We start from the raw sequence: 72,089 nt of genomic DNA, 5'->3' as shown, positions 1-72,089 counted from the left end.
CTCACAGACCTCACTGGGGCCAGAATTTAGCCCACATTATTTACCTTTTTAGAAATGTGCTTGGGAGTTAAAGCACTGATCAATAAGTAGTTAATAGAATAGAAACTGGCAAATGTAAACATTATATTAGTAAACAACGTAATTATCTTTCTTTTGATCTTCAGTTTTTTTTGGGAGGTCACCTGATTCTCACTAGCAGGGAGAAAAATGTGATTTCATCCATTCCAGATACTTCAGGGGAACTCACTAGATAAAACATTTTCTTTTAAAAAAACATTTGTATGTTGTATTGTATTTACACCTGCTCCAGGGGGGTGCTTTAATTAGGGTGACTCTGGGTGGGGGGTGCTTTAATTAGAGTGACTCTGAGAAGGGACGCTGATACATGAGACACAGGTGGTTGCTGTACACAGCAATTGTCACGCTCCAGCAGACTTGATTAATCAAGTCTGTTCAGGATAATTAATCCAATCTGCTCTGATGTGCAGGAATTTCAGTACATTGAAACAGCCCCCACGCTCGTATATAAGCACTCATGATCTTTAGTTAATGCACATTAAAATGGGCTAATGTGCATTTTTCTAATACCTCACAATGGAGGTACTAGATTTAATGCGTATTACCTAAAGCATACTGATGAACATATAGACACTCCTACTCTCAACCACACTGCAAACAGACATTTCCCTCCTTCTTGCAGAGGAGCATCTGCAGAGCCAATGATGTGGTCTTTCTGGGCTTGGAGCCCTTTCAAAATGGGAAATTTTAAAAGGGCAGCAGCTGGTTATGTTCTCATTTTTACATGTGAACAAACTGAGAACAATTCAAATGCAGCAAAGCCACTCCACTTTTAACATTTTTTCATCCGGAGTTAAAGTTGGAGTAGGTTTGCTGTATTTGCCTTATTCTCCATTCATTCACATGTAAAAATAAACACACATGAGTACTGACAGCTGCCCTTTTGAAACATTCCCATTTTGAAAGCTTTTGTGTTCATGCCCAAGTCTGAGGCACATTGCTCTGATTGTGTCTCTCCAGTTCCACTAAGTGAAGAGGTACATTCATATTTCCATGTTTATCCTATAAAACCTTTCAGACACCTTGATCCAAACCGCTTCTTTGAGTCACATGCATACAGCTGTCATGGGCTTCCACATAAGTGCAAGTGTGCAGAATTAGGTCAAGCACATTCTCTCAATAGTGATATAAAGTGCAAGTAGCACACTAGAGTGAAATCCCAAGCCTTCTTGAGCTCAAATAGGAGGTTCACCATTGATTTCCATAGAACTAGGATATTACCTCCAGTTTCTGCACAAAGTTCATTTCTTGGTATGTTATAATCCCCAGACCCAACATATAGGTGAATTTAGAGATTTTTAAGACACATTATTATTATTATTAAAGTTATGATAATTTCTCAGTGTGTTTTATTTGTTCTTTTAGACAAATTTAGTAGAATTTCTTGGGATGGAAGATAAAGCTCACCAGAGGAATGAAGTGCTGTTCACTGAAATTCATTTAGTATATTAACTCTTAAAATCTTCACTGTAGTATATTAAAACTAAACCCTCTACTTCCACTGAGCTGAACATGTTGTCTGCTAACAGCATTCATGTGGGGGTGGGTTGCTACTGACTTTGACCTAATAAAAAGGAATAATAAGATAAGAAGTCTGCTGAGATTTTGAAATGTTTTGCATTTGCCCCATTTACACCTGTCAGAACTGTAGCTAGCCTAGTCAATCAATAACAGTGCATACTAAATGAAAAATTTCCAAATAATAAAGATGTGTCATGGTAGCAATAAAACCTCATACATTGGCATTTGAGAAATTTGTCCTACAGAAGACCTACTACTTCAAAGCTCCTGTGTTCATTTGCTATACCTGCCTATGGAAAAAATGTCTAAGCAAAGGGTCAAAATAATTCCCAAAAAGATGACTTAAGTTTTTATGATCACTACATCACATTAGTTCTGTTTCAAACATGGGAAATCAAAATGATTATAACATTTATTGCTGGGCCAAGATGGCAACTCTTATTTCTCCCTTTAAAACATGGCTCTTTCTATATTGCCAAAAGAGTCTCTAATTACCAGAGATGTAGCACAGTATAAATAATACCCATACTGACACACAGATGGAATTGCTATCTCTTCCTTTGTATATATTTCCATGTCAGCTTTCAGTATCACCACATTACCATTAGTAATTTGTACAGGGAATATACCTTCCATCCAGAACTCAGGGTGAAGAATTATTGCTGTGGTATAAAGTACAAATGCCAAATTGCCAATTTTGATGATAAGTGAGGTAACTAATAATACAAGTGTATTAGCATCACTGAATTTGGATGTCAAAATCTACATGATTCATTTGTATACTCTCGGCTTTTATCCTGGTGGATTTGCTGGAACTCCAGAGTGATATTTTAGCACACAGATATGCATTTAGGCAGTCAAATAGACTGAGGCTGAATCAGTTCAGTTTTTGCTGGTTAGTCTAAGCTGCACAGAATGAACCAGCAAGCAAGTGAACAGACATTCACTTTTGATTCCAGAAATGCAGGCACATACCTTCAGTGGCTCAAGCCAGATGTTGGGGGGCACTAAAGCACACTTCCCAGCCTTTCAGCTCCAAGGCTTTTTCCCTCTCTCTGCTTGAGTGGAGAGGGTGTAGCCAAGCTCCAGCCCAGAGCTAGTTGGACTGCTTGGGGGCAGAGGAAGTATGGGGGGGCACTGCCTGCCAGGCTGAGAAAGGAGTGGGTGGGGAAAAGGTAGTGGCATAGAATTCATAAAAGCTTGAATAAAAATAGTCCTTTCACTGAAGTGAGCATGCATAGAACAGAAGGGAACAACCCTGTGGAGTCCTGCTGGCTGTGATCATGGACTACAAATCCTAGAGGCACCTGGAAGCAGGAAAAGGAAATGACAAGTAACCCTGCAGAGTCCTGCTGCTGTGAGTCTGGACTGCAAATCCCAGAGACTTCAGGGGCAGCAGGAAGAGGACATAAACACACAGCCCATGCTGGCTGTGTGCCAGTGAGCTGAGTTACATGAGAGGAAAGCCTCTGTACAGCAGATGCCTTTCAGGAGCAGAAATTGTCCCTCTAAGGCTGTTTTTTCCCCCCATCCAATCTCCCCCCTGCAAGCCCTACCCCATGCCCCCTGTCCCCTCTGTTTCAGCTTTGAGTGGGGAATAGCCTGACAAAGGTTGCCCCACCCCCACCCCCTTGTCAGCCAGCCCTCACAGCTCCAGCTAAGGAGCAGAGGGGCAGGCCAGTGCTGCTCTCTGAAGCAGACAGCATGGCCCATTCAGGGCTGCAAAGCATGCTGGGATGCTGGGGGACTCTGATTTACCTTGAACCAGGAAGGGGTCTGGGACAGAAGTGTCATAAACCGCTTTGACCTAAATCAGCTAAGTCTGATACTACATTATCTTAAACCAATTTCAGCCATTTTGAAACTGGCTTATGTGCACCAAGCTTCTGTTCTGCTACAGGTTTAAACCAGTTTATGTGTAATTTCTGTCCCTAGCCTTAGTGATTCTAGCTCTGTTGTAGACTGATCTAAAGAGAGTTTCAGGAAAGTGGGACTTGTCATGGAGCAGGTCTTCAACACAGAATACAAAAAGAATGTCTCCTTTCCAGGGAGGAGCTCTAAAACTGTATTATTCATAAAAGGGGGAAAATGTGTCAACTTGTTTTTGCATGCATTTGTGGAGGTAACATCCAGCAAAACATGGATTAAAAAAGTTCTTCCACAACAATATTTTTGATACCCCCCTAATCCACCAACCTAAATAATCCTTCCTCCTGTAATATGGTAACTGTGAACAGGAAACACTTCAACACAGGTTAGATATTCTCACTATTCCATACTTGGTTTCAGTACCATATTCTGTAGCTTTCTATATGGTGTAACATTACATTTTCACCCCTGGCACTGCTCTTCTGACCCAACCTCCGTGGCATAATAATTGAAATAGATGGTAAACAGCTTGTTTTTTGGCCCAATAAGGTATACTTTTCTTGTATAAAAATTAAAAAAATGTACCCTCACACATCCTCTTCATCTAACAAATCTGTATCCTGCTATTGATTTTATGCAAAATTTCCTTCGATTTCATGGACCAACTGAAATAGCAAATAATGTCACTAAGAAAAGTCTTCAGAGAATTTTATGAGTATAAATAAAGTTCATTTTCAGATGAACAAATCTTGCCTTGCTTAGTATAGACAAATGGACCAAAAACATTCTAGAATGCCTTTCTCCTAAAGCTGTCAGAGAAGCACAGGGTCCTGAAAAAAGAAACACAAAAATCCTTTTCTTTGCTGCTGCTTCACGTCCCTCCCCCATGTCCAGTATCTATGGGGTTTAGTGTCATTTGTATGAAAATCTGATGCTTTGTAGCTCTTTCATTTATGTTATGCAAAGTCAGTATTCTCCTGTCTGGAATTTAGAGCATATCCCGAGAAACTTGACAGTTACAAAGAGGTAGGTGAAGAAAGGTCTAAGAGGTCCAAGAAAGCAAATATAATTTACAGTGCCTAAAACCATAAAATCTCATTAAATATGTAAAGCCAGCAGAACTACTAGAAGAGAGAATCAGGCAAGGCTGGCCCTGAGCACTTGTGACTCACTCCTCAGAGGATCCCAGGTGACCTTCAATAGAAATATGACTCAGAATAAGTCAACTTTTACCCTCCTGTAATAGGAAGGCCTCTTTTTTCCCACAGAGTTCTGGTACTAGGACAAAGTTTGGGACACCATTCCATTTTCCCTTCCCCTCCTAAACCATTAACCACAGTGCACCAACACACATTTGAATGAAACATTTCAATGCACAGTCTGTATTGGAGGTAGAGCCAAATGTGAAGCACTTTTCCTTTCTCATGAATGTTTCAAAAAATGTTCTGTTCTGCACAAAGGTGCATCCCATGCACCTGCCCCTGCTGAGTAAGGTACCTGGGCCTGTGACTTCAGTGGGTGTTGAACTTCCCAGCATTGCATAGGTTGCATGCCAAATCTTGCAGAACCAGATCTGAGATTTCAAGGCTGGAAAAATGTGTGCACAGCTTAAAGAACCTAGACCAGAGTCCTTCTGTTCTAGCACCAATATGCTTAATGTCCTTTGACAGGAACAGGACAAGACACTAAAACATGATTTAATAGTACATGCATAGCATTCCATTCCTCTGTTTTACATTCCTTTTTATTTTCCCATCTTTTTATTGTCCCTTAAATTTTTAAAATTTTATTTTTAATGTGTTCTATATGTAAGGGAAAATATAGTTTTAATTCTGGTAACCAAGTTCCCACCTATGTTATGGATATGAAAAGCAGATGTTCAATAGAAAAGGACTTGAGGCAGAATTTCATTTAACCTAGGGCCCCTCTACATATGCCGGTAAAGGTGTGATGGGATCTAATGCATGATCCATATACAATCGTGCCTTCTCCCATGTCACATGTGCATGGCAAGAGGTGTGACTGTGGGATTGTGCATTAGACCCCATCATGCCTTATTCCCTATGTAGGGGAAGCCTGAATTGGGCACCCTCTGCACTGATAAGAAACAAGCTCCCACAGAAAGGAGGCCCTGCAGCTGAGGGTCCCAGCCATGCAGCACCCCTGAATTTTGGAGATCAGAGCAGTTGTGGTCTCCTACCCCGAAGTTTCATGATGTGCCCCCTGGCTGGGAGATCACAGCAGCTCCAGTCTCCCAGTCCTGGGGGTGAGTGGTACTCAATACCTGTAATGGGTACAGGGGGCCCTAGTGGACAATCAAAGTGCAGTTTATGACCAAGTGTGAGTTTTCCAACTAAAGCATAGGAGAGATTAAATTACCCCCTCTGGATTCATAAGTGTCCCCATTATAAGAATAGTCTTGCCCTCAAGACACCCAACCAATATCTCTCTAGTTTGATAATAAGAGCACTTACATGCCCAGGGGGGATAATAAAACTGCTCCTACACCTAAGTTGAGTAAGTCAGAAATGGTCTCAAGGCACATTTTGGTCATCTGTTAGGTATAAAAAAACTCTGCTTTTGGTGTTGTTAATATCCTGAAATACAAGACAGAGCCCAAGAGTTGTCACAAGTCTCAGTGTAAGTATACAAAAAATCATTTTTAACATGTTTCAATTCTAGTAGACCAAAAATGTGACAGCATTAATAGAAAACCTTCTTTCCCATCATGTAAAGGGCCAGTATTCATGCATTTTTGAGTGATAATTCAATAGGATTAAATTACACTCATGTGACAGCTAAACCTCACTAATGAGGTACATTTCTGTAAACTGTTGACAGAACTGTCTGGAAGGCTTCTTTAATTTACCAACACGCAACAACATGGGAAAAGCATTAGTCAACTAGATGAAGATGAATAAGCAGTGGGGTCTGGGGGCATTTTACATTAACACATGACAACCTGAAAGTGTTTTTGTCACTTGCTCTACTTAGCCCAAGGCAGTTGCTGAATAACTGGTACCTGTTAGCATGATTGACTTACCAAAGCAACAGAAGGTATTATATTTAAAGGTGCCTGTATGGGAAACACATCAGAGGATGTTCTCTCTCTTTTTTTTCTGATTTGATAAAGCTCATACTGTGGTAAGTTTTCTCTGAGCTACAATAAAGCAGACAAAGGTCTTAAATAACTTAAAACAGCCTGCTACATTGGCTCTTCCATTGTAAATGTTTTTTTAATTAAATAAAACAGGTAACATGCTTGTGTATACTTCTGTATAGATTCTGACTAACAATAATTTAACTTTTGCTGTACTGAATATATCCATGTTAACGGAGGAGACAGAGACAGATGGACTACTCTACTAATAAGGCTTCTGAACAATATACTGCTTCCCTTTATGTTTTTTCTATGCTATATCATATTTAGCATAGTTCAATGGAAGTTGATAGATATGTTGGGCACTTAACAATGATAAATAACATTGAAAAGTCTAAAATGAACTTAGGCAACAAAACTGTAATGATAGCTTTGTCCACAATATTGTTCCAGAAGCCCATCCTTAATAATATAAAATATGCATTGGAGGAGGAGGAGAAGACTATATAGCCAAAAGACAGGTTTTTCCAGTATAATTAAAATGAGTGTGGAGGGAGAGATGTTTGGGAAGTAACCTAGGGAAATGAAGAGAGATAGTGTGGATGCACTTTGCTAGACTAATTAGTATCAGCCCTAAAAGTAGTGGGCTGAACATATTTACATTTTCTATGCATGCCGTACTTAATTGTTTGAGCACTCAGTCAGGAAAAGAGAATCCTGAATCCTGGTTCCCTCCTAAAGGTTCATTTCTCTTCTTTTGGCTTTATACTCTCCTTTCAGAGAATACCTGCACCATCGGGTGAGGTGTTCAGACTCTGGAGCGCAACTGGATGGAAGATTTCCTTGCCACCCAGAGTCAGGTGGCTCTGAAAGGGGTGGGATTTCAAACATACCTGCAGGCTTATTTTCTTCTTTTTAGCTAATTCAAGGTGGTTCCCAGACATTACAGCAATTAAGTCCTTTATTAGAACCCCAGTGGAGGTCATAAAGAAAGTTTGTAGCATAGTAGAGACTTGAACCCATACTCCAATCCTGAATTAATGTCCAAATCCTTCATTCTTTTTGTACTCTGTAAGGCAATTAGTAACACACACTGTTTTGAAAATGAATACCCTAATGTTTTACTCAGTTCTAATTTCTATCAGTATCTACAGTTGCCAGATGACACCTTCACTGGCCCTCAGAATGACAAGACTGGCCATAATAACAAGCTTATTGATCAGTTTAACTGCTGTTTTTTTCCTTTTTAACTATTTTCCTATTAGTAGTTTCCAAATGTATCACTATCAATTCAGATAGATTGAAAATATTCACAAGGCCCAGGAAGGGCTGAAATAAGACTGTTAAAAAATGCCCACTGGAGTAATTTGTATAGTGCACTGAAAAAACAATAAACTCCGGCGCAGTTTACATCAGAGTCAACTGTTCCCAGGCACAGTGTCTATACATGTGCTCAGGATCACATTGCTTTGAGCCAGGGCAGAGCAGCCCCAGACTGGCAGAGTGTCTGGGGGGCATCAGCCCTGGGTTCCAGGTGGTGGCGTCAAGGCCTGGCTAGGACACAAGGGTGCTAAAGTGTGGGGTTAGGTAGCAGGCAGCCCATGCACTTTAGCACGCTCATGCCCCTGCCAGCCCCTTTCACCATCTACAGGTATGTTTCAGCACATGTAAGTACTTGACTGTAAGATAATACTTTCAGGGAGTTACAGCGGAGTTACTTAATTTACTGAACCGTAATAGTGGTGCACATGGAGATGGTGACGCTTTACTCCTGAGCTAATTAGTCTGTTCCACAGTAAAGTGCACATGTAGGTGCACCTTATATGTACAATGCAGGCATGAAACATGACAGTCACTCCTTGAGGGATATACAATGTAACATTGCATGGTTGTTTGCTGTACTGTATTCTGTACTGTTTTGATGCCTGGTATAACTTTTTGTGTGCTGCTGGGACTTCAAATGGGTGAACTCCTACAAATTTTGATCTATTACAAAAATACAATTATTTCTAAGGCTTGGATCATACTCAGGTCTAGCTTGAAGATAAACCTTGGTTTAGGTTTTGAGCATCTGACACCAGAACTTGAGAATTGTTCTTGCCAGAATCCATCCCCAAATGGCAAGAAACTTGCAGGAATATTTGTTCATACAATATTCTGCCCACCAATGAACAGATGAAATGTGATTTTGAACCAAATCTAGAAGGCGGTTTAAGCCTGAAAGTAGACTCCTCAAGATCCAAATTATTTTGGAACTAGTCTGAGATTATGACTCATGGATTTCAATGATAATTTGCAGCAGGATCAAAGTAACAATTAATCAGCAGGAGTTTTTAAGTGCATATGCACAAACTCAGCACAAATAAATATTTTACTCCTTAATTGAATACATATCATGTTGTAATCTGATTATTTAAGTAGTGAGGCTTTCACATAATCATTTAACATATTGTCAGAAAGACATAAAAATGAGGAAAGTTTCTAATTAAAAGCTGATTGCTTATTTATTTAATAGTGAAAAATATGGAGCCTTCACATCTTACACACGGTTGGCCACTTCAGTTCCCTAAAAAAATTCACAGACTCATAGAGCCATAGACTAGGCCATAAGTTGCTTTCTTACCTCAGTTAAGGAGCATTTAAGGATGCTGTTGGGGGAGTAGCATTGATGACACTTAGCATGCTGTGGCTGCACTAAATAATCTTGCTATCACAGCAAGATTCTGTAACTACATCACATCCAACTTTGCAGCACATTAACCTTGCAGGACAGTGTTTCTGCTTTTGAACTGGGATTACTGATGTACATGATTCAGGCCCAGCTTGTCTCCTCTTCCGTATACATAGAACCAGCAGCAGCCTTCAGGATGAACTTGAAGAGGGGGGGACCAAAGGAACTCCCAAATGGCGAAGACTCCTTCCCTAACACTGCCAACTGCAGCCCAGTTTGAAGGGCTGCAGGTAAAATAGGGCCTCCCAGCCTCCCTCAGCACCCTTGTGGGAACTGGAGGGGTCCGTGAAGGGCAATGGAACTCGTTCCTTCCTTTGTCCCCTCTACAGATGGATGCAGAAAGGCTTCACAATCTCCAGACAGTGTCATCACTCTGTTTTGGAGTTTGGACTTTGATTTTTTTTCTGTCTGTCTTGCACTTCATCAATGGTTTCTCTACGTGCCACCTTTCTTCTGCCACAAAACATCAACTTCCAGTACCACTCTCCCTTTGAACTCCTATCTCCCCACCAACTTGATCCAAAATGCCCCATGAAAGGAAGCCTAAAATGGTGTTTGCAATTATAGTTATAAATTATCGTTATAAATGTATGATATGATTCAATATGGTACATCATTATAAATATTTATACATATATTTATGTATATATATAGCCCAAAACACCTACATGGCACCAACTGATATTGGCCTTCTTTTTCTAAGTGTGCTGTACATCCATTTACATCTCACTGTCTTCTTCCTTTCTTAAAACATCCGTAGCTGAAGAACAGGGAGGAACATTGTCTCTAAAAGTGTTTATGCAGCATCTGACACAATTTTGTTCTACTCTTCATTTCATTGTTTAGGGATTACCTGAGAATAAATAATTATTTTAAGAAAAAAACAGAACAAAACACTGGCTTCTCATAACTAAATCACTTGTCTTTCCTTAACCTGAGAGAACGTTCAAGTTGGTACAGTAAGATACCAAGTCCATACTATGTCTGCTTTAAGACAAAAGACAAATTCCCTAGGCCATTATTGCCCCATTGTTTCAGCTGACAATTCCAAGAATGCTACCCCTACCTTCCACAAAATTGGCTAGGCAAAAGATGAAACACATGCCTTGTAGTGACAAATTGCTTAATTACAAGTTTGGCAATGCATAATACTTTGTATGTACTATTATCATCAAAGCAGAAGAAAACGAAAAATACATCCATTACCGCAAGAAAAAAAAATCTACTCTTACCATAAATTTCTGATAAAGAAATGAAGTAGGTTCAAGTTTAATCATACCGGCAGTAAATCAAATATCAAATTTAAAACAACGAATTACAAAGAGCCTCCTCACAGTCACTTAGCATTGATAAATTAGTAATGTAATATTAAATTATTCATCTCTTTTTTTTCCTTAGGATTATAATGATATACTGTACACAGCACTGATAATTTACTTAGGCTGAGTCCATTCATTTAATTATGCTGCTAAACTTGGTAGGCCAATTGGTCATCATGAGAGTTTCCAGGCAAGCTAATCACAAATATATAGAACGTGTCCCTTATTGTCCCCAGCGGCTAAGTGCTAAAATGCTATTTAGTGCTCAGAAGGTTAATGTCCTGCTTATGTAAATTGTCCAATTTAACATTCAGCAGCAGTATCATAAATTCTGGCTCCAGGATTTCATTAAACGTATGTTCAAACTAGTTGACCTTAAAGGTTAACAAGCACAAGTTAAACAGGACAATTATTTAACTCGCTTCTTATCAAGAGACTGAAGTGTTCTAGCTATTTAATAGTTATGCATACTTCACAATTAGAATTCTTAAAAGGTCCCTGATAAAGCTGCAGGTCATGAATTTTCATAAGGATGTCAGATAATAACTATTTATCTGCACTTGTTTTTCTTTCTTATAAACTTAAACTTTGATCTTAACATTCAATTAGAAATGATTCCACCGAGAAAGACTAGGTGATTCAAGGAGCTTGCCTTCACATTCATTTTAATCTAAAGTAAGCTTTAAAAACATTGCAATTGTGTCGCCTTCCACAGAAATTAATTCAGAGGTTACAGGCTTATTTTTTACGCACAAAGATTCCCCCCCCCCGCCAAAAAAACAAGCAAACAAACAAAAAAATCCTGAGTCTTTACTTAATCAAAATATATGGGCTGCTAAATTATTGTTTAGATTAACACTGTATTTTTCATAAATTGCTGGAAAAATGCCCATCTCCCCTATTTCTAAACAATAACTTGTATCCAAGTACATCTTAACCTATTTACCAAAAAGACAGATTTGCTGTGACTTTTTTTCTTCTTATGCTGCCCCATTTCCCTGGGAGTGGCTACTGGCTATTGCTATCTATTTGCTCCTTACACTATCGTTTGATACATCGATAGCAGCCCCTGTGATGACATTTCAAATTGCAACCTCACAAGTTCTAAATGCAACAGAATCTAGTTCTAGCTTCAGGGGTGCACTAAACCACTAAACATATACCAGAAATCTCAGGACCAGGCAGTAACTAAACTTCAGGAAGTCATACAAAACATTTTGCCCTTTCAGGTTCAACCACATCAGGTATATTCTCACGTATCAGAGAAAATAGCAACAACAAGCATTTTTATTTTCATAAATCATGACTTGCATTCCTGTGGCATTTTAGAGATGAAATTAAAAAAGGGGTGGAGGAGAATGGTTATTATAAAACACCATCTTCAGTTTATTTTTACTTATGTAGAGCTAGATTTGGACTGCTTAGAATTAGATTCTACTTTCTCCAAACATACAAGACAGTTTTGTTTTTTTAAAAAACTTTTTAAAACGATAAATGGGCTTTGGATCTAGATCCTACTTTATTCGAACTCACAGGGCGCATCTACACAAGACGCTGACTGTGCAGTAGCTGAAAAATACTGCGCAGTAGTGCGTCACAGCACGAACAGTGCTAATATGCTACTGCGCAGTATTATTAGGCTACTGCACAGTAGCATCACCTAAAAGATGTTCACTGGCACTACTGTGTAGTAATTCCAGTTACTGCACATTTATTTAGTACACGCTAATAGAAGTTCTAAATAAATGCACAGTAATGACTAGCCAGTAGCCTCTTGTGTAGATGCACCCACAAAGTCAGAATAGAAAGAACATTTGATTAAGTGCAAGTAGATAGGCGCTTTTGATGCATCTCAGAATACGTAACTGTTTTATTACAGAAAAGGAAGGACTGTATCCCTCAAGTGCTTATGCACAGAACTGCACATTATTTGTCCCCTTGCAGCTCAAGGAAATACACCAAAGTAAAGCTGCATTACCTCTGTACTTGCCTGTCTCGGGACTGACATTGCATTTTTTTTTGTTATAGCAAATGGAAGCATAATGTAGTACGTGCATTCACGGCATGTGTAATTAGCAGGTTAATTTGGTTTGGTTTGTCCAAGTAGTGTTTCTTAAAAGCATTTTAATTTAATGATGGCAAAACAATGAATGATGGGTACTCACTTTTCCTCATAAAGGTTTGTGTAAGATGAAGAAAAGGCAAAGAGTGAAATGAGAAAAGATTTCCTTTACATTGCATATTGTGATGTTTTATAACCTTGTGTGTTGCTCTTTTCCAAACTTCATCTTTTGAATTCTGGCTTCAAATCCTGCCTGAAAGAGGACATAAATAAAGCTGAATAGCTAATGGACTAAAAACACTTATGATCAGGTTTTCATAACTAACATTATTGATAGCTTCCTTTGCACATGCACTCACGTATAGTGCAAATTCATTTCTAAAATAAGATTTAGAGCCCTATTTGCAATAAAAAGGCTAACACATGCAAATAAAAAATGAGAGATTCCATTGCATAGCTGCGTGCAATGTGTTTCTATTAAGCATATGCAGAAACACTCTTCCAAAGGTAAAAGGACCCTCCAGAGATTCCCTTGGGAGTACATCTAAGTAACTGCCTTCACAGGCAGGTGTGAATATGTTCCCTCTGCCCCCTACCGCCCCCGACTCCTCTCACCCACCTTGGAGTTTTTAGAAATAAGTTAGAAAAATGCATGGATGAGATGGTTTAGACAGGGATGGTCCTGCCTTGTGTGGCAGGTTAAACTACTTGACTTCCTGAGGTACCTTCCAGCCATGTTTTAGTAGAATCTGACCAATACGTCCAATATACCTATTCTTGAGATATAATCTGAAAGCTCCGTTTAACCAAATTTATTGGAGCCATTTGAAAATTTTCCAAAGACGCTGTTTTTAATGGGGGAAAAAAATGGGGTTCCAACTAATTGCATTTATTATTTGAAAATATATCATTTTTTTCCCCTGTGAAAAACAGACATTTCCTTGCAAATCTACACCCTAAAAACTAATCAAGTTTTAGGAGAAAAGTGAAAGTGAAATATGAAAATTCTGCCATGGTGCTTTATGTGAGCTGCCTCATGAATCATTTTCCTTAGCATTGTATCCCAGTTGAACTACATCTCCCGTGATGCTAATGCATGATAGAGCTGTGTAACAGCACAATGGGAGACTCTAGTGAATCTTTTTTTTTCCTAAAACAAAAGGTTTTAGTTTTCTTTTTTGTTAAAAGACAACATTTTTCTGTGGAAAATGTCAGTAAGGGTTTTTTGTTTTTTTTCTTGGGGGGTGGAGGGAGGTGTTGCAGTATTCTATGGGGAGAAAAACATTTTCTAGCCAACTCTGGAAACTATCCATAGTTTTCTGCCTTATGAAAGTCCACAGGAAGTTCCCTACAAAAAAACTGTATATTGTAGGCTAATTATAAATTGTATAGACTCATTTTTCAGACAGTCACCAATCTACAGTGAGCTGAAGGAAATTAAAATGATCAGTCTGAAACTACATAGTTGCACGGTTGACCTTATGGTACAACTCTTGATGAAATGGCCAGTCAAATAAAAAACAGTTTTCAAGAAAATAACTGTTTCAGTATGACAAACTGGGAAATCTCTGTATTACTTGGATCATTTTAGGATATGCCTCTGTATGGTTTTGATGGATTATTTACTATGACTTCGACCAAACAAAGCTACTTCAAACACTTAAAAAGTCATCTTAAAACACAGACAATGGGAGACTGATGATAAGGTAACAAAAGGCCAGTTACAAATGAGTTTCATGTATTCTTTGCCACAGAAAGAAAAACATTTATCTATATTTAATATAAAACAGCTTCTGATATGTAAAGTGTGCTTTTGAATTAGTAATTAGATGCAGGTGCAAAATTTAAGGCGTAACTAATTATGTCCACAACTTCATTTATTTTATCTCAATTAGCAAGTTACTTAAGTATATGCTTAATTTAAACACTTGTGTAGTCCCAAATATTTCAGTGGAACTTCTTACATGCTTAAAGTTAATAAGCACTTAAATCATTTTCAGATGGAGTTTCAGAAACCTGACTATTGGCTACTTTAGCCCAGTGGTGCCCAATCTTTTCAGCCTGTGGGCCAGGAGATGCTAGGTTTGTCCACAGGCCAGATCCAGTTGATGGACCTGATCTGGTGCCTGGGGTGTACACAGAGCATGGCTTGGACCTGATCTGACAATATGACCACAGCCTGAGCTGGGCCTGATCTGGCTGTACAGCAGTAGCCCAAGCCAGCTCAGGCCAGTCCAGCTGTGCAGGGCTTAGAAATTTGGCAGTGGGGAAGGGGTGGCAATTAACTTATGGGGAGCTCCACAGGCCAGATACCATGGCTCCACAGGCTGGATTGGGCCCGCAACTTGGGGCTGAGCATCCCTACTCAAGCCCAGTAAGACCATTCTTCTGATAGGTGTTACCTATGGTGGATAAGGATGCTAGAATCTGATCCCAAATGCGGCACAAAATAGGAGCAATTAATTTTATTCTCAATTGTACTATTGCAGAACAATTTTGGAAGCAAAGTTTAGACCAGCTAAAAATCTGGGCTTTCAGATTTTCATTAAATGTGTAATTTTTTTTAGCAAGGGTGAAGGTATTTTCCTGGTTATTGTTACAGAAAGCCTTTTCCTTTGCATATTATGCTATCATAAAAGGATATTACCTCAAATGTCAGTTCTTCCTGTGTACCTATGATAGCTTCTTGGCTGAACCTTCTGCATCTGTATTTAATAATGTTTTTAAAGGTCTGTGTGGATTGATTGCAGTGAGGCTTTAACCAGATTTTATGAGGATGGTAATAATTGCTAACAATGTTGATTCAGGAAGACTTTATAAATTAAGATAACAATTAGGCATATCTAGTAAGGATTCCAATATCAAATAAACAAACCTTTTAATAAAAGTTTATATGAATCCTGTCAGACCTAGGATTTTAACTCTCTTGTAGCTATTCTATAAGACTAAATAGCTCATCCTTTTCACAGGTGCCTTCTGGCCGTGATCTTTATTTCCAGTTTGTTAATGTTGCTGTCATATCATAAAGATGCACACCTTGTCTGAATAGTGCACAATTTGTAGAATTTACAGAAATAGTTCTTGCAGCATTTTCCTTGCATACAAACCAAATCATCAACCTGTGACTTATTTCCTTGGCTGTACACTTCCATCCTAATTGGGCCATTAAATATTTGGCTTGCCTAGTGCTTCAGAAGGCATTCAAGCTGCATTTGCTCTAGTCTTTTTGCAATTTCTAAAGAACAAGACAGGTCTAGACTTTCTCCAGGTCTTGCTGTCTGTCTCATTTGGAACCAAAGGTATATCAAGTTGACTTTTCTCTTACCATTAGTTTAAATTATTGTAAATGTTTACACATTACGTGTGCAGATGACAGACATTTGACCAACCAAAGACTGCAAGTATACAGATAATAATAATTAAATGTGTTAATCCAAACTGCAATTAGGAAATTGTTCTGCTTGACAGACTTAAGTGCTTCAAGCTATGCAAACCACAAATAGCACATACCTGTGGCCAAATTCTTCTCAGTTTTCCCAATGTGACTCTTGAGTAGCACAAGGCAGATTCTTCTCTTGGCAACACCAAGGAAATCTGCCCCAGTGCCATCAGTAAAGTCAATATAAGTGACTGTCAGAACTCATATTTTGTCCCTGTTCTGCCCGTCTTCCTATGTTAACACGGAGCTGTCATTAAAAAGATCATCTCCTTAGTTATTCTTAAGAATGTTTTTTTTAACTTACGGGCTTTATTAGTTGATGTCTGGAAAGACTCTGAAGATGCTTGGATGGTAAAGTCATTCCTGAGGGATGCAGGTGATTTAGGTTCAGTTCTATTACTTCTGTCAGACACCCTGTTTGACCTCGGAAGAGTCCTTTCATATCTCCCTGCCTTAGTTTCTCCTATATAACAGGGAAGGAAAATATTTATTTTTTTGTCTGATTGAACTATTTCAGTTCTCTGAAGTAAGCTCTCTGAAGTAATGACTGATAGCATCTAGTGCAATGGGACCTTGATCTCATCCTTGTATCACTGTAATATAAATAACAATTATATTACATGTACACCTTTTTCTAATGTAATTAAAAATGCTGAGATTACAAAGTCAAAAACTTAAAAGTTAGAAAATTTCAGATTTAGGACTGTTTCCATAACCTTGATTTGTCCTCTTGAATGTATTCATTATGATACTGTATAAATACATAATTGCATATTTTTTCCACCACAGGACCTCTGCCTCTTTCAGTGAATGGGTAGTTATTCAAAGGGCTTTGTTATACATTAATTTTAGGCAATTCCTGGAGCTCTTAACCCCTGGATTGTCCACACATTAACACCTGAAACTTGTTTTAAGAAAATGTTAGGCATCTTAGAAGTATGCCACTCCAGTGCAGGTTTATCTTTGATACAGGTTATCCAGCTTGTGTTTCAGTAATGTGTGGCCACTCCCCACAGATGAGCTGCCAAAGTTGCAGTCTTCCAGCATCCCCGGATGCAATGTCCTCACTCCCACGCTCCTGCTCTCTGTGGGGAAACTTTTCACTTCCTGAACTCTACTGCCCAAGAGGTGGTTCTGGCACTACTCCCCCTCCTACCTCTGGGTGTGTGACCTTCCAACCTCCAGGGTGCAATCCCATGCAAGCAGCCTGCAGAGCACATGCCAACTAGCTAGGCTGCAGGGCACAGATGGATCCAGGATGAGGGCTAGGGAGGGTGGGGAAGGAAACAAGGTAGGGGGCTGGATTGAGTTCCCATGAGCTGGGGCTTCCTTCCTGGGGCAGGGGCAGTAGCTCCTCCAAAAGCACCTCTGTTCACTGCTCCTAGCTTCCAGCTTCCCTAGCACCTCCTACCCCCCAATCCCAATTTATTAAAACAAGAGACCTTTATTAATTTACTTCCTCTTTTTTTTTTTTTTACTTATTTTTATTTCATCCTTCAGTGGCTGACTTCCTCCGTTTCACCACCCTTCCCCCATCCCCACTTCCTTTCCACCTCCCATTTCATTATCCATCCCCATCCCATTAACTCTTCACCTCCCAGCTTCATGTTCCCAATGCCCCAACCCATCTCTCTCACACCCCACCACTTAGAGCAGGGATAGAAGCCTGTCCTGGTTCCCCAGCCCTGTAGTGGCAACTCACAGCTGTAGCTCCTAGTCAGGCCCCTGCTTTCCAGGCCTCTGATGGCAAGTCATAGCTGTGCTAGTGGGAGACAGAGCAGGTTTTTAGCCTTAAGGTGTGACTTCTCCAAACTCGAGCTAGCACTAACACTGATCAATATATCAGCAGCTCAAAGTGCAACGTATAACAAAGCCTAAAATTTCTGTTTTTATTCTCCTCATTGAATGTAAGGTTCCAAGCCTAATATAACACATGGTATTGATACCTGCTCTGAAGACAGTAATTGTTAATTTCCTTCAAAGCTTTTTAGTGGTATTCATCACTAGTATATATGTGGTTCACAATTATTAACTAACCTAATACCTTCAGAACAATGACATAAGGTAAGGCAATATTATTCCCATTTTACAGATGAGGACTGGAGGCACATAGACTAAGTCCAACATTTTCCAAGAGTTCCACACATTGATGCCTAATTCTTCAGGCTACTTAGCATTTTTATAATGAAAACCATCAAACACAATTCCCATGGACTTCAGTTCCAGTTGTGGCCCTAAATAATACTGCATATCTGACCTCATTTATTTCATATTGGGCATTTAACAAAACTTTGGTTAAAATGACTAATCCAGTATCACATAGGAACTGTGACATTTCTCTCTCCAAGATAGCATGCAACTTCCATGACACTATTTTGAAACTCCCTGCTTCATTCATTCCTGCGTACCTTCTAACCTCTGCAACAAATGAGGCAAGGGTCCTTCCACAATACACTGCTACTTCACTTCCTAGACAATTTCATCTTGTGCATGGAAAAAGGCAGGGATCCTGCGACCACATAATTAAAATCTGCATCATGATGCCTACAGAGAACAGAGTTAAATAATATTGGTATGGGCAACCTTCATTCTGATATTTTTAATTTTTTAGTGATTGACTTTGCAACCTTAATGCTTTTAGTATCAAAGAACTAGAGAGGGGGAAGGGGGTAGATATAATTACCCTTTATTGCTCTAATTAAGAAACAAAAAAACCCAGGAATTGTATTATGGCAAAGAATATTGCTGTGAGTTGGCTGTGAGTTGCCACCCAAATTTGGGTCATTGAGTGAGTTGGCACATTTAGATCCACGCCATTGACCTATACCATGTGAGATAACAACTTTATTATTACACAAAATTAGGTATCTAAATAAATAGGCTGATTTTCCGCAGTACTGGGCAGATATAACTCCTATGAAGTCAATGGGAACTGCCTATGCACTCAGATCCTGATTCATGTAACCATGAGTCCAGGAAACCATGTAAGCATATACCTTGCTTTAAGTATGTTCTTAACCATTCACTGGAAACTAAACAGGCATATAAGCTGTCCTGAACAGGGGCCTTACCTACCATCATGCTGAGAGAGGTATAAAAGAACTTTAGATAGGTGGATATATAGAATGGTGGATATATAGCATTCAGTTCCTAACTGTAGGCAGAAGCACTTGAAAATACTGACCTTATGAGGTTCCTTTTTTTCATTTTAAAACACAGACTACATTTCTTTTACAGCAATTATATGGGGTTGAAGATCTAATCCTGTTCCCATTAAAGTCAGTAGAAAGACTCTAGTCAACTTCAATAACAGCCAACCTTTTAACAGTTCAAGCATTTGTAAAGGGGCATACAGGTTTGTACTTTTATTTATTAAATATCAGTTTGGGAAAGTAATGCCAGATTATAGGTTAACGTATAAAGGCGCTCTGCTGCAAACTGTGACTTGCTTACTGTTGTTTGTCTCTCTTTCTTCATCTGTAATGATCTGAAGAGTTGGAGAGAGAATTTTGAACCAGCTAACATGAAGAAAAGAAAATTGAAACAAAATTATTTAAGTCTAGCACCAAGGGAGTGCTTTAGCATGCTCATCTTCTGGCTACTGTTATTGATCTTACATAGTAGGGGAATCAGGCCGTGAATATGAGTTATGAAAGTGGCAAACTTTTTTAACTTTATTATATTGGCCTGGGATTCAGCCCTTATTGAAACTGAAAGGGAAATTGTTTTGGGGATATGTCAGATTCATGGCAATTTGTTAACAACATAAAGGGAGGACAGCTGTAGATACAATATGGGAGAATGAAGAAACAGCAAAACAAAATCACCTATTAGTTTGGGTAATGTTCAAATTGTTGCATATTTTAAGTGTGCTACCGTGCCATTGCAGCAAAAATTCCATTCAATAAAACCAAGAAAATGTGAGTTCCTAAATGTGGCTTCTTGCTTATAAATGTTGTCTAATCTCTAAATTTATAGAAGTTAGGGCTAATTGTTCATCTAAAGGCCATTTCAGTCAATGGCCAGCCTGGAGAACTGGGGCTGATGCCACAACCATAAGGTAGATAAAAAGAAGACGTCTCAAAAGGAGATTAGGATGGGTATTATTGAAAGGGGAATTCTTGGACTTGAGAAGGGTTACTAGTGGTGTTCCTCAGGCATCAGTCCTTTGACCTATCTAGTTTAACATTTTTATCAGCAACCTTGGCACTGGAACTAGAAGAGAAATTGCAACACTGGCAGACAATATTAAGCAAGGGGGTATTGCCAACATGGAAAAAGACCGGATTATTATACAGGAAGATTTAGATAATTATGTGGAATGAAGCATTGGAAATGGAATGAAGTTAAAAATATGAAGTGCAAAGGCTTGTACATACGGACCAATAATAAAGATTTTAGCTATAGGTTGGAGGTGCACAGACTGCAGACATCTAAGAAAGATAAGGACACTCATGCACTTTTTGATGCTGGGATGATGATGAGCCACTAGGGAACTGGAACCTCAGCTATAGCTGGGCAGGTTTGACTGTGGTACACTGATATTTTTGCTGGGACTTAAAAAAAGCTACAGCTCCCTGGCTAGAGAATTTTGTTCTTCATTTCAGAATTATGCCAATTATCATATTTAGGCATCAGGAAGAACTCTTTCTCCTATATCAGTGGTAGAATCTGCCACAGATCTTGTTTGCCTCTGTAACATAGGGCATGGTCCTTCTGGAATCTCTTGAGTTCTTGGCAGTGTCCTCCTCTCCCCTGCTTTTCCTGAAGGCTTGTTATACTGTGTCAAGTATTACGTTTTGTAGTTGTGTGATGGTTTGAAATGGCAATTTCAGGTGAACATCTGCCTGCAAAAGGCAGTGGACTGGACTTAATGGCACAGGAGGTCCAGTTCTGTGTTACTATGACTTGATAGGATCCACCATATCCTCATAAGGCTGTATTATTGTGTAGGCAGCCTAGGACCTTGGTACCTAGGGTTATGGCAGGGGCTGTCAACCAGGTGTACACATCTGGAAGGGGGTACATTCCAGAAGGGGAACCCACCAGAAGGGGCACACTCCTTAAAAAAGGTTGAAAAGCCCTGGTTTATGGGATTGCAGCAGAATCTCAGCTCTCATTTAGAAGGCTAAGTTTCTGGCCCCCATGGGTGTAAAGAAAAAGCTTGGAAATGTGCCTTAATGTCCACGTGAAATAATAGCTCTAAACTGCCCCATGCCTCTCAGTGTAGTATTAATTCCTGCAGCCATTAATGCACTGGAGGAGCCTTCAGCACTCTCCTCAGAGGACTGAGGGTGCTAGGAGCACAAATGTGCAGTGGGCCTAGCCTATCTGTCGAAGCAGAAACACCCCAATGGCTGAGAAACATAAAAGACTCCACCCCAATAGGGCTTTTCCAGCATTTCTAGCTGGTGTTCAGCTGTTATACTAGCATCCACAAGCTTTCCACTGTCTCCAAAAGCTAGGGGCCTTGTGGTGGCCAGAACCAGAGGGGTTACTATCATGAGCAATGAATATATGCTCTTGGAGACATCCAGGCAATTGTCTAGCAGTTAAGATTAGCTAATGCAAAGCTTGCAAGTTTTCAACCCACAAATGGAATTTGCCTGTCACAATTTAACCAAAGTGTTGAATCTAACTGTTTGCACTGGTCATGGGACTGACTGGTCCCCCAAAATAAGCATAACTACAAGATTAACTGATCTAACAGTTTTTTTAAAGATCAGCCATAACAAGATCTGACCACCTAATATAATTAGCATATTCCAAGGAATAGGAAACCAAGGGGTTGATCTTGGGCAGAGTAATGCTATTTTCAAACCTCAAAGTAATGTGGTGTAATTTGCTTATTGGGTGAACCCGAGTTCGGGCGGTAACCTTTAATGATACCTTTTAATCCTCTAAACCTCTAACACCTTTTAATTCTATAGGGTAACAGCTATAGGGCAAGATTGTGAGAGACTCTAAAGCCAACAGATTAGCATAAGATAAGGCATAAAGGAACGTGCATGTCAAGGGACCAGTTTGAAGGATGGGACAGAAGGACCATCACTGTACCAAGCCTGGACCCTGGACTCCCAGTGTAAGCGAGGACCGGATCCTGACCAAGGGACCTTCCTGGTGACCCCTCAGACAGTGTTGATTGGGGACACCTGACTTTGCTGGAACAACTTGGTGTGCACATGGCATAGAGGGATTGCTGATAAGTTGCCAACCCCATGTGGAACTCTTTGTCATTCTGTCAATTTGTTGTTATTATTCACGATTAGTTCTTTATTCTTGTACTATCTGTTTGTCACATTAACCTTTCTGTTAACTGTTGTATGCTAAGCTATAAGTAAATTTGCCTTTACTTCACTCCCGACTCGCCTCCTCAATCCGGAACCCAGCAGCCTAATGGCTGATACACTCACAGCGCCTAGCCAGCCTGTGACAGGGCCTCTATCCCATCCTAGAGGATGATGATCTGGACTTTGCTATTCTTGCCTTCTTTGCCTCCTTGGCTGGGCTACAACAGTGTTATTATCTGGGCACAAAATTGTTGGTGTAAGGGACTGGGGCACAGGCAGTTCAGCCTAATGGTTAGGACACTGAGGGAGAGCAGGGCTTGGTGGCTGGGTCAAAGTGCAGAAACTATAGACTGAAACCAGAAGGAAATCCAGACACAATCCAGGGTCAGGATCTGGGGGTCAGATGCCAAGTACCAATGTGAGGGGCAATCCACATCTGAAAACAGAGCCAGACTAGGGTAAGAAACCAGGAAACAGAACTGTAGGGAAATCTAAAGCCAAAGCCCAGAAATAAGCAAAAAACAAGGGTCAGAAACTGGGAGGCTTGCCACAGCAGAACTGTTGACTGGCCCCAGAGGGTGTTAAATGGCTAGGTGGTGCTCCCAGCTGCCAGCCATGATGCTTGTTCCTCCTAATCTGGGACAGAGTGCTTTAGCTGAGGCTTACTGCAAGTGTAGCTGTTGTGGGACTTGGCTCAGGCTGGCCTGCCTGCTTGGAGTCCTCGACAGCACTGGGCCCAGACTGGGCTGCCTGATCAGCGTCTCTGACAGTTGGTGCTTAGGTAGCTTCAGACACCCAACACTGCTGACATCACATCTGTGCCCTGCTTCCTATACTTACTTCCTATAAAATACAGAATCAAGTTCAAGATTTGGGTCCTTATTTTCAAGGGGCTTCATGATTTGGGACCAGAATATTTAAAAGACTGCCTAAATCTCCAGGATGAAGACCACAAATTGCAACGTACACACACACACTTTTGTTGAATTTATAGATATCAATACATTCAACAAAACACTCTTTCAATTTCTTAAACCTGGTAAGAACTTGAATAAACATTTGTCACTTTTCTCAGTGCAGAACTGGAAGTGGCTCTAATATTACAGAGATAAGTATAAAGCTCACATAAAGTACAACATAGATGCATGGAGTTTCCATTTTACTGCTTCTGTCCTCATCTTAAGAGAGGACTTATGGTAGATTCCATGCAGCAATACACCCAGGTTCCAGAATTGAATTAGTTAGCCCTGTGGCAATGCTAATACTGTTTTGTAGAACCATTCGATTTTTAAAACTAAACAGGGCTAATATTTTTTTCCTCGATAAAGTAAAAAAGTTAAAAAGTCATATTAGCTTGAAAATAGAGAGCAATAATAAAAAAGGAGTTAAGGGAAGATGCATATTCAGTTTTCACTCTGAATTATTCAGAACTTAAACTAGCCTATCACCGCACCAGTTTTACCTTTTGTGAGTTTTACCTTTTTAGTTCTTTGCTTCTTCAGGTTTTTGTTCTTTGGCTATTTGCTGCCCATTTCTTGTAACCTTCTTTCCTTTACATGCAGAATGTCAGCCTGTGCCTCAGCTGTTGTACAGACACTGCTGACAATGATAAACAGTACAATAACAGCTGCTCAGTTTGAGATTGCAAGTATCACTCAGGCTGGTTATATCTTCAGTATTCCTCAAACCACAGTTTCAACAGAGTAAAACTCTGGCAAACTTGAGAAGGGACAACACTGCTTTTCAGTAAGCTGGCAGGGGGAGCAGGCTGACTGACAGACAGTATTGATACTCATAGAAGTAGGGATACTTTCAAAAGACATACCATGGTGGTTCAGTCTGCAATGACTACATTCAAATATCTGAGCCTATTGTAATCCATCAAATGACATACTGAAGAGTTTAACACTCTGCCAGTACAAACATTCACACAGACTTCCAGCCCAGACAGAGGTGTTGTCAATACACTGCATGCAGTGTATATTGGGCAGGAGCAGAAGAGTACAGTAGCTTTACCAGAAAAGACTATTTGTCCCTGTAGTCTAATAACCTTCTTTTGGCCGTGGCCTCCTCCCTGTTGTTTCAATGATGGAGGGGACCAAATAAATGCTAAACAACACTGTCCCCACATGACAGATATGATCCAATGGTTGATAATTAACTTATGAGACCTGCAAATGATCTGCTTAAGTCTTCATACATGATGGCTTGTGTCTTCTGACAAGCTTGGGCCTGCATTTTAACTTACTGTGGATATTTATATGTTATTCACCCAGAATTATGCTAATGTGTCTGAGCCAAACTTTGTTTCCACTTAAGCCAGTATCAAAACTGCAGCTGGCTTTATTGGGGCAGGATTTGTCTCTTTGTCTGTTAAATTCTTCTGACAGTGAGTTAGACAACAAGCCTTCTCACACAGATTTGCCAATGCAGTCCTAAGCCAGTCCTAAGCATAGGATGGCATTTAAAGTCAATGTTGAAGCGGAATGACACAAAAACTGAGCCTATTACCGCTGACAGCCTCAAAGATTAAGGGAGAGCAGATCAAGCAAGGATTGCAGGAATGACTCCTACACTCTCTATACCACCTACAGTGCTGTAACAATGAAGTTTGGCACCCAGGGCAAAGCCCGCAGCGGCAGCCTGCCCTCGCCCTGTGCATAGATCTGGGGAGCACCACCCCCCATGCTTGCCCAGGAGTGCACGAAGAGGCAGAAGCTACCCTCCTCCAGCCCCTGTGCCCCTTGAAATGAGCTGCTCGCAGCTCTGTCCCGCGCCCAGCCCCTGCTGGGCCACACCTGTTGGCGCCCCTTCACTTCGGCACCCGGGGCAGTTGCCCCACTCGCCTCCCCCTTGCTATGGCACTGACTACCTAGACCAAAAGTATTAGCTCCTCAGTCCACGTGGCAAAACTGGTTCACACAGAATTCTCCACAGGCTTAAATGCTATGGATGGGCTGATTTTCCTGCAGGATCAGGACTTTGTTCACCTTCTTTTCATCCTTCCAGCAGTATTATGATGATCTCTCTCAGGGCCCATGCATACAAACAATTCTGGGCATAGCACTTATTATCATAAACACTCCAAATGAATTCATCAAAAGGTCTACTCACTACCAAAGCAATAAAACCAACGATGTTTGCATTTATTTGGCACTCAGCCAAGTTGTATGTATTTAGCTCTTTTAATCTTTCTTCATAAATCAGTTTTTCTAGCCCCTAATAATTCCTACTGCTCTTTTCTGAACTTCCTTCAATTAATCAGCTACCCCCACCCTGCTACCAAGGTACCCACAGTAATTTTGCAATAACACATGATTAAGAAAAAATAAAAACTATAGATATACAAAGATATAAATCTGCCCTAAGTAGATATTCATATATTAAGTACAAATAGAAAATCTGCAGAACAATAACCCTCATTTATATATTGTAAAGTGTGAAAATCAGACATTTAAGGAGCAGGGAAAGGGAACATTTTTTTAGCCATATTTTACTTGTCACTCTTTGTAGTCTACTTCTAAAGAGAGCAGCAGCCCTAGTCTCTCCATTATGTTTTAGAGGAGAACATCATGTGAGTCAGGGATGTCAAAGATATGGTCAGATCTGTCCAGCAGAGCCTTGTCATTCAGCCTGTGGCACTGTCTGTGGGTCCTGGACTAGACCCATGCACCAGATGCAAGCATGCTTCAGCCCCACCTCTGTGCACTGCATATGGAGCCAATCTGGTGCATGCTACTCACGGTGCACAGGGCTGTAGCTGGTATGTGCTGTATGCAGTGGATGGGGCCAGTCAAGGGCACATGCTGCACATAGTGCATGGGGCTAGCGTGTGAGCAGCACTGTATGCAGTACCTGCACAGGACCTGCCCTGCACACTGTATCTGGTGTATGGCACCAGTCTGTGGGCCAATCTGGCCCACAAAATGGCTCTGTGCCCCTAAGCTAGCTTGTTGGGAGTTTGATGCCCCCGATCTAAAGATCAGAATGGGTTTTTTTGTCACTGAGATCTAGAAATTCATTTTTTTGGTCCTGGATTCACTGAAAATAATGGACTGACCACTAAAACAATGCTGTGGGATGGGACAGTCTTAATTCATAACTAAAAAAACTTTAAAAATAAACAAAACCACACATACAAGTAATTAAGAATCAGATATTTTATGATTAAAAAGGAATCTCAGTACTCCAGGCAAACAAAGAAATCCATCTGGCCAGAAAAGTAAATTTGCATAATGATTACTTATGATTTTTCACTTGTCTAGAGCTGGGCTTTACTCATCCTAAATCTCAGATCAATGTAATTTGAGAGGTGGGAAGATGCAGGTCGGAAAGGGACAGGAAAAGCAAAGACAGAGAAAGAGAAAAGTAGGTTCTTTAATTAAAAAAGGTAGAGAACCCCCAAACCCACCTGTTTAAAATCTTTAAGAGACTTGGAATTTCAGAATAAGTTCTACACAGTCCAGTCAACTGTTTGGGGTAAATGTAAGAAAAGCAAGAATACAGGCTTGATTCACAGAACTATTAGAGGAAGAGATTCTTTCTTCCAATGGATGGAGTCATCACTCAAGGTGAGAGATACCCCGGTTCATTTTTCTCTGCTGCCTGAAGAATTTGATATCCTCTATTTACTTTCTAATAGAGTGCCTAAAACTCCCACTTCCATTGTGCCTGTTCACACTATTGCTCTTTCTATAAATTAAAGTGTTCCCTGGAACATTCCACCTCCTACACAAGCACTCTGAAGGATACTCAGTCTTGCTTCTTGTCTCCATGAGAATTTGCATATTTGAGTACAAAAGAACCTTTTTAAACAGGAAAGAGCAACACCACATGCTCAATCCCAAGTGTTTGGAGAGGTGAGGGAGTCCACATCCAAATGCAAAGGATTCGAAATCAAGATCTCATACCCGTTAGGATATTCTGCAGAAAAAGCACCCTGTCTTTCGCGCTGAAGCTGTTCCACTTCATAGTAAAGACCTAAAAAAAAGCAAAAATGTCTCCTTAGCCTTGTGGCTAGTACCTCCTGGGACCTATGACAGTAGGGTCTTAATGAATGTAGAAATAATTAAGTGAAACAGCTTCAACAGCAGGGAGTAGGAATAGCAGATACCACAGAACTCAATACTCAGCCTGATCTGGACAGTCCTCATGGGCAATCATAGTTGTTTATCAAAGTACTTTATTAAACAAAATAAGTTTGGAAGAGCCAGACAGCAAATCCTGTCTTTACTACACAGCAATTCCTTTATCTGCACATGCAGATTACATCAAACCAGAACAGTCTACTGGTGGGCAGGTAGGTCATTAGGAAGGATATCTTGGAAGCGGGCCTTAACATGTAACATGTATGGCCTACTTGCAGCATTCTACTGGGACATACGGTTTGGAGCCTCCCCATGTAGCTGTCACAGTGTGCTAGCTCATTTTAGGGATTATGGCAAGTGGGAAAGGCCAGGAGACAAAGATTGATAATAAGGATACCAAGTCAAGTAGTGGAAACAAAGTGCCAGGCTGAAGTCAGGTACCAAAGATTCATAGTCAGGACACTAACCCAAAGGTCTGGAGACAAAAATGGAAAACCAATAGATAAGTCAAAGTCAGGAGTCAAAGATCATAAAGGAGGGTGTGAGCAAGAGGTGAGGCAAAGCACTAGTTACAAGACTCAAGAGCTCAGTTTATTGTGCAGAAAAGATTAGATACAAAGGTGTTCCCTCTTAGCCTGATACAAAGGAGCTGGAGCCAATCAGGCAACTACACAAAGATGTTGGAACCCAGCTGGGACTGCTAGCTTCTTAATTAGCAGCTAGGCTAATTAAGCAATTAAGCAGCTAGGCACATTAGGCAATGTGCAAGGATTACAGCAGAGGTGTGAGTGGTCTGACTATTCAATGAAAGGAGACTGCCACTGCAGGTGGTTTTGCAAATCTAGTCTTGTCTTTTTTCAGACTCCTCAGTGTCTTTTGGCAGTTTGTGAATTCAGAAAATGTGTTCAGCAAAACCTATTTTTATTTAAAATTACTTGAATTCAACTCAAATAGTTTTGGGAGGAGCTATAATCTATTTGTTGCTAAATGTACTAACCACCAAACAATTTTTTCCAACTCTAGCTGGAATGGCCTCAAGACTGTTTTAATTTGTGCCAGTAGCAGTGCTCCCCAAGGTACTATTTTGCCAACTGAGGAGACTCCCTTTTTTTAAAGCAAATCCTCAGGTGGCTCCTTAAGCCTCTTGATTCTTTTGCACTGTCAGAATGGGACAAAGGAAATAGAGTGTGATTAGGGCCCATATCATTTATCACTTTTCTGGTTTATCTTTCTATAGCACAATAGGGCTTATTTTCATGTTAAGAGGTATTTCTGATGTGAGTGGAGACACAAGGAAGCAGCTTGACAGAAATTGTAAACCTTTATTATTTTGAAGAGGATGCAGTAAATGTTATATTTCCTTTTTTTTTTTTAGTTGGTTCTCAGAATTAACAGCAAACGGGGAATAATCATTTTGATTTTTCATTCTTTCCCCCATAGTGGCTGAAGTTAGCCTACACAGCTAAATGCATTTCTAGGGAATACAGTCAATTTACAGTTGAGATAAATCTGGCCCATGATTTGTTTTGCACAGTAGATATGAACATTAGCATGCAATGCACCATGCCTTGTCGGTGGTGTATTTGCATTTGTGGCTTTGCAACCTCTTGAAAGTGTAAGTTTGCTTTACTACTGAAGCTAGTAGAGTAAGCTTCCCACAATCTGCTGTGTTAGCAATTTCCTCTTTCCAATTAAGAAAAAAAAATGTAGTATACAATATGTAGCATGCGTTTAAAAATAGTCAACCAGATATCTGGAAGGTATAAAATACAGAGGTCACTGTATAGACTGACATGAGGTGAAAAGGGGCAAATCATATTGGAGGGATTTCAGGTTCTCTGGCAGTATAAATAACCATAGATCCATTCAAATCAGCAGAACTGTACTAATTTAATTCCTCTGACAATCTGGTCCTGAAACTTTAATTATGTTTTACGTTACTGTGTATTTTTTGAAGAATTGAATACTTTGAGCATGCTTTGAAGTGCCTTAGCTAATTTCTGTATTGCTAGTGGGGTTTGAAAAGATGAATGAAACAGTGCTTAAGCTTTCTATAGTGTGAAAATGTGGATTCTGAATTTTTCCTGGGGGTTACTATGCTTGTTGTAGAAACAGTGGAGGCCCTGGTGTAGACAGGGGGCCGATTTTTTTAACACACAGTTTCCACCACAGTTGCTGTTGGTGGAAATGCATAAAAGGCAAATAACAGATTTGAATTCTGCAGTGAAGATCCATATCTCTATTACTTAGATTAGGACTGTTTTCTATATATCGTTTTCATACTTTCATAGTTGTTAGGGTCTGGAAGGGACCTTACAGATCATCAGGTCCAGTCCCCCTGCACTTGGGCAGGAAAGACTGTTTTCATAGTATATTAAAAAAACTAGGACCTAAACATTAACTGCCAGGGCAGCCACCTTCATAGTAGCACCAGTGTGGGTTGTCTTGTACTCAAGAGTACAGATCTTTTTATTTGTGCGGCTTTAGAATTAGATGCTTGTGGAGCAGGATCCCCCAGGATTTGAAGGAGACTAGGGGTACTCCCACACAAAGAACTGTCTTCCTTTAGCTATTGCACTCAGACTCCTTCAGGTTAGGTTTACTTAGGGGAAGTAATTTATTACTTCTCCAGCCTCCAAGAAACTTCCCCTGCTGTCTCTAGGGGAAATATGTACGTCCCAGTGACCTTCATGGTTTCACCCAACTGGACGAAGATGCCCGACTCCTCCCAATGAAAGTTTGAGGATCTCCTCCAGAATGGATATGTTGGCAGAATGCCCAGGGCTGGTATACGAGGTTGTTATTACGGTGTCACTTTGATTTCATGAGTGAGAGGGTGACCCTGCTGTTCTTTGCAGCATCTAGCTGGCTAATCAGGAAAGAAGCCCAGTTCAGCTTCCCTGAGCAAAATGATGAGAGACAGGAGGTTAGGTGCAATAGCTACTCTAAGAAAACAGCATTTATCACCCATGATAGTTAAATTTGCCACAGCATTTATGGCATAGAGCTCTCTTCCTAAGCAGATATAGCAAGTATCATGGTAAAGTTGAATATTGAGGCACAATAAAGATTGATTAAGAGCTTTCACTGAAGTTATGGACTTAATGACAAAGATGCTTAAATATGGATCTCCAGCTGCCAAGATCCTGGATTTCAGGAACTGAGCAAAGTATTTCAGCCTGCAAGATCTGAATCTGGTACCAGTCAGACACATATGACTGTCTGGAAGGGAGGTACCTTCAAAAAACAAATATTAAAAAATATTACCTAATAGAGGAACAAGAATAACAAAGCTAAGATCTACTGATAGTGATCTCTTGACTATTACAGTGTTTGTTTAGTATTTCTCTGGAGCCTGGTGTATTGATTCAGGTTTTTTGAGCTACTGAACATGACACTTTAAATGTGTTGTTGCATTTGCAGCTCAGAATTGATTCTTTTCCTGAAGAAATTCACAAGGTCTGTGGGGGATCAGAGTACTAAAGGGAAGTATAAACTTCCTGCAAAGGAGGTACTGACTAGGAAAATAAATTAAACTGAGAGATTCAGATTTGGAGGATAGCAGGAGTTTAAAATCGATGCCTAATACCTATCCTAAATGCAATAAAGTAAACGTGGGAAGAGGTCTGCCACAGTTTAGCAGCCATTATTGTACAGGCATGGAGAGCTGTTCCCAATAACATAAGAAAGAATTCTATTTTGATGAATATCCTCCTTCCCCGCCACCTCCCCTCCCATACCTACGTTTTTTTCTATATCCCTCCTGGTCTTTCAGAGCTTCTTGTCAACTCTGATGAATTCTGTGTGAAAGGCTCCAGCTCCTATGGTGAAGTGAGATCTGTTAATGGAGAGGTTTTATGCAAGGTGGAACATGTCTCCTTGATGCATGATAGTTGCCATGTCACTAATGTAGGCTTTGAGACTGCAGGTCCAAGTATAATTTGTTCAAATCAAATAAAGTGTATTAGTCTTGCCAGTGCTCACATTGTGCATTGCTTAATATCAAGCAGACAATGTAAGCCGTCCCTCTCATGTTTCCTAGGATCATAGGAAAGTAGGGCTGGAAGGGACCTCACAAAGTCATCCAGTTCAAGCCACTGCTCAAGCCAGGATCTCCCCTGATTAAGCCATCTCAGCCAAGGGCGCTGCACTTCAAGAGGGATGTCGACAGCATGGAGAGGGTCCAGAGGAGGGCCACTCGTATGATCAGGGGACAACAGGGCAGGTCCTATGAGGACAGGCTGTGGGACCTGAACCTGTTCAGCCTCCACAAGAGAAGGCTGAGGGGGGATCTTGTGGCCTGTTATAAACTAGTCAGGGGGGATCAGCAGGGATTGGGGAAGTCACTGTTTCCCCGAGCACTGCCAGGAGTGACCAGGAATAACGGTCACAAGCTGACAGAGGGTAGATTTAGGTTAGACATCAGGAGGCGCTACTTCACAGTCAGGGCGGCTAGGGTCTGGAACCAGCTTCCAAGAGAAGTGGTGCTGGCTCCTACCCTGGGGGTATTTAAGAGGAGGTTAGATGAACATCTTGCTGGGGTCGTTTGACCCCAGTACTCTTTCCTGCCATGGCAGGGGGTCGGACTAGATGATCTGCTCAGGTCCCTTCCAACCCTACAAACTATGAAACTATGAAACTATAAGTGTCCATCTAGACTGCTCTTGAAAACTTCCAGGGATGGAAATTCCAGTTCCTCTACAACATCTGTTTAAATGCTTGACCACCTCATATAAAAAATGTACTCCCTAATCTCCAACCTCTGCCATAACTTGTGCCTGTTGCTGGTGTTCTGTACTCCATAGCCACAGAGAAAAACCCATTTTCATACTCTCTGTAATCACCCTTCAGGTATCTGAAGACTTTTATCAACTCCCCACTCCCCATCTTGTCTTTTCCAGCACTGGCAGGGTGTGCAGCTGGGCGAAGAGCTGCTTCAGGGCTGAGATCTTGTGGCAGTGACAGCATAGCCCAGAGCCAGCCCAGAGCTGTGATCCATTTCCTATATAACCCGTGGCAGGGGTGTGCAGGCGGTAGATGGCAGCTCTGCCCTGTCTCTGGATCTTGCTGTCACCACAGCAAGATCCCAGCCCCGGCCCTGGAGCACCTCCCCTCCTGGCTGCGCTCCCTGCCAGCGCTCCTGGTGCCAGTCTCTTACTCCATGGAAACCCTGGCTGGCACTGCCATGGCTTAGCCACTACTGGGGTCACCATGGAAACTGACCATAGCTACATGGATTGGGGCTGCTGGTAAATAGAGTTAGCCCATCAACCCGATCTGCCATTTTGCCCACCCCTGCCTTAGACCATGGTAAATCTGTAGACTAAGGTCAACTAAAGTTAAAACATGCTGTGAGGTTAAGAGTTAACACCATTTCTCACCTGCAAAGCTCTGATTTGCTACTAGGGGGCTGGTAACCACCCAGGACACCTCTCTGCTCTGGGTAGGGGGAGGTGGGAGCTGGGAGCAGGGCATCCTGGGATGCTGGAGGATTACAAAATTGCTCCTTCCATCACTTCGGAGCAGGCTGAAGTTACCGTGTTTCATGGTGTATAAATTGAGGTTTGAAGCCAAATTATTCACCCTTAAATTTCCACCCTGACTTACACACTGTGCTACTGGCATCTAGGGGCTTCCCCAGCCAGGCTCCTGCCTCCTCCCCTCTGCCCCTGCCTGGAGCCAGGCTGTGCCCAGACCCTATACCTGGACACACCCACGGTGCTTGCTGGGCAGGAAGTGAGCGGGCAGGCACAGAGCGGATGCAGCAAGCAGCGCTTGCCGCTCTCCATGCCAAGCCGCCCAGCTGCCCACTAGGGTTGCCAGCTCTGTTTGAATCTATGCCAGGAGGTTTCATGCAGTAGCGACACATAGGAAGTGCACGGGGTGCACATGCATCCCTGACAGCCAACCCTCCCCAGTTAGGTGACAGGCAGGGACGGCAGGCAGGAGCCCGGTGCCCCCTTGGAAGTGCTGGCCGGGGAGTGGGAGCACCAGGATTAGTGTTGCTTGCACTTCTAGGTTGGCCCCCTCTGGTCGGTGCAATGGCCGCAGGGTGACCCCCGGGTCGCTGACTGGCTGCTGGGGGGCAAGTGCCCGCCGACTCAGGAGGCAACAGCAGCCCATAGTTTAAATCACATGATGTAATGATATTAATGATTGTATGTCAGGAAGGCAAATGCACGTTACTTTTAGGACGCTTGGAAAAACCACTGGACAACTGTAGAAATCAGATTCCACCTTTCATCTTTATTTTAATGAATGCCCTATTCTTGATTTCCCGCCCCCCCCCCCCCGGATGACTCTCAGCAGCCTCCTGGAGAGGCAGATTCCGGCAGACTGCCCTGGCGGGATGTAAGACAAGCTCCCAATAATCAGATTCTACACATGCAAATTTTGTAAATTCATTATAATTTTCAACCCAGCTGTACACCACATGTACGAGCAGTCTTACTTTTCTGATTTTAAAAAATTGCGGTCTACTGATACACTTGCACACCGTGACACACAGCACCCAGAGTCGACCCGCCAGCCCCCAGGGGGCGCTCTCGCTCGCCGCCTCGGCGCGGGTGATGCCACTTCCTTTGCAGTCTCCCGGGAAACAAATGCAGATTTTGCCACAGGGGAAACTCCCTCGGCTCTTCTTCCTGCCGGCGGCTTCTTCCGGGAAGGCAGAGCGGGCTGTCCCAGCTGTTTCCCTTCCACCCCTGCAGCCGTTTGCCCCGGGAGGCGGAACTCGTGCGCCCGAGGCGGCGGGGCCGGCCGGGACGGCTTCGGCAGGACGCGGGCCGGGCAAGATGGCGGCCGCCATGGTGGACCCACGTGGGAGCGAAGCCGCCGCCGAGGAGGCAGAGGAGAGCGGTAAAGGGCGGGGGCGCCCGAGCCAGCTGGGGAGGGGTCTCGCGTTCCTCCCAAGATCGCGGGGGTGGGGGGTAACGAGAAGTTGGATCGCTTTTTATCCTCTCCCCTTCCCCCTTCTCTCTACTGCTGGGGCCAGACTGTGAGGCGGGAGCCGTGGGAGCGTGGAGGGTTACCCGTTTGCCCGTAGGGTCAAATTTAGTACTATTCCTTTCCCCCCCCCCCCCGTCCCCCCCGCGTACATACACACACATGCACATGTGGATGTACAGGCGCATGTGCACACCCATGCAGGCCTGCATGCATGCACTCGTCCACACGTGCACGGAAACGTGTGCACATGCTTATGCGCATGCACAAATGCTCGCACGTAAATGCATGCACATGTATGTGTGCGGGCACATTTTTTTTTTTTTTATGTTTTTTTGCACTGGTCCTGGAAGCACTGTAATACCAGGTCAATGCATGGAGTGGATGGAGCACGCTCCGGTTCCACCACCCAATACCAAAAAGAATCTGCTCAATGTAGACCTCCTACGGAGGACATATCAGAGACAATTACCCTGGGGAGCTCGCCTACGTGGTCACGCTGCTTCCCCTGCCAGGTGCGCATGTGTATGTGCACACGTATGCACGTAGGCCTGGGGCTTGCTCCCACTGTTGAGAGTCTCTGGTTGTTCTGGTTTGCAGAGTGGGGCTAGTGAGTGCGGGAAGTGGGGGCATCGAGGGGGCTTTATTTCCTTGGTTTGAGTTCAGGCTGGATAAGGTGTAGATAATGCTGTGGAGCTTCTGCCCTCCTGTGGATGTCTGCCCTGCTAAAAACCTTGGGGGTTTATGTTTCTTTGACAGCTCTTTTCTCCTCCACATGTAATTTTCTTAGAGCTATTTTGATGGTCTCTGTTGCTTCTCCAGCTTGTGTACCTTTCGGTTGAGGCTTTTGTCTCAAAGTCTTTAAGCCGTGTCTGTTTTCTGACGTGGCTTTTTTTTTTACTGATATTTCTGTGTGGAAATAAAATAGGGTAGTAGTTTTATTATCGTTGTTAATGCCAACCCATCAAATGTCTCCAATTACAAAAAGCCCCCAAGACCGTGAAAAAGTACAAAGGAAAAAACCCAAAACAAAATAGTGGATTTGCTAAGGGCATAGTTACTACCACATTTACTGGATTACAAGATGGGTTCCTCCCATTTAATTACCATGGTGGGGGAAAGCCTCACACCTTACAATCAAGTACAAGGCAGTGGGGTGGGGCAGACAGCAGCAGCTGCTGCTGCTACAGCCCCAACCCCACTGCCTGTCACTCTTTCTACACAGCCTCGTCTCCCCCTCTCTCCTCCTTACCTTTGCTGTGCACTGACAGGCTCTGTCCCTGATGCTGCCAGGACACAGAGATGTGGAGAGGGGAGGAGGGGTGGACAGGGAAGCTGCCTGCCCCATTATTCCCCCCCCCATGCCTCCCTTACTGTCTGTTCTCTACCATCAGCCCCATTACTGCCTCTCCTCATCACCTCTTGCCCCACCACCTGCACTAGTGGGGGAGGGGATGAATTTAAGATGATCTTCCAACAGTTAGATTCCACATGTGGAAAATTATAATGCATTCACAAAATTTGCATGTGTAGAATCGGATTACTGGGGGCTTGTCTTGCATTCAGGGTTAGTTGGGTAAATAAGGTATTGTGTTTTATCCAGTAACATGTAATTATTCATTGATTTAAGCTTGACATTGCTGGAACTTTACAAATAATAATAACTCTTGTGCATTTCTCCGTCGAGCAGTTCAGGCCAACCTTTTTGGCAGGTATAATTGGCTCCAGTGCCACTCCAATCTCCTGCCTGATCTGCCGCTCTGCTTTCTGTTCCCTGCTCATCTGCCATGTGCTGCACACAGATGCTGTCTATGCCACTTGTGGCACACACCTTACAAATTGACCATCCCACCTTAACTTTTTTCCTAGACTGCATTTTTTTCTTCCAGTCAAAATTGGCGTATGTGTCCGCTTGCCCAGAAAGACAACTGTAGGACAAGTTATTGTATCTTGTGAACAGCAAGATAGCCAGTATTAGAGGCCAGGTTGATCTGGTCAGCCTGAGAAAAGGGTACTTAATTGAAAGACAACTGAAAGAAGATATTATTTCACAGGTTCTAATCTTGGAAGGAGTGATGTATTTAACTTGATGAATGTGTTTCCCCTGTTAGCTCAGCGAGCCCAATGTACTTAGGTGAATAAAAGTTGAATGTGTGGATATCTGCTTGCAAGCCTGGGACTGTAATACTGAAATAGAGGAATGAGTCCCAAGTTCAGGAAGGAGTCCCATATACCCACAACAGAAGTTGAAGCATCAAGATTAGAGACTCTATTTTAATTTAGTATGAGGTGCCTATATTTTATCCCCAACTCTCAAGAGATGCTTCAGGATATTCAAAGTAATAGTTGTGACTTGTTGAAACCTTGTTCCTTTCCCTGTAGCAGCTGAAAGTCTAGATCAGCCTGCAGATTGTGTTTGATAAAGATTAGCATCTCTCCTTAGTTACTTCTGTCAGAATTGGAGATATCCAATTGCCTGAAAAAGAAACATCATTTGAAATTTCGAGTCTTTCCATGGGTTTAGTTTTTTTGTTTTTTATTTTGGGAAAGCCTTTAATTTTAGGATTGGGAGCAAAGGGAAATGTCCTTAGGTCATGAGGCTGTTGTGCTGGGTGGGACATGCACTAGCTTAGGGATGCTTGTGTGCTTCTTACAATGATTTTTGTTTCCTGACAGTAATCTTTGGTTTTCAGCAGATGATTGTGTAGTGTTTAGAGTTGACATCCCATGTTGCTGTCATTTAAAACGCTCATAGGAACATGCAAGGGTAGACCGTTATTTATAGCCATGCACTGATACATCAGTCTGATATTAGATCAGTACTGATATAAAGAATATTGTCTATATTGGATATCAGCCTGATGGGGCAGATAATTTGGCCAATAAAGGCCCATGCTGTGTGCAGCCGCAGCCACAGCACAGCACTCAGGCAGCCAGGAGCACAGCCCGCAGTGTGAAGAGATGTCTCCAGCTGGTAAGTCAGAAGGGGAGGGGAGAGGGAGGGGTCCAGATCAAAGCCCCCGCCCCCCCCTCCCCCCGTAGTGAGGGAGGGGGCAGGGGCAGGCATTGCCCAGCTGGCGTGGGGGTGGGATGCAGGATGGAGGTGTGGCTCCCACAGCTGCTTGCACCCTGGGGGGCACGTGCCACTGGATCTGTGTGGCATGGAGTGTGCTGCAGCTGTGGGATGGAGCCGGTGCTGCGCAGGGCTCTTCTTGCCAGGAGCTGGGCTTGAAGCAGGCTGTGGCAGTGCTGGGTGGAGGCTACAGCCAACTCAGATTTTGCCGCAGCTCCACTCCCAGCCCTGCGTCGCCACCCACTGCAGCCATGGCTTTTCCCAGTGCTTGGGTGGATGGGTGTTCAGCTGGGAGTGTGCTGGGTGGTGGTGCAGGGCTGGGAGTGGAGCTGCATTGAAATTTGGAGTGACTGCAGCCTGCTCTGAGCCCAGCCTCTGGTGACAAGACCACCGCGCTGATCTGGGGGTACAGCCCCCACCCCAAATGCAAGCAGTGGCAGGAGCCACCCCATGAGCCATGCCTCAATCCCAGCCCCCCCAGCTGGGAAGTGCCTGCTCCTGTCCTCCCTCACCACAGGGGGTGTTGATCAGCCTCCCCAAACCCCTTCCCTCCCCCTTCCTCTTCCACCACACCAGACTTACCAATCGATGGCAGCTGTATTGGATATCGGATCGGTATCAGCTGATATGCCTCCTTAAATATTGACTATCAGTATTGGCCCCCAGAATCTCTATCGGTGCACCCCTAGTTATTTAAAGGTTTTCCCTGGCTTCATCAGCTTGTTTCTGCTTTGACTGAATGCTTCTATAACTAACCTTTAAAAAAGAGGGGGGGAGGAGTGTATATATACAAAATATACCAAATCACAAGACTTTTTTGGGTGGGGTTCATTTTATTTGTCCTTTGGTTTCTGATCCTCTCCCTCAGGCTCATTCCCCTGCTTAACTACATGAGTTTGCTGTTTTCAAGACTTTTCTTCAGAATCATCAAGTCTAGAATCTCTAACAAAAACTGAGACTCATCCATAATTATATGAATTACATTGCTTAAACTAAGGCTTGTTTAATCCCTGTTTCACTGCAATAAACCAAAACACATATAGCATATTTGTGTAGTTAGGTTTCCTAATTTCCGCTTCTGACACTGCTACTGGTTTACTTTGTGACTTGTAGCTTATCAGTTTATATCTGTGTTCTACCTGGCCTGTTTGTAATACCACAGGCAGTGCTTGAAGCCTAGTTTTACTATTATTTAGAAAGGAATTCTTAAATTAGAGGTCCTGTGGAAGTGCAAATTGGAACTTTTGCCTCATTTCTACATTTTGTAAATGGTAGGAGCGTTCTATGGGTTTTATATGTCAGGTTTTTTAGATGTCATTTAAACTAGTGCAAAACCCATTGCAGGTGCTTTTTGTTTTTAGGAACATCTATGCGACCTTTTGCACTGATTTAAAGGCTGATTTTCATTTTCTAAATCAGGTTTACAATGACTTTGTTTACAAGGATTTTTAAAATCTTGTATTTGTTACAAGTTCTAGGGTAGGTAGGCCTAAAGGCAGGTAGAATGTGAAATGGTTAATGAAGAAGGAGCAGGGCAGTCAGGCAGAGCAGTTTGACTTGCTTGATAAGCTGGACCCATGCAACCAAACATTATTTGAATACAGCCAAAGCAAGAACCTAGAGCTGGAAGCTGAAGTTAGGCAAATTCCAATGGAAAGCAAGGCCCAGATTTTTAACAAAGAAGGTGAGCAACTATTTAAATAAACGATCAAGAAACGTAACATATTCTCTTTTGATGATATCTTCACATTAAGACTAAATGCCTTTTCTAGAATAAATGCTTTAGTTAAACTCCAGTTATGGGTTTTGGTGCAAAAGTAACTGGATGAAATATTAAGGGCCTGGATATATGGAAGATCCTACCATATGACTGAATGTTTTCTCCTAGCCTTAAACTCCATGGATAATCTTTGGAAAAACACACCTATACAGATGAGTAGTTTTATCTGTTATACAAATGGCAAACTGAGAGAGAGGCCCTTAGGTATCATTAAGATACACTTTAGTTTTCAAAGTGTTTCAGTAAAGTCAATAGGATAACATGAGGTACCACCCACAGTGAGAAGGTGTATCAGGTGTCAGCCTCCAGGTTATTCATGTAAGGTCACAATGAGATTTTGGCAGACAGAAATTAATTCAAGCCCTCCAACTACTTTACTTGCAAGACAGCCAGTAACTTAAGACTTCTGAGGGGTTGTGAAACCTATAACAGGCAGATTATCATTAGGGGTGTTGGCCAATATGATGTCTGTCTGTTTCTGTGTATTTATGGCTGAGCGCTCTCTCGCTCTCATGCAGTGCTGCTGTTTAAAGAAAGTAACAACAGATTTTGAAAAAAATAGGGCTTTTTCATATGCATCTTGGGAGACCCGAGCATCTCTTTAATGTTCTAGCAGATTGAGCAAGTCGCTTGAATCCCAGAGTTACAGAATATAGCTCTTCACATCCTGCCTGTCTGAGTAGGAAGCTATAATTCTAAAGGCCTTGCATCTTTTCCTTTTCCTCTAATGAACCTATACGCAAAGCTTATTGGCTTGTGCACATGTGGGAAATGCCACACTAGCATAGTATGTCTGGCTCTACAGATTTAAACACTAGGTGTCAGTGTTGCAGTTTTAATGTTTTGCCTGAAAAGTTGGGGGAGGGATTTGTTTTTTTCCCCCTCTTGAAATTAACTGCTTCTAATCATCATCATGGTCATCATCCATAATAAATTGCTGAGGTTTTCTTCCCCTATTTCACCCCCTGCGATTTTCCCCACCCCCCAACCCCTTAAATCATTACTCATACAAGGCAATGCTTATGCAATGTACTTTCTAATAAATTAATCAGAGCAGTATATACCCCATTGGATGTTTTCTTGGGGGAGTAGTTGTAGTAGGAAATGGTGCATGGTCCTGAATACTTGCATTTAAGCCTGCTACAAAATCACTTAGCGGTAGGATATTATTGAAAGCAGGAGTCTCACCTCCTTTATCTTTCTCCAGGTTCTGAATGGAGTTCAGGGCTCCCAGAAGACAGCTTCTCTTCAGAAGAGGAAGCATTAGAAGGTGACGATGAGGATGAAGCCCTCTGCACTGTGGGTGAAAATTCAGCCAAATCCAAGGCTGGTACAAGTACAGGTTGGGCAGAAGCCATGGCTAAAGTGCTCAACAGAAAGGTCCCTGAAAGTAAACCCACCATTTTGGTTAAAAATAAAGAATTGGACAAGGAGAGAGAGAAGGAAAAACAAGAAAAGCTGGAGAAAAAAATAAAGGTGAGAAGGAGAGGGACACTATCTGTATATTTCTGCCACAGTATTGCTCACTGCAGGTAGATGGTAGAAGTTCCTTTTGGTGTTGGGGAAGGGGAGCTACTGGCAGAGCACTCTCTGAGAGCATTTCCAGCTTTGGTATGTGTTTCGTCACTTACCTGATACAGCTTGAATATGTTGATACTTGGGGCATACTGCAAGTCCTAAGGGTTGGCACATCATAGTGGGTACTGTTCTATTTGTGGTTTTATCCTCATCTTTAAGTTTTCTTATGACTGTCCTTAAAATGCAATAGAGGGGCCTTTTTAAGGGATTAAAAATGAGAATCGAGGCAAGTAGCCCATGTCTTACTGTTCTACTAGATGCAAAAAACAAGAGAAGCTCTGATGCATCTTACACCAACATCGACCTTGAGGTGCAAATTGATGACCCCCATTCAGTGTCATCCTCCCTCCATCACCTGATTCTTCCTGATGAAGTTCTGTCTTCTTTTTAAAAGAAAAAACAAATACCCAAGTCATGTCCACTTTTGAAAGTTTCCTCCTGAATGAGGCAAAACCATGTAGATGATGTAACGGCATAGTTTTTATGCAGGATTGTAACAGAAATTAAAATTTGACTTTTTCCTTGATGTTAAAAGCGCGGAATGCAGGCACTTTGAATGCCTTGGCCTAGCAGTGCTGTTTTAATAGGATGAACTCTCCCAGTTCTCTTGTTAGTTTGGGATGGGGTGTGATTAGGCTGTAGCCCCCTGTTGAATACAGAAAGCTGCAGTAAGAAATCCAGTCAGCTGCTGTTTTGCCATGGCTTTATTCAATAAATATGTGGGGTACCACAAATTAGTCGTGGGCGGTGAGGCTGTAGGATGATTTGTTCACCCCTAGATAAACTCGAATACAGTCTGCCTTTTATTAATTCCATGCTGATGGAAGGTAGACTAGGGTAATTCTTTTGATCAAAAGCCAGAGCATGATCATAAACTTATGAATTTGTAGTAGTCTGCCTGAAATTATAAAGATAAGGACTGTAATTTCATGAGAGTTCTTGTATAGTGTGGGCTTAATGTATGATAGCTCTGACTAGAACACTGTTAAATTGTTTAAGCAAAAAAATGTTGCTGCTAACTTATTCCTGAAGCAGGGGGTGGGGAGAAATACAGCTTTCCACTGTCACATTGGAAATAAAAACAGTACTTACTGTGGCCAATGATAATGGCAGAAAATATAATTAGGCTGGGTTTTAAAACATCAAGCTTCAAAAGAAAATCAAAATGTTGTCATATTCAAGTTTTTTTTCAGTGAACACTTAATAGTCTCTCTGTTCGGTTAACATTCTTCCTTGTGTACCTTACATCTTGCTGTATCAGTTGATCACAAACCATAGTGCACTCACTGTATGATCCATTCAGTAGAGAACACAAAGTAAGGTTAGGCTCAAATATGACACACCTTCAAAAATCATGAGTTTTAACTTCCATCCGTAAGACCTAGTGTGGGACCTACGTATGGAAATTAAAACTTGTGATTTTTGAACTCCTATGGTGTAGATAAGCTGGATCAGAAATATGATCTAGGGCTTGGAGTGTGGACAGGAGGGTGGTTTTTTTAAATAACCCTCTCCTTTTTCTTCCATTTCAGTATCCGTGTGGTAGAACGGGTCAGTTAAGCTGATTCCATCAATCCTCATCCCAGTTTCCATCCATCCGTTAGGGTGGAGTTCGATACACCAGTTGCATACTGTTCCCTCCTGTTCAGTGTGGTTATTTATGAAGCTTGTGTAAAATAAAGCATATGCAGTTGCAGACTGTTCACCTCTGTGTGGTAAAGGGCTTAGGATCCATTACCAAGCACGTGTGATTGAGATGCCAAGAGTGGCAGACATGTCTGTTGATTGACAGTTGAGTGATTGTGCCACTTCTAAGGTGGTTGGGATTTGGACTGGTCAATAAATGAACAGAATGAAGGTTTTTGTCAAGTTGTGTGATTGATGGACATGTCTGAGTTGTGACTGGTCAACACGAGTGGAGTAACAGTCCTTTTAAAAGGTCCTGCTGACCAGAGTTTAGCGCATTCACCCATGAATTATGAATTAGGGTGTTTGTTGTCGTGGTCACCAGAGCCCAGGGTCTTCAGTGGTAATCTGCAGCTGCTCTTATTGATCAGAGCATCCTGCCATCCTTGGTTGGGTTGTCACTAGATTGTTGTTGTGGGTGTTTAGCTTTGCATTGTAATTTGGTTGTCATCTTGGGAGAGTCCAGAGCACATGGCTTCTTGTCTTGACTGAGGGTGGGGAGGGGTGGTCAAGTGATGAGAAAGAGAGAGAAAGTTTGCTGAGTGACCGTATCTGTTTGAAGTTAATAAGAGCATCTGCATGTGGGAGCTGGGGGCCAGCTGAAGGTGTGTGAGTTTGTGAAGTGTCAGAGTAAGAATGAGGGTCTCTGCCTCTAGAGGGGGAGCCAGAAGGCAGCATACCTTGCCCCCTTGAAACGGTATGAGAAACAGAGAGTGGGGGCTGGGGGGGGCCTTGGGCAGCCAGTAGCTCCTTTTCATTGCTCCTGTTAGTGCTACTGTTGCTAATTGATGCTTGTTCTTGTTGTTGATTAATTATCGTGGTTGCTACTGCTGTTTAACTTGTTGTCCCTGTTAATAGATATTCCTTCCCTATTAATATATGGAAGTGGTTATTTTGTTTGAGGCATTTAACCAACTAATTAACAGGGTCTGATAGATGTCCTGAACTCATACCTGCCCCAGTCATGAATTTAATTGTTGAATGATCCAGGTGGAACCCGAGTGTCTGATTTTAATTAGCTGTGTAACTGTTTAATGATCAACCTGAGTCTCAAACCATGTGTTGGTTTTTCTCCAGTCAACATATCCTCTTCTCAGATTCCATCTATCCTTTTCCCAGATCCCATGTACTCTCCCAGAGGACTCTTCAAGGGATTGTTATCTCCCAACAGGACAAGTTGTTGTTGAAGGACCAGATCAAGGTGCCACAAACTGACCTTAGGACTCATCAGCCTGGACCAACATTTGCAATATTTAGAAATTCCCTTTGCCTTCAGTTATACTGAATCTGTATGATTTATCATCTTTGTTTTCTTCCAGAATGTACTACCACAGTATGCTACATTTTAAAAATATGTAGTGTTTTTTCACATAACGATATTTGTATCACAGCTTGATAAAAAGCGGGAGTGGGAAATGATGTGCAGAGTCAAGCCAGATGTTGCCAAAGACAGAGACAAAGAGAGAGATCTTCAGAGAATTGCCACAAGGTAAGAAAGTGTTTCTGAGACACCTCCCCCTGTTTCCAATTAAATTGAACTCTTAAGAAGTGACTAGTGCGAGCCAAGTGATTTATACACAGGTCTGTGTTTTGTAGTATCAAGTTCAAGGAAAGGTTTCAGAAGTCATATTGAAACATAAGAATTTAGACAAGAATATACTGTAATGTGTTAAGTCTTTGTCTAGCATGAGTGCTGTGCTTGAGCTTATTGTTCTGTTGATTCTGTTCTTAAAAATATGCAGATCAATCATGTCTACCAGTTTCTCTACAGAGAGCTCACCAAGTTCATTGTTCTTGTGATCAGGTTACTGTTTCATATCACTTTAATGTGGTACCACATGCTTTTGGCAAAACATACTGCCAGTGTGGTCTCTTTATATCTTAATGTCTTGATGAAGACTTCAGATGAGTAATTTGCTAGTGATATTAGCAAGTGAATTAGGGAATAGCAAGGGAATAAAAAGTGATATTACAGTATTCAGGAATGGAACATTTTCCTATGTTGATGTCAATTGTTAAGTACCACATACCTCTTGGTAGCATGTTTTGGCTGCCAAGGACCCTGCTAGGAGTTGGTGTTGTACTTGAGTCCCCCAGTGATTTCAGTATGACTGTAAACACACTTAAGTCATTTGAATTGGGTTTGTATTGATAGATCTTTGTCTGGTTCCTACAATCAGGGGTGGAGGAAGAGAAGAATGCCTGGTGTGTATATGGTTATTTTCTATTTAATTGTTATGATTATAAATAGCTGTTCTTGAGAGCTCAGGGTCTTTTAGCATCTGCATCAGCTCAGTATTGGTTTGAAAGAGAAGTCCCTTCTGTAATGACAGCTTGATGCAAAATATAATGTCTGCTTTCTTTCTTATCCCAGGGGTATCGTACAGTTATTTAATGCTGTCCGGAAGCACCAAAATAATGTTGATGAGAAAGTAAAAGAGGCAGGGAGTTCCAATAGAAAACGTGCTAAGCTGATGTCTTCTGTTTCAAAGAAAGATTTCATTGATGTGCTCAGAGGCATGGAAGGAACAAAAAGAGAACAGAATATTGCTAAGACAACAATAAAGAAGAAACAGGTAGGCCTGGTCTTATTCAATTCACACTAGGTATTTTCTCAGGAGTTACTTATCTTGGTTATTTAATAGTTATTAATCATTTGTGCCCATGCTGCTGATCTCTTTTTGCAGGCTACTAAGAAAGACTGATCCTCTCTTGCATCCCCTCCCATCTAATTCTGATCTTTGCTTCTCAAAATCCAGAATATGAGGGAATGTCTGGGCAGTTTGTTGATCAAAGTATGGGTGATTTAGGGAAGTGTAAAAAAAAAAATTGGACCCTGCCTGGGCATTTACTTCAAGACTGTAACAACAAACACTGGCCTTTGCAACTTTCTATTTGAAAGCTGAACAATGATAGTTTACCACCTCAAACAGTGTTAAATGGTCTATCTAGACTTTTCTATAGTGCCATTTTATAGAAGGTGATATACTGCCCCATTCAACTTGTGTATTAGCACAGTTTGCCTTTTGGGGTTCTCTTGTTTTTAGAGGATTGTAAGACCAGAAACTGAACAGCTTTGCTTCATCTGTCATGGTATCATTTTGTTATGGAAAGAGATGGATAACAAAGTATGGACAGACAAGAAAGGATAGTTGGAAACGTTGGAAAGGTCAGTTTTAGGGTTTCCTTTCATTAGTCATGTGTGTGCTGCCATAGCTGTAGAATTCTTGCTGATCTTGATTTATTTTGGAATTGAGAAATATAAGTCAATCACATGGTTGTTTTGATCAGACACTGGTATGATGCAGACAAAGTTGTTGGATTTTGACTAGCTGAGGTTAAAAAAACGTTGCTAAGACATTCTCTCTCTCTCAAATGTCAGAAGTTGCAGGTTTTTACAACAGTTGTGTTTTGAACTTTTGTGTTTGGTAGTGGGTGGAATACTTCTTGGCCTAGACCACAGCAGTTAACTAAGTACTTTTCTGTGCCAGGAAGAAATACTTTAATCAGTGGAAAGACAATAGTTTGTCACATGTTTTTTGTTTGTGTGTGTTCAGGGAGCATGCTGAAACAGTGCCTAGCATGAAGAGAACTCATAAATTTCATGCAAGTGTAATGTTAAAATATTTTAAATATTCTTTGGGTTATGAGAACAGTTTAACTTGGTGCTGACAGTTAGTCTGTCCTGCGTGTTTGACTTCATATGGAAAAAGAGGTCTAGTGGTTGTGCCTACTAGCGCTGCTGTAGTTAAGGATTTGTCATCATGGTTATAAATTTGGCCAGGGGTGATTATACATCAGCTGCAAAAATATGGCAGACAAATTTTGTAGACTAGTGTGAGGAAAGCTTGTGGCCTATTTTGCCTTCTATCAAACTGTAGAGAAGGCTTGCTGACTGTGTCCCTCTCTGTCTTCTACCCCCTGAATTATAGGGCTTAAGGAGATAGCTTTTGGGTGTCTCAGTGCTTCTGTTTATTTTTGGGTGCTTCATTTTGGAGGAATTGTTGAGGGCATATGTTTTAGGTGCTTTTGGATGCTTGTCTCTCTCCTCCCTTCACATCTTGTGTACCTTCTTTCCCTTTGAACAAACTTACTGTATCCAAAAATTCCTGAAGTGGTGCATGGATTCTAGGAATCTTGCGATTCATGTTCAAGGCTAAGTTTTTCCCACTCTGCTTCCTTCGGCACTTTCTTTGGTTGCCATGATCCTCTAGCCAAGATTGAACCAAACCTTTCAGGAACTTTGTTCAAACTGCTTTTAATTAAGGCTTGTTTTCTTTTGGGAACACAACTCACCAATTTTGCATATTCCCATTCTTCATCTTTTTGATGAGCAAGGCTGAGGCCTATACCCAGACATGTATCTTAGGCTAAATAGAACATAAAGTCCTGCTCAGTGGCAGAATGTTTTAGTTTTTCTCAGATTGTAACTTGCTGCTTTGGAGCCTGCATACCCCTAGGGGAGGGATTTTTTTGTTTTGTGAATTTAGACAGATCAGGAGAATCCTTCGCTTGTGTCCAAGAGCTGAAAGCCGGTTTTGATAGCAAGATGCTATGCTTTTTGGCATTTAGAGCATATGGCCTTCACTGTATAAGAAAATGGAATGTGTTTGCTTATTTCAACATAAACAATATAAAAATGCCAATCCCAAACTGCAGGCACCTTGCCATCAATTAAAATACAGTCCACAACGATAGAAACACCACCCCACCCATATAAAGCAACCAGCCTGTAAGAAAAGCATAGCAGAACTAAATCCCTTCAGTGAAAGTGAATCTCTCTCAAATCCAGCTTGAACACACTTAGGCTCTTGCTGCTTTCTTCTACACGCAGGCTGCAAATGTAGCAGATTTTCCACTTTTGAACTCCTGTGTATGGAGGGGAGGCAAATTCTTCTGTTCCTCCTCCATTTGGGGTACTGGCAGCTAATCTTTGGAGAGGCCACTTCTTGCATCCTCCAGGGACCCTTAGTATCTTGATGTCCTGTTGTAGTTGATTATTAGGGTATATGGATATAAGCATGTAGACAGTTTTAAAACGCATTATAAAGGATCCCCCATGGCATTGGGATTTTTTACAACAGCATAAACACCTTTCCAGTTTGGTTTGTGGTATTTACTTTTACAGCTTGGCATCTTAGTTATCCCCTTCTTAGACCTGTGTTTGTTGTTCATACCTTTGTATATGTCCTTTTTTCTTTTTATATATGCATCTGCCTAAATCTTCTGTGTATGCTTTTTTTTTCTTTCATGCAGCTGCAATAGGAGGACACACAGGCTGTTGAACATTTGCTTGTGCCATTGGAAACTGTAGCCATTTTGCAGGTTTTGTGTGCCCAGATGGGAGTAATTACTTCTCTGAGTTGGAGCCAAAGGCTTTGCCTTCATATCATTAACTGTTTATCAGGGCATTTCTTAATCCTTGCTGAGCCAGCTGACTTGAGTAATATTTTTCCCCTTGTTTTTTTCCAAAATACTGTACACAATGCTTGTTTCTGGGTAAGATCATCTGATCTCCCACCTTATCTGAATGCCTTTCTATGTGAGAGAAGAATGCAGTTGTTTAAAAGGAGTGACTTTTTAGTGCATTTTTTACAGTGAAATGAGTTATTTGGGTTTTATTTTGGACAGTTCTGGGAATAACATGCGCTATACTGAGAATCTACCCTAATTTCCTTCTTTATCACCTATGGCTGTAACATACTGTAAGGAGTATTGACATTCTCAGTCTCCCCCGCCACCCCCCCCCCTCACAAAAGGTGCTTGTATGTGTTGGCAGCTCTGGAGACCAAAATTATCTGTTCATCCATAGAACAGATACAGTATTGATAGTGGTAGTTCAGGCAGTGATCTCCTAACGAGCCCTAACCCTGCTTAGGAAGAATGATGCTGAAAGTGGGAGAAGTAGCATGTCGTTTGTACCCTCTCAGTCCTCAGCCTCTGAGATCAGTATCAGAGGAACTGATAAAGGTGACAGTTTTTTTGTGATATGGATACTTGTCTACTAAGAACTGCTGAGGTTGACTCTCTTCCTATAGGTCCCATCCTACCAAGGCATTAAAGTTCTTTTTTGAAGGGTAAAATCAGGAGAGGAAAGGCAATGGGACACAAATTTCTCTTGCTTTCCAAGGCTTTTATTATTGTCTGTTAAGTCATAATTTCAGATTGCAGCCATTGAAAGATGACTTGTTATATTCTAGCTAATATGAGGGAGGTTAAATTAATATAGGACAAAATCCATCTTTTAAAGTTTAAAGCAAGGACTTTGAAGTAAGTTACTTAATAAAGCTTGATCTAAATGATAGTAAATAAGGTTCACCTGCCAGTCTCCTGAACCGCAGCTCATAACAATGTGCTACTGGGGACCTAAGGAAATAGCCTCTTTTCAGGATTGATTGAGACTTCTGATCCCTGAGATTAGTAGAGATTTAGCTAGCATCAAAGCTGACAGTTCAGTTGCATTAGAGTAGTGATTTTCAGTCGGGGTGCTAGGGCACCCTGGGGTGCTGCCAGATCTTTTGAAGGGTGTCTTGAGGTGTGAAGAGATAAACAAGTAAACTAAGTAGGTAAGCACGGGCTCAGGCTTGTTGCTGCCTGAACAATCCCCTGTTCCCCCTGCTCAGCCCTCAATGTAAGGAGGTATTTTGGCCTCTAATCTGACTGCGTTTTTAGAATTATCCTTTAAGAAAACAAAAACTCAAGGTACTACTTTCCACAAATCTTTGGCCAAAATTATCTTTAAATCCTTAATATGGAGGCAAACCATGGGATTTGTATAATGAACTGATATATCTAGCAACATTTTTTCTTCCCCCTCTTTCTAGAGTTAAAGTACACTTATGAATGCCATCTTGGTATCCAGCAAGCAAGCTCCAAGAGTGCAGATATTTGCTGGGACATGTTGGCCATGGCTTTTAAAAGCACAATTTTTTTCTGATGTCATTTTTTAAAAATAATTCATCAACATAATTGTGTTGGATGCTGGACCACAAGTAGAAACAAGTGAGAGAGAGAAGGTGGTATATTTCAAATAAATTACCTGACCACAGAAAAGTGTTTTTGAAAGGAAAAGTCAGAACTTTTTGAAATCAGTAGGAAAGTGTTGTTTTTGTGTTTGTGGTTGGTTGATTGTTTTTGTTTTTTTTTCCACCCCCACCCTTACATAGATTTATGGGTGTTGTCATGCTGGTGCTTTGTTCGTGGTCCTGATGGTACAGATATGAAAAAGGGGAAGTCCTCCCTCCTTGCAGCTTGTTGGAGTGGCAAGATTCTACAGAGCAGCTTGGGCCAAGTCGGGTGAACTGTGTCTTGTCAGGAATGTTGGAGGTGTACAATCCTGCTAGAAATGTGAGAGGATGGCCTGAAACCTTTTTACGATTTAAAAAAAATGCAGTTGCTATCACAACAGGAGGAGGTAAAAGTATTGCAGGGGAGTGTGGCATCAGATCATTGCTGCAGTGTTACAGCACTTATATCTGATATTTTGGCCATTTTCTGAATGTGGTATAAGTATAGTGGAGGCACTGTCCCAGTCCTAAAGAGAATGCTTTAAAATCTAATGAGAATCTTCAGTGATAGGAAATTACCTGGCAAAAACTAGGGGATACCAATAAAGATTATTTTTTTTAGCTGATATTGATGGCCGATTAGTAACCACCCATATTGGCCAATACCAATCTGATAGCTGATATGCAGCCCAGCAGTTTGGAGAGCAGCATTGAGCTGGTACGTCTGTGGGGGAAGGAAGGGGTGTGGGGGTGCAGATCGAGGCCCCTATGGTGAGGGAGGTAGTGGGACTGGTGCAGGGGCAGGTGGTACCCAGCTGGGACAAAGTATAGGATGCAGCCATGGGTGGCTCATCTGGGGGACAGGGAAGGGGACAGCTCTCTCTTGCTGCGTGTACCCCTGAGAGAGGCACAGGGGGCATGTACCTCTGAGAGAGGCACAGCCCCTGCTGTGGGCTTGAGGCCAGAGGCTGCACCATCCTCTTTCCCAGCAGGGGACCTGGGGCAGGAAGAGGGGGCTACGGGGTGGGCTATAGCCACCCAAAAATTCGCCATAACCACCCCATAGCCCCCCTCCAAGCACCGCCTGCCTGTCCGAAGCACAGCCCTGGCCCAGCCCCACCGCTGGGAAGAGGCTGGCACAACCCTGTGCACCTTCCCCTTGCCCCATGCACTAATGCAGGGGTATATGCCCCCCATGCCTTCCCCAGGCATGCTCACAGAAGTGGGGAGTCCCATCCCCCTGCGTTCCCAGACATTCTGCTCATGATTCTATCCCGCATCCCACCCTGCCCTGCCTCAGCTAGGCAGCACCTACCCCTTTTCCAGCCCCACTCCCACCCTCACTGTGGGGGGCCTCAATCTGCCCCTACCACTCCTCTTCTCTTTCCCCCAATCTCCTTCCCCACCACAGACTTACCACCCGGACATCGCTCTCCAAGCTGCCAGTCTGTGTTCCTGGCCCCATGCATGTTGCAGCTGTGTACATGTATGCAGCCTTTATCAGTGACATTATTGGCTACATCAGCCAAAAAATCCAATTGACAATAATGTCAATTTTCCTTTTGTTGATGCCAATTTGATATGAACCAGTATATTAGTGTACCTCTAGTAAAAACTATTTGGCCAGGTTTTTTTGGCAACTTTACCCAAGGAGTGGTGTCAGCAAAAACTAGTGCAGTTTGTGTATTGAGAAGAGATGAGTAGCATCCAGGTAAAATAGAAGGAGTTAAAAATAATGCAGTATTGGACTTCAGTGTGTTGGTAACACTTGTCTGTACTTCAAACAGGATATGCTACAGTATGGTCAGTATTATAGCAAGGGGTGGCCAAAAAAACCCAAGCAAACAAACAAACAAAAAAAGCAACTGCCAACATGTTTTTAATATTCAGACTAGAGTATGCAATTAATTTATCAAAACAGTGGGCTACCCCTTTCAGTTCAGTTGAAACATCTGTAAGAAAACATAGTTGTCTCATCCTGCTAGTAAGTAGTCATAACTTAATCTCCCAGTTTGGGTACCCATTTTTTGTTAGTTGGAGTTTTGCACACATTTCTTTATTTAGATCAATATTCCTTTTGTTGTCAGTAGGTCATCTGCTGGATCTGGTTTGAAACCTGGTTACATTTTTCATCTAGCCTCTTTGTTTTGATCACCATTTGTGATCATGTCATTAAGGCTGTTGTAAGTGTATGGAGGATGAAATAAAGTAACACAGGCAACCTTAAATTTAGTGTTTCCTAACTGTTTTTTTGACTGTTGACGTTACACTCTTATCAAAGTTATCTTAACGTTGCATGTATAAGTTTAGCGTGTGGGTTGTGTTTTTGTTTAAGTTTACATAACAAAAAGTACAGTATTGCGTGGAACCATTTCAGACCGAATTCGGATCCAGTTTTTTCAGCAGAACGAGGGTGTTTAGATCCATGGCTCAGTTCTTTGAGCAAGTGGAGTAGCTGCTAATGGAAGAAGTCTGCCTGCCACCTGTGTTCCCTTTTGGAAGGGGTTGGAGAGAGAGCTAATTAACCCAGGTACAGTATTTCAGGACTGTGGCAGAACTTTTAGGTTGGGAAGTAGCATGTATAGAGGGCTAAAAACAGACAGTCAAAGCCCAAGGCGGAATTAATTCAATTTTTGCAGGTTAGTCTAAGCTACAGAGATTGAATCAATAAGCAAATGAGCACACATTTACTTGCGATTCAGGAAATTCAGCAACATGCCTGCAGTGGCTCAAGCCAGAAGCTGGGGAGCACTAGAGCATGCCTGCCTGCCACTGCCAAAGGGAAGGAAAGAGAGAAACCCTCCAATGCTTCCCTTGCCCCTCCCCTCCCTGCTCGAGTGGAGGGGATGTTGCCAGGCCCCAGCGCAGAGCTGGCTGAAGGGTCTGCCTGAGGGGGTGGGAGGGTATGCTTGCCAGGCTGTGGAGGGGGCGGGTGGGGAAAAAGATAATAGCATTGAATTCATAAAAGCTTGAACAAGAATAGTTCTTTCTCTGAAGTGAGCATTAAACATAGCTCAGTTGTATGTTCACTTCTTCTTCCTGCTGTCCCCAAGGTCTCTGAGATTTGCAGTCCACAGTCACAGCAGTAGGGACTCTGCAGGGTTGTTTATCACTTCCTCTTCCTGCTTCCAGGTGTCTCTGGGATTTGTAGTCCACAGTCACAGCGAGCAGTAAGTTTTTAGCAGGGCAGAGGGGCAGCTCCATCCTTGTGGGAAGGCAAGTTTACCCCCTCCCTGGCCGCAGACCCCAGTCAGCGTTTGCGTTGGGGGGGGGGGGCCAGTGAGCCAGCCCTTAGTGCTCCAGATAGGGAGTAGAGGGTGGGGCCAGCCTTGCTCTCTGGATGGAGCACACAGCACAGCACAGCCCAAGGCTGCAAAGCATGCTGGGGGGCTGTGATTTAACTTAAACAGGAAGGGATCTGGGATAGAAGTTTCATTAACCAGTTTGACCTAAATCAGTTAAGTCTGATACTCCATTCAGCGAGGTTTATCTTAAACCAATTTTGCCTTTTTGAAACTGGTTTATATGCACTGAACTTCTCTTCTGTTACAGGTTTAAACTGGTTTCTGATCACTTAAACCAGTTTATGTGTAACTTCTCTCCCTAGTGGAGGCGTGCAGTGTGCGTTAGTGAGGACTGCCTGGTGCAGTGAATTAGTGGTATAGATAGACCTAGAAAGTCCTGCTCAATCTTTGGCAGGCCTGAGCTGGAACAGGCTTGGTCTTTCTGGGATGGGGCATATATCTCAAGCGTGCTTAATAAGGACAGGTCTTTCTTAGGGTTTATCCTGCAAGCTCTAGTGGATGGATCTCTGCTGAGTATGTATGAACTCAGTTGTTTTTGTTTTTTTAAGAGCCTCATAATTTAGCCAGATCTGCTTGAATTTTTAGTGGGACAGCAGAAAACTCGGGCTCCAGGGTGAGACCCCATTGCTTAAGACTGTGTGCTTCAAAGCATAAGGGAGATAAGGTTTTTTTACAGTGTAATGCTTGTAAGACTTTCTTGGAAAAAAGCAGCATTTTAACCTAACCTCATACTTTAAAATGGCTGAATCATTTTAGCTGACATTTTCCCCCTCCAAATAAACAGTCCAGAGCAAATACATGGCATGAAAATTTCAAACCAATAAATGTTTGGCAAAGTTATTAGCAGATGGAAGTGGAGGCTGAATAACTTGAATGTCTGGCCATGTTAGCTAGAGGTAGCACTACCAGCTCTACTTATTATAAGATAATTTCATATTCTTTATTTTTGTATTAGATTAGTGATGCACAGGGGATTCTGGTATTGCCCTATTTTCTTAGTTATTGCTGTTTCAATATTTTTTTAATTTGTGGTGTGCATCTTCTGATCTTCCTATAAATACATGATACACAGACACCAAAATGTCCAATCCTATTAGGACTGCTTTATTGAATTCTAAAACTATCACCTCCAAAGCTATTTTAACCAGAAATTTTGTCCTGAACCAAATTTGATTGGATTGTGTTTTGACTGAGGCTTTAGCAGCCCATAGCATCACAACTCGCTTAGTTGAAGCTTGTCTTACTAATTTGGACCTTTATTTTCGTGTGCCTCATGTTGCCTGGCAGTATCAGAAACATGTTCCCTTTCTGTGAAATGTTTCAGATCATTGGTAGTTCTGTGGGTCCTTTTTAGGAATCCTATGCTTTCTCTCTAAATTCCAGTTCTTTCTGCTTGTTTACAGACTTGCCACATTGTCAAACAGTATTATGGAGACAGCTGTCTTCTCATTATTGGCTAAACTACTGATTAGCAGCTTTCTACTCCTTCCTTAAAGTGATCTGGTGACGGAAGCCTGTAAGGCCAATGGTTTTCACCCAAACCCCCTTGTTAAAAAAAAAAAAAGAAAAAATGTCAGAGTTTTTGGCTCTGATTTTAAGGCAGTTTAAGTTTGTGTGTTTGTTTTTAAAGGGGAGTTGCTTACACAAAGGGCTTGCTTGGGTTAGATTGTCACAAAGCAGCTCTCTTAAGGTCTTTCCATAATTATTGGCAGGGTAACTTAAATAGAAAAAATATTATTTCAGAACACTGAAAAAAAGGTTTTCTATTGGAAATCACTGAAAGATTAGGGAGAGTTTATTTGAACCTCTTTGTTTTGCCCTGTTTCAGCAGTTTGTCACAGATCATCTTGAAGAGCAATTTTCTGAACTTTTGTAACTTAAGGGTAGTTAGCTGTGATTGTTCTGATTTCTACAGTTGCAAACCAATGAATAATATATTAAATATGATCTCTGTTTACACGTGCATTTCCTTTTATTTTTCTTGGTAAACAGAGTAGTTCAGGAGTGTGACAGCTGCTGGGTTAAATTGGAGGAGTAGTTGCAAGGTTTGGTAATGTATTTGTTTTCTTAGAATCTGCTAATTTTTTTAAGAAGGGCTTCAGATTGGCACTAAACTTAAAAAAGGATCTCTTTTGGGGTTTTTTGGTTGTTTTTGTTTTTAAAACCTGTTATTGTTACAGGTGATATTAAAACTGTCTTGCTTAATGATCAAAGAGGAGCTACCTCATTCCATATGACTTACTCTGAGCTCTGTGTACAGTCTATTTCACTTTCCCTTGAGGCCAGTTTCATACTTTGCGTAGTGTGAAAGATCCATACAAGAAAAACATGCAAAAAATATTGTGTAGCCATGAGTCGGAAGCAAAAAGAAGGAAGAGTGGGACTCGGAAAGCATGGATTAAATTTCCTACTCTGCTGCAGACCTTGTGAGATCTTGGGCAAATCACACTACCTATCTAGTTCCCTATTTTTAAAGTAGAATGGATTAATAGGTGAGTTGTAGCCTTCAGCGTATTAGATATTTGGGAGGTACTTGTGTACAGTGTTATGCTATACTTTCACTGTTAACAGCACTGTATCTAGACTCCTGGTGGTCCCAGGCAAACTTTTAGTATTGGGCCCCCCCTTTGCCAGAGATAATGATGATAATAAAAATTACCATTTTCGGGAACCCTTTCTGTCCAGGCTCCGGGCAGCTGCCTGGTTTGCCCATACCCATGTCCAGCCCCGGCCTTTAGTATTTTAAGTAAGTGAGAGGACTTGGAAAGTAATGTGTGAACGACCTAAGGATTCCTTTCAACAAAGTCCTCATTTGGCCAAACAGTTATACGTTTCAAAGATTTTGCTGGTTTGAAATGCTGTATTTATTGAGTGCTAGCCAACTGCAAAGATATTGCTTCTGGTCGGTGGCTGTTGTAAAGGTTTGTTGTCTTGCAAAGTGCCAAGGCAAGAAATGAATCTATTGTTCAGGTGTCTTACATTTTTCCAGGACTTCAATTTCTAAGTGGCTACCATCTTGAAAACTGGAACAGCTAAGATGAGTGCCATGCGTTATCAAATAAAGACTTCTGTTTTTCACTTTGGCAGCTGTACCTGCTGACTGTGGAGATGTTGGCTGCTTTTTTTTGGTGATAAGAATGATCTCAAACTTTACTGGGTGATAACTATGGGAATAGTCCAAAATATGAATTTGTTGACTTCACAACATGCAAAAGCTGTGTTCTTTGTGAGGGAGTAGGTTTTGGCTGGATAAGAGGGGCAGGAAGTGCGTGCGTGCGTGCGTGCACACATGCACCTATAATGGAAGGTTCTATAGCTACCAAGTTTTGTGTCCCAAACTCCTTTCACAATCCATGACCTTAAGTATTAGTCTTGGATCACAGTTAGAAAGGGATCTTTCTGTATCCATTTACTCTATTCTTTTGTCAGGTATTTTCCTTTATCTGAAGTAGAGGTTCACCTATATATTGCTTGCATATCGGCTCAGCACCGATAAAAGAAACATTTATATTATCAGCTGTTGGCTTTCTTTGACCATTGTAGCTGATAATGTTCTCTGATAAACTATACCTTCTGGCCTGGGCTCCTTGAACACCTGGGTTCCCTTGGGAAACAGCAGGTTTCTCCTTGCAGGTGGCAGTGTTCTAGCCTGCAAGGGGTCCTGCTTGGGGCTGCCAGGAGCAAGACGCAGGGGGTACTGCATGCATGTGCCTGGCTGCATGCATGCACATGGCCAGAAAAACAACCGGGAAGCATGGAGAGCAGCTCCCTGCAGGTAAGTCTGTGGAGGGGAAGGGACGTGGGGTGGGGGGCAGATCAGTGTTCCCACAGTGAGGGAGAGACTGGGGCATAGTCTGGGGGCGCTGCCCAGCCAGGGCAGTGCATGGGACCCAAGGTAGGGAGCAGGATGGACCCACGGGTGCCTTATCCAAAGGACAAAGGATGTGGTGGGGGGTGGCTCCCCACCACTGTGCCTACCCCTCAGGGGATGCATGGGGGGCATCTGCCTCCCCCTTCCCCCCCATATTTGTGCATGGGGTGGATGTGGGTTGCTTGCTGTGGGCTCTGGGCTCTCTGCTCTACTGCCTTTCTTTCAAGAGCCCTGCACCAGCTGCGCATCCCCTGCCTACCTGGCAGCAGTGGGGGTGGCGAGTTGTGCCTCCTGCCAGGCACAACTCCTGGTGCAAAGGTAGCAGGGTGGAGAGCCCTGAGCCCACAGCGAGCAGTCCACATCTGCCTTTGCCCCACTTGGCTCTGCTCTGCTTGAAAGCATCCTTGCGCTTAAAAATGGTGGTGGCATTGCTTGAACTAAAGTTCATTTGATGAGCTTTAGCTCAAGCGCCCTGCCATTTGTAAGCACTGGGACACTGCTTACAAAGCTATATCTTTGCAGTAGCCTGAGAGCTTCCCTTGGGTAGGCTGTATAACAGGTGGGGTCAGTGTTGGTTTCTGAACTCTGGTTCTTTTTAAATTCATAGCAGGGCTGTCTAAAGTTTGCAGCACGCCCTACCAGTCACAGGTTCTGGGATGCACACCACAAGGACTTTGTGCTGTACCAGCCTGTTGCATTAACCCCATCCCTGGCTGCTGCTGCACAGGTCTGCCTACTGTCACAGGCCACACCAGCCTTCTACCACCTCACACTATGTAAGCCCCCACGCTGCTGTGGGCAGGCAAGCTCCCTCTTGCAATGTAAGTAGTGTGAGCCCATTGTTGTCATGTGGAAGGCTATTTTCTTGCCCCCCACCCAACCCCTAACTGCTGCTTTGCAAATTGCATGAGCTCCCAGCTTGATTCCCCATGCCAGTGCTCAAGCCTCCCCCGTGCTACCTGGGTAGCAAACTTACCATGCCTCCTCCAGCCATTCTGCACAGCCCCAAAGGCACCGGCAGCTGCTGCCACTGCTATAGCAGCAGGAGCAATATAGAGCATGGCAGCCAGACAAGAGCCCATTAACCCCTCATGGGCCAAATGTGGCCCAGGGACTGCCAGCTGGACAGTCCTGGTTTATGGAAATATAGGTCCAGCCAGTATATGGTTGATGATAGTTGTATTAATTCTACCCTGGAAAGCTGTTTGACACCCCTTTGTCAGCTGCAATGTTGAGCTTCCTCGCAACAGTGTCTGGAGAAACTCTTTAGTTTGAGATGTGGTTTTTTGGGGTTTGTTTGTTTTTTTTAAGAGGTTCTTTTCCTTAAATAGACACTCTCCTTTAGTCTTATTTTATTTTTCCTTCTAGGATCATGGGTGGAATTTTCCACTAAGTCCATATAATTCTGTCAGTCTGAACCAGCACACGTTCCTGGCACAGATGACCAAGATTTGGCAGAATTGTCAGCAGAGGCCAGGGGCTAAACTAACATAAAATTTATTCTTTTTGATACAGCCTGGTCTTTCCAGATCAGAGTGAAGCTACTTTTGACAGAGCATTGCAGCCACCCTAAACCTCACCTAGCATGTAAACAAAGTGTGTGGTTCTAGTAATGCTAGCCTCTTAATATGTTATACAAATATTCATCAAATAAGAATGGAAATAAATGGCAACTTTTACTTGTTTAAAAAAACCCACACAAATAGCTTCAGCATACCATTACATTTATTACCTATATCCCCATTATACCTAAGAACCCTAGTTATAAGCCAGGATCTCATTGTCCTGCTTGTACAAACACAGGAAAGAAAGCCTGCATCTGCCTAGAATCTGAAATGCAAGAAAAAGGCAAGTGTATACAGGCAGAGTATGAGGAAGCAGCATATTGATTGCCTAGACTGGCTAATTTTAGTGCCTTGATGTCCTAACCATGATGGGTGAGTGGGTGGATTTTGTTTCTCGTAAGTAATGCAATGAGTGAGTGTACGACTGACGGAGATTAATGAGAGAGCTTGGGGAATGAAGGTGTTTGTCTGAAAATGAAGTGGGTTATATACACAGGCATTGTTGGCCCAAACATTTTTCTTTTGGTGACCCTACTTTTGTGGTATGTTTCTGTACTTCAGTTGTATGAATCTTTGTCATTAGTAATCTTTAGTGTAGTAGTAGACATTCATTTTAGATATTAGGTATGGTGGTTCAGTTTCTGATCTGTAATGTTGTATATCATCTTTTTTTTTTTAATAAATAAAATAAATCCAGAGAGAAGACAACTGTACATTCTTCTAGAAAGTAATTGACCACCTTGCTTTACTAAGGCCTGGACACATGAGCCATTTATACTGGGATTTGAGTTAGATGTACAAGCAGTTTATCCCAGCATAGTAGATTTCAGTCTTCTGCTATTGCCATACTTTGTCTGAAGCGTCCAGCATGCCCCACCAGTTGTACTGTTAATTGGGAATTTGGCAACAGCCTGATTTCCTTGAGCAAACTGCTTTGGGGGGTGAGCTGTGGATTCTCGACTCCTACACGAGTATAACTTACCTTGGTGATGTTTTCCCTCTTCCCAGGGCAATTTGACCACTGGTTTATATGTACTGGATGCAGCTACATATGTCATTAGTGCACAGCCATAAACTGCAGAGTTTATCCTTTCCAGGAAGCTCCCAAGTATGTGTTTTACACATGCATATGGACCACAGCTCAGTGAGCCAGGTCGCAGCAGCCCTGGCTGGCAGGGAGCCTGGGGTTGGTGGGGAGGTGGCACTCAGTTCAGTGTGCTGCAGAGGGGCTGGCTGGAGCATGAGGGTGCTTCAGCATGGGGCTAGCTGGCAGGTAGAGCCCATGCTGAAGCACCCTTGTGTCCCAGCCAGCCAGTTGGCCTCTACACACATGCTGCTGGTCGGCCTGTACATGAGAGAACTGCAGCAGGGTAGGTAGGACGTGTATTTAATATAAGTCGTACCCTCCTGCTGAACTTATTAGTTTTGTGCACCCTAACAGGGGCGCACGTATAGATGCTGAGACATTTACTGCACAGTTAATTTCTCAACTGCACAGTAAATGTCTTGTGTAGGTGCACCCAGTTACTCTGTTACAGCTTTATATGATCTATTTGCACCTGGCTGGCACCAGTACAAATGTGTCATGCCTAGGCTGTTTAGGGGCGATATCTGTGATGGAGAAAGATAATGTGGGCTCATTGTAACTCTCTGCAATGTATTGCTTGACTTCTGAGATGCTGTAATTTTGAGTATCTTACTGCATATTGCAGGACAGTATTTGCATGTACCCATGTAAACATTTCCTACCCCCAATATCTGCAATATACTTTACAACTATGTTTAGGATAGACAATCTGATATTTTAAGCAATATTTGTTTTTCAGGGTGTTTGCATTGGCTGCACAGCAATAAATTAAGAGGAGTCTATTTTCTATTGTGCTCAACAACTTTCAGATGCCCTGTGGGCCATTCTGTTTAAATGAATTCGTTTTCTATAGAAGAAAAGAGTTTTAGAACAATATGCAGCCTAAAATGTAATTAAGTCAATAGTAGCATTATTGTGAAAAATCACACTTCTGTTTGGACTCATGTTACTTACGTTAGTACAAATGGCACCTAAAAGGCTAACTGAAAGGAAATAAGAGGTAAGGTTCTACCCAGTCTCTTTTGCTTGTTTAACTACAATTCCTAAATGATCTGTGTAGTCTGTTTCACAATCCCTTCCCTTTTATAGACTATGTGTTTGTGGCTTTTTTCTTTATTAACAGAATAAGGGAGAGGTGGGGGGAAGAAACGTAACTATGAAAATGTAACTGTAAAATCACATACTGGCAGGGTAGCCTATTATTTCAAAATTGCTTTGAACTCTTGGGGGTTTTTTTCCTTTCTTTTTCTTAACTGATCACGTCAAGTTGATTTTGGATTCTTTTTAAGTGGGATGTGCATAGTTTGTGTCTTCTGGACGGCCCATGGTACAGTCTGGATACATAAATACAAATGAATGGTATTTTTTCCGGGGAAGCTCCCAGTTACGTTACTCCTAGATATTTCATTACAATTTTAAACAGGTGCAATATGAATTTCTTTGCCAACATGTCCATATGTTGTCTTACAGCAGCATGTGGTAAAATTCTTCTTGCCATGGAAAGAATTTGGGGATGGTTGCTGTCAGGGAGCACCACAATCGTAGCAAAAGCACCAAAAATATATGCTTTCTTTTTTTATTATTATATTGTGTTTTTAAATGTATTTATATTTTGGGATCTTGTGGGGTGAATACTCTTTTAACTTGCTGTGTGTGTTTGTTTTTTACCCAAGCAAATCAAAACTTTTTCTTGTAAATATTTTGGAATGCAAGTGACTTGTATTACATCTCTTTACAATCAATCATTTAATAATGATATTATAAAAAGGACTTCATTTTAATCCCCCCCCCCCCCCCCCCCCCCCCCCACACACACACACACACACTCTTAAGCCAGATGAATATTTGTTCTTGGGATCCCTGTAATGCAGCCTGGGCTTTATCGGGTTAGTGTGTGGTTAAACCTCTGTGCGCACTAGGTCAAAGCATTCTTTTCTCTTCACCACACCATTGCAAATAAGCCAAGAGGAGCATGTAAGGAGGGAGGCGGAGAGGGGGATTCCTTGCTCAGATCACTAAGCTGTGGGTGGTCTTCCAGCTACGCTTAAAATTAAAATCAACACTTGTGCCTCAATTTCCTCTGTGTAGTAAGTCCAATGGTTTACTTGCATGGAAGTTGGAATAGGAGCGACTGGAATCCAAACATTGTAAACAATTTGCTGTAATGTTTGTTTACTGGAAATGCCTGTGTTCTTTCTAGTGTACACAAGAGACTCCTAGTTAGAGCTATGAATAAATGAAATCATGTGTGTTTCTCTTAACATCAGCAGTATGGGGTCATTTTAAATATACTATAACATTTTTAATTTAGTCATTCTGATTTGCTGTCCAGAGGGCTTTTAAATGTGTATTGAATGACACTTATCTCTAAGAACAAGTATTTGGAGAAATTACCCTGGAGCATAAGGGTATGTTGAACAACTGGCATATTCTAAGAATGTTAAAATATTTTCCCAAACCAAATTAGTGTATAGTCTGTTCAGAGAATGTAACTTGTATGGTTTTAACAAATTGTGTGTGAATGTAGTATTTGTGAAGGTTGCCAGATTGAGAGTCCAGGACAGTAAGATTCATAGAATGGACACAGAACAGAGATTTAGTCTTTACAGCAGAGACTTTATTTGTGTATCTGTCCAGGCCCTTATCCATTTGTGGTGCTTCATTATGGGTGGAACTGGTAACACTGCCAATAGTTAAGAGCACTTCACGCTTTTGTTTCCAAGAAAACGGCTTAACTATTCCTTAGGCTAAGATTAGGGAAAAATATTTGTTTTTGCCAGTGTTTTAATTTTTTGTTTCCAGCTGTCTTGACCAGATTTAGCATTGCAAGATAGTGTACACAGTGGTGTAGTGATACCCAAGCTAGCTATAAACTGTTAACTAAGAAAATTAAGCTGTTAACTTTTTGTTATTGGAAGCAGTCTACCCATGTCAGCACCAAGACATGTCAGCACCAAGACGTGTACAAGCTCGTGTGCCCTAGTTGTTGTCAGTCGGTTTTGTAGAGGTACTATAGAGGCAGGAATGGAAATAGTTTAGTGTTGGGTCAGATGTGCTTTTTATTATACCGTGATTTTTTTTTTTTCTTTTAACTTCCGCCCAGATTTTTCCTAATTAGCAAGGCTCTGAAATGGACACCAGCTTGTGCTCAGGAGAGTTTTAGGTTATTCAATTCTTGATCTTCACTGATCCTCTTCCCCTGTGAACTTAAGTGTGCAGTGGGCCTGCTCTCCAGCCCTGGAGCACATACCCTGACCTGGGACAATGAGTTGAAAACCCTTTTTTGCATATGTAATGGAGTGCCAGGCTCTAGGACTTGGGTAATGTCACACTTCAGCCCCTTTTTTGTGCCCTTTATATCCCTTCTTAGTTTGCAAGGTCATATACCGCTTTCTTAAATATTAAGTAATATTCTGTATTGAGTAATTCCTTCCATTTTATAGATGGAGTAAACTGTTTTAAAGAATGGTGAGGTAGTGAAGTCAAGCATCCAGAAACCAAGAAATGCTAGAATTAAAATGCCTATGCACTTTTTGCACGTGCAGTATAATGTTGCTCCATTGCACAATCACTCTTTATTCAAATAATAGACCTGTTTCATTTGGTTTGTAGACTGGGCACTGAATAAAAGACAGGACTGTTAGAAAAGGAAAGTGGTTTATGGTAAAGGCAGTGAGATAGGAAGGTGGTAGAATTCTAATTTCTGACTCTTCTATCAGTGGGATATTGGACAAGATCATGCCATGCAGGAGTATGATGGAGAGAAGTTTCGTGGTGGCATTTCATAGTTGCATATTCAAACATGTTCTTCAAGCTAGGGGCAAGAGTATTAGTATAGACTTTCCCACATTGCTCTTTGATGTCTCTTTATCTTGTTCAATAGTAACCAGCGTTCGGGAAGTGAGAAGGAAGTTTGGTCTCCTTGGCCAGTCAGTCTGTTGTGTGTCTTAAATTGCAGATGGAATGTAGTTGTAAGGGCAGTAATGGTCATGTGGGTATAACTACTAACAAATTAGGAATGCCTTGTTGCAGCTTGTTGTTCATTTAAATGTTTTTATAGCACTAATCTTGATTAATTTTGAGTGGCGGTGGTGATAGAAAAATAAGTCATGAGCTCTTGCTTAGGACTCTTGTTTTTACCAATGTTGCAAATGACATGCTTCCATTAGGATGACTTGACTTACTCTTTTTGATAACTGCTTCAGAAATTTGACAGAAGTCCATTCTGAGGTGTTTCAGTTGCATTTGTTTTTCATGGTGACAAGTGCCTCCTATATTTGGAGCTTTCAGACTACTGTATTGAAGAAAGTAAGTGCAGTCAGAGATGCAGTTTGGATTAATTAGGCTTTAAGAAAAAAATGTTAGAAATGTTTTATCTTGACTTAGTTGTTGCTTAAAATGCTTATATTGGAAATTCCTTCCTTGACAGGTACAAATAAACACCTAATTGTAGACCAAGGTAAAGAGTGAATCAAAAAGGCAGAAAAATGCCTGTGCACGCAATAGTAGTTCATCTGAAGTATAAAATAAAAGCAAGGGAAATTTAGGATTATAACCAGCAAGTTATGTGTGCAAAATATGTGTGGGCTTGTCATTTTTAGAGTTTACAGTTGATCACACCTTCTAGAGAATGGTATTCATGTACTTGATGTGCACCAAATCCCCAGCTTTCTTGACAAGTTGTATGTTTTTTCTTCAGCATTTTGCTGAAAGGGGAACAAAGTTCCCATAGTTAGCCAAAGATGCAAAGATGGTCTGTGGAAAGCCACGGAATGGCCCCAGCATCTTTAGTCTGACATGTCCTTGCTGTAGGGTCAGGAACTGTACTTTTTGCTGGGTGTGTTCCTTGATATCTCATCTTAAGGGCTAGGGACAGAAATTGCACACAAACCAGTGTACGTAAACTGCTTTCAAATGGCTGAAACCAGTTTACGATAAACCTGGATGCGTGTAGTATCAGATTTTACTGATTTTTAGGTTAGATTGATTTATTGAAATTCTGTCCCAGATCCCCTCCAGATTCCACAGTCCCCCAGCATCCCTGGATGCTTTGCACCTCCCCCTTAACTACCCCCTTCCTTCTCAGGGTGGGTGGGCTAGCTTTAACCCAAGCGGTCTGCTCCAGCTGAGCATGGAGGTGTACTCTAGTGCCCTCTGGCTTCTGGCCTGAGCCATGGCAGGTTTGTGGCTGCATTTCTGGAATCAAAAGTAAATGTCTGTTTGCTTGCTTATTTGTTGTGTATGCAGCTTAGACTAACCTGTGAAAATTGAATTGATTCTGCCTTGGGCTTTTTAACTATCTGTATTTAGCCAAGAGGTATAGAATCCTCCTCTCTTTCCTCTTTAAGAGTGCTTAGTTGTAATTGTGCTGCCCTCTCAATCACACGACTGCAGTGATTCTCAACCTGGGTGCCATCTAGAGATTTCAAATAGGAATCCAAAATGTTCTGACCTGTTGTTATCTTTCTATTTTTCCATGATTAATAAATTTAATGAAGGCTAAAACTGGCATGTTCTGAGGAATGTTTTGAGTTTAACAAGGTTAAGAACCACTGTGCTAGCATGATGCACCCTAATTATTGTAACCCAATTTGTTATAGTCCCGTACAATAAGAGACAGGAAAACACCAGTATATCCTGTTCCAAACATGAGTACATATCATTTCACAAATATACAAATACTTCCTCTTGTGATAAAGGTCCCTCACAGAGCAATTACTGCAGTACAGGTTCCAAGACAAATCCTAACTACAGAGTAATATAGCCTTTTATGTGATGGCATCTTCTATCCTGAAGGGACCCCAGCCTTACTTCTACTTCTAAGACTTGGCTGGGAGGCTCAATGCACTCGGTTCTGGTGCAGCTTAGAATTAACCCATGTGAAGCATCCATATAGCTAAGCTGCACTTGTGCCAGCTGCATTCAAACTTGTGGCATACTCACCTGTATGAGGTGCTAGGAAGGAGGGAAGCAGCCAATATTTGTTCTCCAGCTGCACACGTGTACAGTTGCTGTCCTGTTCCCATGTACTTGCTACTGTACTAAGGTAGGATTTCTTTAGGAACTCTGGCTGGAGAAGTCAGTTGAGCGCACCAGTCAGTCCTTTCCAAGCTGTTGTCCAGCCTGGTGTTGGCTGCTCAGCTTCATTGCATGCAGAGCTCTTCAAGCTAGTTTAAATGCATTTTGTTTGCATGTTCAGCATCTTGTCTGATGATATGCCATTGTTATGTGAGCAAATTTTCCAAGAGCCCCTGTGGTTTGTAGATTGCCTTTAGTCAGCTAATTAGTCATGCTGTGCTTCTGAATATTTCCGGTGGTGGTAAAACAAGTCACTGGACACCAGGGGTCGGCAATTATTTCGGGTAGAGGTCCGCTTAGCAAGTTTTGGTGAGTTATCGTGGGCCGCATGGGTGGTCTTATCCCTTGACTGTTGCCCCACCCCCTTGTCACCATCTTGGGATTGGAAGTCCCAGCCCTAACTCCTGACCTTTGCCACCAGAAGTCCCTTCCCTTACCCCTCCTCTTCTCCCCCCCCCCCCCCGCAAATACTCCGTGGGGGGGTACCATCTTGGAGCCAGAGAAAAAACAAATCGTACACTAAAAGTCAAACACCTACTATAATATATTTTAATTTTATTACAAAAAATATTTTTGTCATGATTTGTGTTTGTGTAGTGTATGTAGAAGTGATTGCATAATAACTGAAAAATAAATTCCTAGTTTTGTGTGGTGGGGGTGTGGTCTGTGAGGTGGGTTTGTGTGTGTGGTAGGGTGTATGGCTGTGTAGGGGGGTTGTGTATATGTAGGGGGTTGTAGGTGCAGAGTGTGGGGACCTCCCCATACTTCCCCCATGGTGTAGCAGCAGGCAGGGTGCTCAGGGCGCAGGTGCCCAGTGGGGCATGGCTCTGGCTGGTGCTGTACATTGGGACAAGGGTGCAGCCTCTGCTGGGGCTGTCTGTATTGCTGGTGCTCCCCACCAGTCATGTGCAGCCCCCAGACTAGCACAGCACAGGAGGGAAGCCCTGCAGGCTGGAGTCCACTGTCTTACCCGATGGGGCAGCACTGCAGAGGCGGGAAGCCCCAGGTGCCTTCTCCTGGGGGGCAGGGAAGGCAGTGGTCTCCAGTCCACGGGGCTTTTCCCCTGTGCTTTGCAGCCCCAGCAGCAAAGGCACCTGGCTCCAGCATGCAGGGCTTCCCTCCTGTGCTGTGCTAGTTCAGGGGCTGCACGTGACTGGCAATACCCCTATGGACACCTGAGTGCCCTGCCTGCTGCTGCTGCTGTTGCTACCACCTGCCGGGGCTGCGTGCTATGGGGGAGTGTGGTAAGGTCTGCACCCCCCCCACCCCACACACACCCACGTGCTGCCTGCCCCAGCCCCATGCTCCGCACTCCCTCCCAGCTGCAACACTGCCCATGTTGCTTCCCTGCCTGCTGCCGGGAGCCAGCAGGAGACCGGGGAAGCAGAGCAGGTCCCTGGGGCTGCAGCATTGGCAGCAGCAGCCCCACCCAGAAGCTGCACGAGGTAACAGGGTATATTTGGGGGGCAGGTGTACACGTGGGTACCTTGCTCCCACCCCCGTGGGTGGAAGGGCTGGGCAGGGCACATGAAAATGCTTGGTGGAATGGATCTGGCCTGTGGGCTGTATTTTGCCTGCCCCTACTGTACACCAATATCCTAACGTGGTGTGTTGTAGAGACTAATCTGACCAATTTGCATGCATGTTACAAACCTGGGGAATTAAAAGCAACATGCTTTTGCTTAAAGACTTGTAAAAGTTAAGGAGGCTGAAGAACAGAGATTGAGTTAGCCTGAGTTTGAAATTCTGGCATAAAAGCAAAGCAACATGAGCACTAGAAAATATCAGACATATTTGGTATACATGTTATCTCAGTTTTCCATGTAGTGGTTTGAGAATAGGAACAAGTTTGTTCTGTGCGTGTAAAGCACAATGGATTTCTTTCTTCTTGCCTTTCCAAAACAATCAGTTTGTGTAGCATTTTGTGCAAATATTTACATGTGTTTTGGTTTGTTTTTTCATTTAGGGATGTTTAAAGGGGACTTCAATATCATAGTAAAATCTGGAAGATGTGGACAAACAGCTGAGTGAAAACTCAAAGCAGTCATATGGATTTAAAGCTTGTTTATTTTACAAGTGCCAAGAGTCAGTTTGTTTTGTTTAGATAAAACTATATTATGGCATTAAAAACTCGAAGACATGAGCATTCTTGCATCAATAAAACAAGCACTGGTATTAAACATGAACTAATTGCTAGTTCTCCAAACTTATTCAATGCATGTTTTCCCAGGACTTAATTTGGTTTGTGGGTACGCTTGAAATAAGGTCAGTCTGTTGTGTTTTCTTCAATTACCTACTTGGCTTTTTATTCCCTGTGGGAGAAATTTGCCCCAGCTATATGGAGTGAGCATAGGTTTTCCCAGGTGACAGTATATTTTAAAATTGAAAGCTAATGTAAATCTTCACCTTTAGGACAGACATGCTGCTTTTGTCTTACTTTTGAGTGGATTCTTGTCAGCTATTAATCAAACTCTGTGTGTTGCTCATTTACATAACAAACAGTAGCTCTATTTAGGTTCAACATCTGGTTCTTATTGAGGTCCCGCTTTTTACGCAGTTATTGTTATTCTCTTGCCTGAGCTCAAGATGGTCCAGTGACTTACCAAAGATCAGCTCATTCTAAATTTGAACTTTCCCTGCTTTCCTATTTTCTAGCCTTTTGGTGTTGTTACCCAGAATGCACCATTGATTCTGCTTGCTATTTATCTTTCAAAAAGCACTGTATATTTCAAATCCCAGTAACTAATTTGGAGTCTTGTCTGTGCATCAGGGCTCATGGTAGAGGTGATATCTTTTATTAGACCAACAAGATTTTTGCAAAAAAGCAAGAGAGCTGGGAGACTCCTTACCAGCTAAGAACTCACTGCCCAGAGGAGTTTTCCATCTATTGACTCCTCTGTCAAATCTTATGATAGAGGAACTTTCATTTCTATCCAGGAGAACTTTTACAATCTTTTCTCCGATGCTGGATGAAGGATGTTTGTGCCCGAAAGCTTACAATTAAAGATTTTTTTTTCTTTTTTTTTAGCAAACATTTTGCTGTTCTAATAAAAGATATCACTTCTACCATGAGCCCCGATTTATTTTTCCTCTAGGCCAATATGGCTATAACCTGGATACCTTGTCTGGATGTGTGTTTTGGGGGTGTTTTTTTGTTTCTTTAGTAAAAGCAACTCATTGCAAAAACAGGTTGGATTTGTCTATTTGCATGTTTAAAAATTTACCAGGAGGTGGCAATTGGTAAATGGGTTCAGGGAAGGGAAGTTTGTGAGGGCTTTCTGTAATCATTTTGGTCTCCCTTCCTTGACGAGGTAAATGCTATATAAAATAGTTGGGGCCCAGCTAAGCCCCAAATTACTTGTTTTTTACACTAGGTAGGACCAGAATACTGAGCATAACTGCCCTAGATGGATGCAAAAAAGAAAGCCTACAGACTAGGTAAACTCCCCCTTTGTGAACTTCAAATCTGGTGTACACAGAATTGTGCCTGAATGAGTGATCAGGAATCTAACTTTCTTGCTGATGCAGTGGTATTGATGTATTCACACCAGTTACCTTCATACAGTATCTTATTTGCCTTTCCCAGGTGGGAAAAATCTATCCTGGTGTAAACACACTATCAGTTGTCTAACAAGCTCTACAGTGAGGGTGCTGTGCTGCTTGCTCTTCTACCTGCATAGTGAATGCAGTGGAGTTCTACATTGTTGTATACTTAAGGCCAATCGCTGTAATGCAGAAGTTGGAGAAACTGCTCTAGGGGAAGGGGCTGTTGTCAATTCCATTGCTTCTGGAAATAGGAGGAAAAACTCCCTGGAATACAGAAGAGTGTAGCTGTGAAGCCCAGAAAATGCACAAGGAGTTGATGAGCAGCAGTTATGAAGGCTACCTTTTTCTGGATTGGGCCCTTGAAAATAATCTGGGGTAAAATGGGCAAACCGCCGCCCCCCCCCCCAAAAACCAAACAAATAACAACAACCCCAAAACAACAAAACCAGCAACAGCATAGTCCTGTGAGAGAGAGCTTGCTTGTACAGATAAAGGATAAATCATAGTTCTAGATGAGAGCTACTGTGTTTGATGCTTGTTAATGTAAAAAAAATTCTTGATAAGCCAGGTGTTCCTTGTGTTCTTTATATATTACCTTTCTTACATTTTTGCTTTACTGACTTTCCTTGGTACTCCATTCCTCTTTTCTGTAAAAGAATCCTTCTTTCTTTGTTCTCTTCTGAGATCACATGAAAGCAAGGTTATGTGTATTGCATTCTGTATTCTAACACCTCGCACATCCACAAGTATCTAGAAATGCTCTATAAATAGGAGGCATGTCTAAATATGAAAATAATTACAGTTGCCTAAAATCCTTTATATGTAATAGGAAAAGCAGCATCCATCATTCTTTGTCTTGTCATTACATTTCAGTTATTTTTTATGACAGTATTCTGTTAAATATTAATTTTGAAGGATAGGAAAGCAATTGATAGCTTATCATATGGTCTGTAGAGGTTCACTAAAGTGAAAGCTGCTCTAGGATGGTATTTCAGTAGTCTGTGATGCGATGCTAGGGAGGGGTAAGGGAACAAGAGGATTTTTATGGCCAAGGAGAGTTGGGAAACAGAGTGGGTTTTTCATGTTTGTGTATGCACAGACTTGTTTCCTAATTTTCAAAATGCCAGTCCATGTTGTTCTGTTAATTTGCTGTAGAAATGTGAAGTGCTTGTTTACCAGTTACTGTTTTATGTTCTCAGAAGTGTTTAATGTCTGAGGTTTAGATCAGATCACTAAGCTGGTGCTTCAGTACATGGAACAGTTTTTGAGTGCATCATATAGTGCATAGGAATGCTTTTTTCCCCAGATAAAGTGTTAAATAAATTATAGCCACTGGGTGGTGATGTTGCACTGTGTAACTGTACTTTGCCACTTAATCTTGGAGATCTACAACCCAGCAATGTGCTAAAGCTTAGCTAGAACCAAGCTCTTTGTCACCTTTCCTTCTATTACCCACCAACCCTCTAAGTATCACTAGAGTCTTTTTCTGTTTTCAGGCAAAAGCAAATGTGGAATAAGGTGCTGTTTGACTTGCCTGACTGTAGATCAACTTTCAATTTCTTTTAGAGGGAGCTTTGTACCATACAACAGGCCCAGGTAGTGAGGTAATATCCCACATAAAGGGGATTTGGTTCACATATCACAAAATATGCTAAATGTTAAATTTGTTTTTTCAAAAGCCTTTATTAAATCCATATTTGTGTTTCAGAAATGTGCCAAGAAGTGTTCTAATGAAGCAGCACCTGGGGGTTAATAAATGATATCATGAATCCATTTTGATTGCCAAAAAAGATTTTAATAAAGGAAAAGCCCAAGGTTGTCTGCGTTTTTGTTCAGGAAAAATAATTGTTTTATTTCCACATTTCTTTTATTGTTTTGCCTAAACCATGTTTTCATAGTAGCGTTGAGTCCTCTTATAATTCTCTTGCATGATGGGTATATAGTAATGCAACATGTGAGCCCACAAGTTGTCTGGGTGTCTTTTTTGTAGATAGTGTAAATACAGAAGCTTGTTTTGTTGCAGTGTAAAAGATTCTGAACCTCCCTCCATATTTTTACACTGACCTGTGTGGGTTTGTTTTTTTTGTTTTTTTTTTTTCTTTTTTGGATGCTCTCTCTTCAGGGTGAAGTAAAAACTGATGAAGGGCCAGCTTGGAGTATTCTGCGTGACGACTTCATGATGGGAGCATCCATGAAAGATTGGGATAAAGACAGTGACCAGGAAAGTGATGCTGCACAAGGCAACAGATTAAGGCAAGATAATGAAAGTGACTAATGGATGGGATACTACAAAAGAACACCCAAGATTTAAGAAAAATATATACATATTAACTTGTTACATTACTTGGATGTAAAGAACTCTACATTCTGTGAATGTACAATGTTTTGGGGATTGTAGAGAGAATTTTTTTTTTTTTTCAATTAAAGCAGCAGCTTGCTAAGGTTTGGGGGTCATTTCTTATTAGCTTTGAACTTTTTATTTAACGTAACTTCGTTCGCTATACAGAAATCCTGAAGTATTTTTCCAAAACATCTATAATTGTCAGCATGTTTCCAAAACATTTGTACAGTCAAAACAGTGGCACCTGCCCAATGAAAGATACCTTTTGCCAAGGTTATTAAAAGTTTATGTATTAGTCATGGCAATTGACCTGTTACTGTGCTTGCATTTCTAAATCAGTGTTGGACATTTGAAAAGGTGTTAGCAATTTGTAATAGAAATGACTGGCAAAATGATGAATCTGATAGCTTTTATTAGACCAACTTAAATAGTTGGAAAACCATTACTGAGCAAGCTTTTGGGTTCAGAAACCCTTCGCCAGGCTAAGGAAGTTTCAGCAGCTTGTGTGTGCTCTTCCTGGATGGACTTTTCATTCCATCCAGGAAGAGCACACACCTACTGCTGAAACTTTCTTAGCCTGGCGAAGGGTTTTTGAACCTGAAAGCTTGCTCAGTAATGGCTTTCCAACTATTTAAGTTGGTTTAATAAAAGCTATCAGATTCACGCAAAGAACCTTGTCTGCCTATGTCCTTAGACCAGCACGGCTACAACCTACACCCTTGCACAGTGAT

At 41.9% G+C, this 72,089-nt stretch overlaps 1 protein-coding gene and 1 pseudogene across 1 annotated transcript; one reads left to right on the top strand and one right to left on the bottom strand.

The window, feature by feature from the left end:
• The first annotated feature begins 34,044 nt into the window (after positions 1-34,044).
• RRP15 (ribosomal RNA processing 15 homolog) lies at positions 34,045-71,844 on the top strand. The gene is made up of 5 exons (XM_090048822.1): positions 34,045-34,354; positions 40,502-40,770; positions 43,950-44,047; positions 44,933-45,134; positions 71,140-71,844. The coding sequence occupies exons 1-5, from the start codon at positions 34,066-34,068 to the stop codon at positions 71,290-71,292; spliced, it is 1,011 nt and encodes a 336-aa protein (XP_089904948.1). The 5' UTR covers positions 34,045-34,065; the 3' UTR covers positions 71,293-71,844.
• Positions 34,772-34,900, bottom strand: LOC149873649 (U2 spliceosomal RNA; annotated as a pseudogene).
• Positions 71,845-72,089: the final 245 nt, after the last annotated feature.

The sequence above is a fragment of the Crocodylus siamensis genome, chromosome 1 (assembly GCF_052110815.1).
Source record: "Crocodylus siamensis isolate JL-2025a chromosome 1, ASM5211081v1, whole genome shotgun sequence".
Classification (NCBI taxonomy): Eukaryota; Metazoa; Chordata; order Crocodylia; family Crocodylidae; genus Crocodylus; species Crocodylus siamensis.
Note: the sequence above shows the minus strand (reverse complement) of the source record. Positions and strands in the feature narration are given on the sequence as shown.

What these genes read in the sequence shown, in the direction of transcription:
- RRP15 (XM_090048822.1), top strand. Translation starts at nt 34,066, where the DNA reads ATGCCACTTCCTTTGCAGTCTCCCGGGAAACAAATGCAGATTTTGCCA. An exon ending in CTTCAGAGAATTGCCACAAG is followed by an intron (nt 44,048 to 44,932) that starts GTAAGAAAGTGT and finishes TTCTTATCCCAG; the next exon opens with GGGTATCGTACAGTTATTTA. An exon ending in CAACAATAAAGAAGAAACAG is followed by an intron (nt 45,135 to 71,139) that starts GTAGGCCTGGTC and finishes CTCTCTCTTCAG; the next exon opens with GGTGAAGTAAAAACTGATGA.